The 65844-nt window shown below is 50.7% G+C and overlaps 7 protein-coding genes and 1 long non-coding RNA gene across 13 annotated transcripts; 4 read left to right on the plus strand and 4 right to left on the minus strand.

Moving 5' to 3' along the window:
• Positions 1 to 742: 742 nt before the first annotated feature.
• Positions 743 to 10451, plus strand: LOC110297665 (uncharacterized). Its single transcript, XM_029479849.2, has 5 exons — positions 743 to 1074; positions 1716 to 1856; positions 2128 to 2283; positions 9748 to 10237; positions 10380 to 10451. Exons 1-4 carry the CDS (start codon positions 1069 to 1071, stop codon positions 9859 to 9861), a joined length of 417 nt encoding a protein of 138 aa, XP_029335709.2. The 5' UTR covers positions 743 to 1068; the 3' UTR covers positions 9862 to 10237; positions 10380 to 10451.
• On the plus strand, positions 10372 to 15506 carry Aldoa (aldolase, fructose-bisphosphate A). Of its 4 annotated transcripts, none has more exons than XM_029479848.2 (9): positions 10372 to 10450; positions 12964 to 13096; positions 13192 to 13403; positions 13832 to 13886; positions 13984 to 14144; positions 14441 to 14524; positions 14617 to 14791; positions 14930 to 15129; positions 15224 to 15506. In XM_029479848.2, exons 2-9 carry the CDS (start codon positions 12985 to 12987, stop codon positions 15317 to 15319), a joined length of 1095 nt encoding a protein of 364 aa, XP_029335708.1. In that variant the 5' UTR covers positions 10372 to 10450; positions 12964 to 12984; the 3' UTR covers positions 15320 to 15506. The 4 variants fall into 4 exon arrangements, with proteins under 4 accessions (XP_029335708.1, XP_021022213.1, XP_021022212.1 ...); XM_021166554.3 differs by lacking the exon at positions 10372 to 10450 and adding an exon at positions 10665 to 10736; XM_021166553.2 differs by lacking the exon at positions 10372 to 10450 and adding an exon at positions 11454 to 11705.
• A 2768-nt stretch (positions 15507 to 18274) lies between these two features.
• Positions 18275 to 25219, plus strand: Ppp4c (protein phosphatase 4 catalytic subunit). Of its 2 annotated transcripts, XM_021166486.3 has the most exons (9): positions 18288 to 18373; positions 18573 to 18736; positions 21977 to 22028; positions 22616 to 22666; positions 22832 to 22933; positions 23439 to 23612; positions 23703 to 23829; positions 24516 to 24705; positions 24786 to 25219. In XM_021166486.3, the coding sequence occupies exons 2-9, from the start codon at positions 18639 to 18641 to the stop codon at positions 24913 to 24915; spliced, it is 924 nt and encodes a 307-aa protein (XP_021022145.1). In that variant the 5' UTR covers positions 18288 to 18373; positions 18573 to 18638; the 3' UTR covers positions 24916 to 25219. The 2 variants fall into 2 exon arrangements, with proteins under 2 accessions (XP_085697450.1, XP_021022145.1); XM_085841324.1 differs by lacking the exon at positions 18573 to 18736 and having other exon boundaries at positions 18275 to 18373.
• A 280-nt stretch (positions 25220 to 25499) lies between these two features.
• Tbx6 (T-box transcription factor 6) lies at positions 25500 to 30363 on the minus strand. Its single transcript, XM_021168695.3, has 8 exons — positions 29454 to 30363; positions 29131 to 29365; positions 27961 to 28228; positions 27722 to 27868; positions 27573 to 27643; positions 26474 to 26547; positions 26208 to 26391; positions 25500 to 26134 (listed from the first exon to the last, which is right to left on the minus strand). The coding sequence occupies exons 1-8, from the start codon at positions 29569 to 29571 to the stop codon at positions 25921 to 25923; spliced, it is 1311 nt and encodes a 436-aa protein (XP_021024354.1). The 5' UTR covers positions 29572 to 30363; the 3' UTR covers positions 25500 to 25920.
• Positions 30364 to 30568: 205 nt separating this feature from the next.
• Ypel3 (yippee like 3) lies at positions 30569 to 34124 on the minus strand. Its single transcript, XM_029479055.2, has 5 exons — positions 33998 to 34124; positions 33142 to 33324; positions 32998 to 33041; positions 32678 to 32786; positions 30569 to 31052 (listed from the first exon to the last, which is right to left on the minus strand). Exons 2-5 carry the CDS (start codon positions 33256 to 33258, stop codon positions 30963 to 30965), a joined length of 360 nt encoding a protein of 119 aa, XP_029334915.2. The 5' UTR covers positions 33259 to 33324; positions 33998 to 34124; the 3' UTR covers positions 30569 to 30962.
• Positions 34125 to 34271: 147 nt separating this feature from the next.
• LOC147002855 (uncharacterized) lies at positions 34272 to 38728 on the plus strand. 2 transcript variants are annotated; one of them, XR_015047813.1, is made up of 4 exons: positions 34272 to 34563; positions 36717 to 36797; positions 36972 to 37022; positions 37759 to 38728. It is a non-coding gene; the product is annotated as an uncharacterized LOC147002855 (long non-coding RNA). The 2 variants fall into 2 exon arrangements; XR_015047814.1 differs by lacking the exon at positions 36972 to 37022.
• Gdpd3 (glycerophosphodiester phosphodiesterase domain containing 3) lies at positions 35441 to 45112 on the minus strand. Its single transcript, XM_021169063.3, has 10 exons — positions 44824 to 45112; positions 44489 to 44531; positions 44121 to 44256; positions 43995 to 44040; positions 43744 to 43862; positions 43577 to 43666; positions 42738 to 42871; positions 40476 to 40535; positions 40310 to 40361; positions 35441 to 35690 (listed from the first exon to the last, which is right to left on the minus strand). Exons 1-10 carry the CDS (start codon positions 44960 to 44962, stop codon positions 35517 to 35519), a joined length of 993 nt encoding a protein of 330 aa, XP_021024722.1. The 5' UTR covers positions 44963 to 45112; the 3' UTR covers positions 35441 to 35516.
• A 506-nt stretch (positions 45113 to 45618) lies between these two features.
• Mapk3 (mitogen-activated protein kinase 3) lies at positions 45619 to 51762 on the minus strand. The gene is made up of 9 exons (XM_021166867.3): positions 51590 to 51762; positions 50488 to 50670; positions 48197 to 48386; positions 47913 to 48029; positions 47571 to 47685; positions 47089 to 47220; positions 46815 to 46924; positions 46582 to 46735; positions 45619 to 46185 (listed from the first exon to the last, which is right to left on the minus strand). The coding sequence occupies exons 1-8, from the start codon at positions 51760 to 51762 to the stop codon at positions 46613 to 46615; spliced, it is 1143 nt and encodes a 380-aa protein (XP_021022526.1). The 3' UTR covers positions 45619 to 46185; positions 46582 to 46612.
• Positions 51763 to 65844: the final 14082 nt, after the last annotated feature.

A 65844-nucleotide genomic window follows, 5' to 3' on the forward strand; every position in this document is an offset into this window, starting at 1 on the left:
AATGCAAGGGCTGGAGAGATGATGACTCAGCGGTTAAGAGCACTGACTGCTCTTCAGAAGATCCTGAGTTCAATTCCCAGCAACCACATGGTGGCTCACAACCATCTGTAACAAGATCTGATGCCCTCTTCTGGTGCGTCTAAAAACAACTACAGTGTACTCATATACATATAATAAATAAATCTTTTTTTTTTTTAAAGAAAATAATGCAAAAAGCGGGGGTTGAGGGGAGCGGAGAGTAATGCTGTTGAAGTGAGACGGGTTGAAAAATATTGATTTTTCCATACAATTAGCGAGGGAAGAAACGGTAGGCTTTGGGTAAGAGGAACGTGGTGCATAATGTGTCCCCTCACTTGCAAGCCATTTAGAGCATCTGTCCTTTTCGTGGGAGCAGGGGAGTTTTCCTCCTTGTCTCCAGTTAATTCTTCTCTGGTTCCTCTCCAGAAAGTAAAGTTTAAAAACACAGTATGTCTGAGGCAGGCAGTTCTTCCTTTGCAGAAGAGGGAGTGGACCCAGCCTGTCTCCTCCGACCTCCAGCATTCGACCAGCATCTCTCCTGGGCCAGCGGTGGCAAGAAGCGTGCTATTTCTGTCTTGTTCCGGAGGGAAGGCTGGGAGTTGGCGATTACCTAGGGTAAATGGTCGAAGAAGGCAGGGCCAGTCCAATGAAGCGGGAATACAGTGTTTGGATCTCTGCGGCTGCCGTAGTCGCAGTACTGCGGTCCCCATGGCAACGGCAAGAAGCAGCGCCAACCTTCTGGGCGGTGCTGGCGCTTTGGCGGTTCGGACCTTAGGCGGCGCGGAATCTGTAAACTGCCCGCCGTCGATGGTTGTATGTGCTGTGGCCGCGTGGTCCGAGGGAGCAGGAACCTGGGGGCCGTGGAGGGCGTGGCTCGGCCGGAGGGGAAGGCGCTGGCTCCCCTGATCCTCGCCTGTCCAGTCTCCATCCGTGGGCCTCAGGTTTCCCACGAGAAAGAGATTGGGTACCCCGGATTAAGGGTACTCGATCTTTGAGCCCAGAATCTTCTCTCTTCTGCAGCTCCTGGACAGACTGGCGTTGCCCAGCCCCATGGACGTGAGTCCAGTGCTCTGTGCTCATCTGCCTCTGAGCTCGGACCAGGGAGGGGGCTTTCTATCCAATAAAAAGTCTTCTGGCTCAGGACAAGAGCTGGAAGACAGTGCCCAGGATGGACTTCCCCCCCCCTGAGGTGGCACGTTTCTGGGATTCCTAGCAAGACAGTTTTTACTAGCACTCAGAGAGACAGCAGTACAGAGGCCCAGGAGCCAGAGCGAGGAGGGAACCTCTGGGAACTGCTTAGACTTCGTCGTGATTGCGGGATAAGGGGTGGGGGTAGAGGCGTAGCCAGGGGCTGGGGTGGGGAAGCTTTGTCCCTGAAATAAACGTCGTTCTGAGTGGAGATTCCCCGGGCAGCTGGTGCAGAAAGAAGCAAATTGGAAGAGGGGCCAAGGCTGAGGGCTGGAGGATTGGAAGGTTGTTATGCTGGAGTCAGATTGAAAACTCTGTGTAGAGAAGTATTCCCCAAAGAGCAGTGTTTCCCAGATGACTCTAAAGTGATGGCAGGTCCAGGATCATGAGTGAGGATGTCAGGGGGACAGGCTGGTGAGTCAGGGTGTTGTTCTATTGCCTTCTCATCTAGTTCTGCGTCCCTCCTGGCATCCCATCTCCTGCTCACGCCTTCCTCTGTGCTTCTCCAGGCCTCCCCTGGCCCGTGGAATCCAGCCCCGGCTTCCATCAGCCCTTCCTTGCAACTTCCCACCCCTGCTATTGTCTTCATCGCAGTGGGCATCTATTTGTTGCTGTTGGGCCTAGTGCTGCTGACTAGGCACTGTCTGCTGGTGAGGCGCCTGGTGTGGAAGAGAGGGTAGGCCTTGGGGAAGAGGAACCTGGTAATTAATGGGGCCCCTCACCTGCAGGCCTTTATCCTGGGACCCACCACGCCCGGCCACCTTTGTCATTTAGTCAGAGCAGCTGTCCTTTCCGTGGGAGCAGGGGAGTCTTCCTCTTGGACTCCGGTTAACCCTTGTCTTGCCCGTCTCCAGAAATTAAAGTGGAGAGTTGTCCCCTCCCCGATGTCTGGCCCAGATCCTGAGTCTTGTCATCTCCTAGGCCCAGGGCTGCTGCACAGACTGCAGCTCCCCTTGCAGGAAACAAGGTGCCTCCCAGACCCAAGACTGTTGCTGGAGCTGTGCAGAAGCCTGTGACTTCCCTCTGCCCAGTCCCACCCACTGCCTGGATGCCTGCTGTCCTCATCTCAGTGAAGCTGTGAGTTCCGTTCTTTGCTCCCTCCGACCTAGGTCTGATCTGGGCCTTCAATTTCTTTAGTCAGCACATTTATTACTGAGCAGTAACCCTAGGCCAGGCACTGTCCCAGGTACTGAGTCATAGGCAGACAGCTAAAAGCAACATAGTATCAGATTGTTTCTGGTGATGAAAGGTACTTGAAAGATAAGTGAATATAGGGTGATGGCTGGAGAAGGATCATTTGTGTGACAAGCCCACAAGCCTGGTACATAATTAGGTAGTAATCAGGGCCTGCTTCCTTTCTCTCTTCTTTCTTTCTTTCTTTCTTTCTTTCTTTCTTTCTTTCTTTCTTTCTTTGAGACAAGAGTTCCTTCATTAAGTAGCTCTGGTTGTCTGGGAACTTGCTGTGCACACTAGGCTGTCCTTGAACCCACAAAGCTCCTCGGTTTCTGGAGTACTGATACTAAAGGTGCCCCCCACCATGCCCAGCCCATAGTCAGGACTTCACCACACCCAGCCCAGTAGTCTGGACTTCTGAACAAGGTAGTTAAGGCTGGGTGTAACATGGCCAAATGTGGGCGGGACCTGGCTCTGAGCCCAAGAAAACACCCTCTGTCCATAGGCAAGGGTTCTCTTCCAGAGAACAGCCCCATTGCACTCACCGACCTGCTTTTACGAGTAACTCTGAGAGCTGAGGATTTGTTTAAACCTAACATTACTTAACTTTTAAAGTTTTGTTTTGCAACAGGGCTTTGTATACTAGGCTAGCCTTAAACTCCCCAACTTGCTTCTGTCTCCCAAGTGCTGAGGTTGTAGGTGTCCACCAAAACATACCTGGCGTAATTTTAGTTTTTTTTTTTTCACTTTTTTTTTTTTTTTTTTGGTTTTTCGAGACAGGGTTTCTCTGTGTAGCCTTGGCTGTCCTGGAACTCACACTGTAGACTAGGCTGGCCTCGAACTCAGAAATCCGCCTACCTCTGCCTCCCGAGTGCTGGGATTAAAGGCATGCGCCACCACGCCCGGCTTTTTTTCACTTTTTTAAAAAAGTTTTTCTTTTCTGTTTTGTTTCTTTTATTATTTTATTATCCTGTTTGGCTAGTTGAAACCTGTAAGAGGAAAGCAAGGTGGTGGTGGTGGTGGCGGCGGCCGTAGCGCACGCTTTTGATCCTAGCACTTGGGAGCAGAGGCAGGCAGATCTCTGAGATTTGGGCCAGCCTGCCCTACAAAATACTTCCAGGACAGACGGGACTACCCAGAGAAACCCAGTCTTGAGAAAACAAACAAATAAATAAAATGAGTTTGTGAGAAGAATCTGTGTCCAATGGCCTTGCCAGAACGTGGCCTTGGACTTTGCTGTGGCCCTGCCACCATTCCCATGGGGCTGAGTTACCTTTTTCCAGATCGCTTTGGCTTTGTTCAGTCTGCTCCTAGGAGTCAACTGTGCTGTTTTTGCTTTGTACACATAAACACATCTCTTGCCCAAGTAGAATTAAATTTCATCTCAGCCATAACCACCTTCAGTCTTAAGAAGAGCCATGTGTTCTCTTTGGTTCTGGCAACCTTGGTTCTAGCCAGAAAAATGGCCTTGGACCACAGCCTTCCTGACACATTTGCTGTTTAGAGGTCCTATTCCCAGCAAGCATCCACAGGTGCCAAGATAGCAAGAAATGTAGTTTCTTTTCTTTTTTTCTTTTTCTTTCTTTCTTTTTTTTTTTTTTTTTTTTTTGGTTTTTTGAGACAGGGTTTCTCTGTGTAGCCCTGGCTGTCCTGGCACTCACTTTGTAGACCAGGCTGGCCTCGAACTCCGAAATCCGCCTGCCTCTGCCTCCCGAGTGCTGGGATTAAAGGCATGCGCCACCACGCCCGGCTTCTTTCTTTCTTTCTTTCTTTCTTTCTTTCTTTCTTCTTCTTCTTCTTCTTCTTCTTCTTCCTCTTCCTCTTCCTCCTCCCCACCCCTCCCCCTCCCCCACCCCTCCCTCCCCTCCCCTCCCCCTCCCCGTCCCTCTCCCTCTCCCCCTCCCTCTCCTTCTCCTTCTTTCTTCTTTCTTCTTTCTTCTTCTCCTTCTCCTTCTTCTTCTTCTTCTTCTTCTTCTTCTTCTTTCTTCTTTCTTCTTCTTCTTCTTCTTCGCCTGGAACTCACTTTGTAGACCAGGCTGGCCTGGAACTCAGAAATCCACCTGCCTCTGCCTCCCAAGTGCTGGGATCAAAGGCGTGCGCCACCACCGCCTGGCTTTTTTTTTTTTTTTTTAATAAGTTTTTTTTTTTAAAGACTTATTTATTATATGTAAGTACACTGTAGCTGTCTTCAGACACACCGGTAGAGTGTCCAGATCTCGGATGGTTGTGAGCCATCATGTGGTTGCTGGGATTTGAACTCCGGACCTTCGGAAGAGCATTCGGGTGCTCTTACCGACTGAGCCATCTCACCAGCCCTTTTTTTTTTTTTAATTAAGTTATACTAATTATTAAGCAAGCTGCATTTTTGCTGGTTTGGTTGTTTTTTTTTTTTTTTTTTTTCTTTTGTTTTGCTTTGCTTTTTTTTTGAGACAGGGTCTCATTATGTATACCTGGCTGGCCTAGAATTTTCTGTGCAAACTAGGCTGGCCTCAAATTCACAGAGATCCTCCTGCCTCTGCCTCTTTGGTGCTGGGATTGCAGGTGGGTTTTGCAACAGAAACCTACATTTTTATTACAAAAAGTATTGTTTCCAAAATATTCACGTAGCAGGGCAAAGCAGCAGAGTTCCTGGCTATTGTCAGACGACACCAGGAGAGGGAGGGGAGCAGAGAGAGACGAGGAAGGTACCGCTGTTTTAGATAAGCTTTGCAAAGTTGTCTTGTGTGCTGCACTCATGCATTGCTGTTACCACCATGCATTTCCACCTCCCCAGCGAAGATGAACCCTGTCGCATAGTCTGCTTCTTCACCACCATATAGCACCTTGGCCACGGAACCATGCCTGGACATGGAGATGTACATATACTATTTTGCCCCTCTAGCAGGGGAATGAGATGGCTTAGGGATGGTTGTAGCTTCGCTGTGTAATGCCAGTGTTACATAGCAAAGCCTTGGCTAGCAAATTGCTCCACAGTTTAACAGGGTGGGGGGTGTGGGGTGTGGGGAGGAAAGCTAAACCACAGGAGACAACAGTTTTTACATTTGTGGGTTTAAAAATGTTCAATGTGGTCGACCACCTTGGGTGATTATTTTGGGTATACAGATTTAGACAGCAGAATTCCTGTCCTTGGAGCAGTGACCTTCCTTAGCATGGAGGGCTAACAGACTGATTCGAAGCAAATTCATAACTTGGATCGGCTGTACTTGGTACAAATCCCTGGCAGATCTTTTGAGTTTCAAAAGAAACAATGAGGGCTGGGAATGTAGCTTAGTTGGTAGAATGTTTGCCTGGCATGCTGGTGGCAGTGGGTTAGTTCCCAGCACCACAAACTACATATGGATGAGGCCTTCTGGTCCATAGGCAATAGGATACATGTGGTATATGAACATACACACAGTCAAAACACTCATCCACATGCAATATATATATATATATATATATATATATATTAAATCATAGGTTCAAAATGAAGCTACATAGAAAATTCAAGGCCAGTCTAGGTTAGCTTCCCTATCTTAAAAATCAGCATGGGGGCTGGAGAGATGGCCCAGTGATTAAGAGCAGCACTGGCTGCTCCTCCAGAGGACTCTGGTTTGATTTCCAACACCCATTTTCTAAACCAGAACTGTTTGTAACTCCAAAGGGATCCAAAGCCCTTGTTTGTCTTCCACAGTCATGCAAATACATCCAGGCAGCCAAAACACCCTCACATACAAGATCAATTTAAAATGAATGGGAATCTATGTGGAAAAATGATTATAGTGAGTATGGCCAGGCTGGTGGTGTATACCCTTACTCCTAGCCTCATGAGGCAGAGGCAAATGCAAACTCAAGGCCAGCTGCAGCTGCATAGTGAGAGAGAGGGTGAGGAGCTGCCTTCTTTCAAGTAATCTGCTTCTGGTTCCCCAGACTGGCCAGGAAGCAGGCTCTCAGGCTGAAGTTAGGGAAGAAGGAGACCTTAGGGTCTAAGAATCTTAAGGAGTTCCAGAATGATTTATGGTCCTCAGCCCCCGTCTCCTTTCCTGTGTCTACGTGGAGTGAGAAGACAGGGACCTGACTTCGTAGGGGAAAGGATGGTCAAGGCTGACTGTGGGAAGATCAGGTCTCCCAGTCTGTTGGCCCGGGGCTTCAGAAAGGTGTGCATCTGATCCTGTCCAGTTTCTGCTGGATCCAGGAAGAGATGTAGAGTGACCAAGGGTAGGAAGTTTGTCCTGCCCTTGACTTTTCTCAAAGTACATTGAGGTGCCTTTGTTCTCCAGGTTCCTTACAGTAACAATGACAGCAGAAAGGTCACAGAGCTTGTCTTTTTGGCCAGTGTAGACACTGAGGCCCATAGAGGCTTGAGAGACTCTTGCCTGAGGTCAGATAGATATGCCAGCCAGACCACAAGCCCAGGGTTTTCCTCTCTGTGGGAGAGACCTGCTTGCTGAACTGCACTGTTAGGAGGATGGGGTTGCTTCCTTTTTTTCCCTACCCTCTGTGTACAGTAAGCACACAGAGACACAGAGCCAGTGTGTGAGGCTGTGTGCTGACCCTGGGGGCTCAGCAGTAATGAACCAGACAATTCCCCTCTGATTCCAGGACTTATATTGTGGTGGAGGGCAGAGATAAATAAGCAGACAGTTACAGGAGTCTGATCCAGCTAGTGATCAGAAGGAAGCCTTGCCTGTCACTGCCTCCAAGGCCAGTCCCCAGTCGGCCTGGGCTAGGACTGTAGCTTGTACTTTTTAATAAGCTCTTGTAATTCAGATGCACATTAGAATTAAGAAGTGCAGCTGAAGCTGGGCATAGCTCATGCCTTTGATCCCAACACTCAGGAGGGAGAAGCAAATGCATTTCTGTGAGTTCAAGGGCAGCATGGCTTATAAAGTGAGCGCCAGGCCAGCCAGGGATACACACTGAGGGGAGAGAAACAGACTGCAGAGGGAAACCAGAACTATGATGTCCAATGGCTCCTGTCACTGCGCACCAAGGAGCTCAGTTCTGCCCCTGACACACTGATGAGTAAGTCCTGTCTGTGTCTGTCTCAGAGATGAGGAAACTGAAGCTCAAAACATGATTTAATCAGGCAGAATTGGCATGCAGGCATTTTTGACTCTAGGGCTTAAGCGCTAACCAGCCAGTAAACAAGTCTGGTCCTCCCATGGTCCAAAGATAAACCCCACTTAAGAGCCTATAGAAACCCAAGGTTAGCCGGCTACAGAGTCCTTGTTTAATGTACTTAAACAGTGGAGTTCTTCCAGAAACCTTTGCTTGTGAGAGTCAAGAAATCCATTAGCCAGTTATTAATGGCTGGACTAAACCCTTCCGTGAATGGAGCCAAGAAATGCTTTTAATGCCCTCTTTTCTGAGGTAAGGGCTGTGAAGTGTTCTGGCTAGTGGCTCTGTACACAGAGTGATGGTGTGGTCTTCTAGAAACCCACAGACCCGACTTGATCTCCAGAGATGCCCCCAAACCACTCTTTTTTACACACAAGAAAAACACTTCTCTCTCCCTTCCACCATTACGCCTACAGCCTTCTCCCCCTATTGGTGGTAACTCGGCCCAGGTTAGACCCCTTTCCATGGCTGGTCTCCCCCTCCCCCACTTGCTGACAGCTGATCTCACTGGCCATCTGACACCGTACCCCGAAACCTCAGCTGTTGGAAAGGTCATTTCCCTATTCCTGGCTTGGCCCTGGTCTCTGATTGAACTGTGCAACTGTGGCTGTCATTAGCTTTGCTCGTGGCCTTAAGGAGCCAGTGTCTGTCACACAGCCACGCCGGGTATGTCCACTCCAGGGCCTTGGCCTGCCTCCCATTCATGCCTGGGGCAGCTGTAGATCATTCCTGTCTCGGGTTAGAGGAGCCGTGGGCTACAGGGGTGAATGTTCCTATAGCTCAGGACATTATGTCCATGAGACAGACAGAAGAGGCCTCCGTCTGCCTTTGCCTAAGGAGAGTAAAGTGATATGCTTAGGTTAGTTCATGTGGTCACACTCTGTGTGTCTCAGGCACCTGCTGAGCATGAATCTCATACTAAACAGAGCACGAGGCCAGTGATCCTTGCCTTTGAAGCCTTAGAGTGAAGCCAACATTCCTGGCCTTGGGAGGGCAGGCACGGGAGACTCCAAGGCCTGGGGAAAGCCACTGTAGCCCAAACCAGTTTCTCTTGCTGGTTGTATTCTTTCGGGCAAACCACTGAGTTTCTATGTCATTATTTTGTGATGAGCCCCCCCCACCCCCCCAAGTGTGACCCCCGTGCAGGGTGGCTCCGGAGCAGAGTGCTTGCCTTGCGTTCGTGACATCCCAAGTTCAATTCATCCCTGAGAAAACCCCTCCCTTTACGATTTATCTTATCTCTGTGAATGCTTTGCCTGATTGTATGTTTCTGATGAAGTCAGAAGAAAATGTCAGATCCCCAGGAGCTTGGGCTCTGGAGTCGGGATGGTTGTGAGCCACTATATGTATGTGATGGGAGCTGAACTCAGGTCCTCTGGAAGAACAGCCATGGCTCTTAACCACTGAGCCATGGTCCAGACACCTGGCTTAGACAGGGTCCCTTTCTGTCAGTGGTTCTCAACCTGTGGGTTATGGCCCTTTGTGGGGGTGGGGGATATTAACTTATACAGGGCTGACCGAAGGTTATAAAAAAACCAGATATTTATGATTCATAACAGCAAAATTACAGTTGTGAAGTAGCAACAAAAATCCTTTTTTGGTTGGTAGTCACCACAACATGAGAACTATATTAAAAGGTAGCATTAGGAAAGTTGGGAACCACTGCTCTGCGTAGCCCTGGCTATCCTAGAACTCAAAATGTAGATCAGGCTGGTCCAAACTCACAGAGATCTATCTCTGCCAGCGTCAGCACTAGGAGGTGAGTAAATTTCATGATAGCCAGGCCATACAGTGAAACCCTGTCTCAAAACAGGACAAGAGAAACCCCAGTACTTAGTAGGTTGAAGTACGGATTGTCATTTTTTTGAGGCCAGCTTGGGTTTCATGGTTCTTGACTAGTCTGAGCTGTAGAGGGAGAGCCTGTCTCACAAGGGACCTTGGGAGGAGATTTTATAGTTTGGTTCCATGCCAGCAAGAAAGTCCAAAGCCCAGACATTATCTCCATGAGGATTGAAACATGTTTCTGGTCCTGACTTCCTCTAGGTTGCATAGGGCTTTGAGAGTAGAGTATACCTACTATGTGTGCATACACACACACACACACACACACACACACACAGAGGACCCAGTGGGACAGATACTTTATCCCTGCTGCTGTTCAGCATGGACGGTTGCTTCCTTTCCAGTGCTTTGTCTCTCCGTTCCACTGGGCTGGTGGGTGGGTGCTCCTCAGCCCCTCTGCTTACCCACCTCTCTCTTCTCCTTCAGGGTTGGGCCCCTCGATGCCCTCGCTGCTGCCCACTGTGTGACTGTGCCTGTGCCTGCCAGCTCCCAGACTGCCAGAGCCTCAACTGCCTCTGTTTCGAGATCAAGCTCAGATGAAAGATGGGGCTGGGGACGTTGTTATTTGGGGAGTGGCCAGTCCCCAGGGCCCCCTCTATGATCCTCAGGACATCATTACTGGAGCTATGGCTCTGGAGCTATGGATGGCAGGCCCAGCCTAATTACCTGGGAACCTTGAGTTCTCTGAAAGGCAGGATTCTGAGAGCCCTTGGACTGCTGAAAAGGGCCTGGTGTTCTGGCCAGTGCCCCTGCCTTTCTTCTTGTCCCTTCCCTGATAAACTATTGTATGTGAGGGTGAGGATGCAGGACATTGCTCACCCAGGCAACAGTGTGGGAGGTTTCTGCCAACCTGGACTATCAGGATAAAGGGATGGCCAGCCACACCCTGCCTTTAGACTCCAGGTTATTTTAAGAGGTGAGTATCCTGCCTGCATCTGCTCTCCTTTGGAAAAAAAAAGTACAACCACCAGCAGGCACCAGTGTCAAGGGAGGAGGGAACCAGAGGAGGCAGTGGGAGGCAATATCTAGATGTTTTCCCTTCTTGTTCTGCCTTACAGATCCTGGACCTGCGACTGATTTCTTGACTAATTTCACTGTATTTCCAAGGAAGAGGCTCCTCTAACGACCGGTGAGTGAGCAGTGGCACCTCCTCCTCTCAAGGCAAACCAAAGCTTCCTCTTCTTCACCCCCCACGCAGGGATGAATGTCAGGAGCCTCAGGTTTCCCTAAATATAGGTCCCGGCCGCGGGATTCGTGGTGGGGAAAGGGCAGGGGTTACGGAGAAGGTCTGGGACACTGGTGCGGGGGTGTGTAGGGGAGGGGTGGGGAGTAGGAGCTGCCTTAAAACCCAGCCCTGGACTGCGGGGCTCACTCTCTGCTGACCAGGCTCTGCGGCTTCTGTCACTGCGCCACAGGTGGGCCGCTATCCGGATTGCAGGATGGGAATGGGGGTTGCGGATTGGGGCCTGGAGGGAACTGAGTGCTCTGAGAGTTAAAGGGTGACAAGAGAGCTCCGAGACGGATTTTTTTATTTTGGAGAAGGAAATCAGGTTCGGGAAAGACCTGTCTGGCTTGGGCCAGTCCTTGTCGGTCATTTCCTCAAACTGGGTGTGCTTAGCTCGCGGGCGGTGCCTCCCGCCAATCTGCTAGGCAAGGCCAGGCCAGGTCTGGCTACGCCAGCCACTCAGTTGCGATGTGGACGGCACACTAGTTCTGGGAGGTTTTGCCTGAGTACCATGTCAGCTGCGCCGTGCTCTGGCCAGGGAGAGATCGAATCCGCCCTGCCTTTTAGTCAAGCGCCGAAGCAGGCAGGCAGGGAGGCTCGGAAGCTCTGCGTTCTTTGCAGTGACGTCAGGCTGCAACTACACAGGCCGGAAGCCAGGGGTCTTGGAGGAGAGGCCAGCCACCATCTCACTCTGACCCCCTCCCTACTCTTCGCCAACCCACATTCCGGCTGAGTCACGATGCTCACGCGCGCGCCAGGCAGGGGCTGGGGGTGGGGGGTAGGGGTGGGGGAGGGCCTGGTGACCTGCGGGATGTGGCTCGAGTCACGTCCTAGCGGGGCGGAGGAGGGATCGTGTTCTAGCCGCTAGTCTCCTCCCCAGTGCCGCCTCCTATCGTAGCATCTTGGGGCGGTGCCGCGCACAGTGCCCACCTTCAATTGGACGGTTCCGGTCCCTGCAAGGAAAAAACCTGCAGAGGGCGGAGCGGCGCCTTTAAATGCCCGGGGCCCCGCCTCCCGTTCCCCCCACCCCAGCTGAATAGGCTGCGTTCTCTTGGAACGCGCAGCAGAACGAGGTTCTGGTGACCCTAGCCGCGTTCGCTCCTTAGTCCTTTCGCCTATCCACCGGCGTACCAGGCAGACCCACCCCGTCCTGTGCCAGGTGAGCGCCATTTGACACGTGCTCGGGGAAGGGTCTATGGGGTTAGGATCTTGGGCCGGTGGCGGGCAGTGCAGAGCGGTCTTCCCCACGGCCCCTCACTTTTTCTACCCCCACGCTTGCCCCCAGCCCGGATTCTCCGGCCTGCGCCCTGGCGGTTCGCTGCGACACGCAGCAACTCAGCGCGCTGAGTCATGCCGGGGAGGAAGCAAGATGAGGTGGAAAAACAGACCCCTCTTTATTTTTGCAAAAACTTTCCGCTATGCAAAGCATCAGGGTCCCATTTCCTATTCAAAAGATTTCAAGGAGCGATGGGGAGACGGGGGCGATCGGCTCTTACACCGTCTCAGGATTTACGCGATGGGGTGGAGGAAATTGGTTTCCTTTCGGGGGAGCCCCAGGAGAGAAGGCTAAACTCAGCTGCCGCACTCTGTGGCCCATTAACACTTTACTATCTTTCCTTATCTGTGACCTTGATTCTGAGTCTGGAACCGCTGTAGCTTACGAAGTGCACGTGCCTCCTACATTCTTCCCCTCCCCTTCTAACAGTATGGAGGCAAAGGTTTCGTTCTACCTGGGCTCCATAGCCCCTTTCCTGTGTTTCTGATGGCCTTGTGTTTTTCCTGATAATCCTTTTACTCGAGCTCCACCCGCAACCATCTCGAAGCGAGAAGCCTGACCTTGGGGTGTCCTTGAAGCCTGGTCCGGACCTGGGTGGATTAGAAGGGCCCCCCCCCCCCACCTCAGTCGGGAAATCTTGGTTCTCTCTTAACTCTCGCCTTTGGGTTGCTATGTGGCTTTGAGCACAGATCATTTCTTTCTTGGGCTCTTTCAATGAGGGTATTAGGCTCTCTGCCCTATTCGTGATCCTTAAATTCTAAAATATTCCCGGTTCAATTTTGTTTCTAGGCAAGGTGACCCATGGCAACGCGCAGGCCAGATGGGTCCAGCTTCAACATGACCCGCCTGTCCCTGGCTCTGGCTTTTTCCTTTCCCCCAATTGCCAGTGAGCAACCCCACTCTGAGCTGGGCAACACCCAGCAACAGACAGAGTTAGGAAAGGTACAGGAAGAGGCAGGTCTAGTATAGGGAAGTCGGGAGTAGGGGAGAGCTCTGGGACAGGAAGTATCCCAGGACCCTCAGGGAGTGGGGCAGGGGAGGTGGGGGCTTAGTGCCCTGGCCTCCAGGGAAGCTTTGTTACCTGGGGAGACCATGGGATGGCCCAACTAAACGCTGGTCTCTGTCTGCCTTCCTCACCCAGGAAAGCACTGCCACCGGCACCATGCCCTACCCATACCCAGCACTGACCCCGGAGCAGAAGAAGGAGCTGTCTGACATCGCTCACCGCATTGTGGCTCCGGGCAAGGGCATCCTGGCTGCAGATGAGTCCACTGGTGCGGTACAGGCAGAAGAAAGGGGGAGGAGGGCCCCAAGGTTGGAGCTAGCAGGCTGATCCCCTTATCTCCCCACATGACCCTCCTCCCTTCAGGAAGCATTGCCAAGCGCCTGCAGTCCATTGGCACCGAGAACACCGAGGAGAACAGGCGCTTCTACCGCCAGCTGCTGCTGACTGCCGACGACCGTGTGAATCCCTGCATTGGGGGCGTGATCCTCTTCCACGAGACACTGTACCAGAAGGCAGATGATGGACGTCCCTTCCCCCAAGTTATCAAGTCCAAGGGTGGTGTTGTGGGCATTAAGGTAAGAGGCAGACTGGGGGGGGGGGGATAAGATTAGAGATGGATCTGGAGAAAGGGATTAATAGGTAAGGGGGGGTGAATATTGGGTTAGCAGGCCTAGAGACTTAGGTATGGATGTATTCAGCATAATTTTTTGTCAGTGTTTGGGGTGAACTTAGGCCCTTGTGCATGTTAGGCAAGTGCTCTGTTGCCAACTTTAATGGTTTCCCTGTGATGTAAGAAGGTGATTTCATGGTGAAGAAGTGAAACGGTTTTCTCAGTGTGCAGTAGCACCAGGTCCCTCTAGTCCGGTTAACATTTCTCTCAAATAATACACATCTTTCCTCATAAATATTTGCAAGCCATGAGAGGCTACAGTGAAGGGTGAAGTTGGGGCTGGGTAGAGGAGAAAGGGGCCATAGAGCTGACTGCTGGTCTCCTCCCTGGCAGGTAGATAAGGGTGTGGTGCCCTTGGCAGGAACCAATGGCGAGACGACTACCCAGGGTAAGAAGGCCCTGCCTGCCTCCTTCCCTTCTCCACCAGCTCGTCAGAGTTCCAGAGTGAGTCTGATCAAAGCCGTCTCTTTATTCTTCCCCTCCAGGGCTGGATGGGCTGTCTGAACGCTGTGCCCAGTATAAGAAGGATGGAGCCGACTTTGCCAAGTGGCGCTGTGTGCTAAAGATTGGGGAACATACTCCCTCAGCCCTGGCCATCATGGAAAATGCCAATGTTCTGGCCCGTTATGCCAGCATCTGCCAGCAGGTGGGATTGGACTACTTCCTAACACATTGATGCAGTGTGGGCTAGCTTTCTGTCTATCTGCCAGGATATCTGCCTCCCTCAGAGCAGCTGCTCTCCATACCCGCTGTGCGTCAGGCTCTTGAGTGGAGGCCACTCTGCAATGTAGAGGTGGCAACAGGTGTACGGGCAGATTGATAGGATTCTTTGTCCCCTGTAATCTGCTGAGGCCTTTGAAGCCTAGGTCTGTCATCGTCAAGCTAATGGTGAGGAGGCTCCTAATCAGGAGGCCTCACCTCATTACCCTGTCCCTCCCACAGAATGGCATTGTACCCATTGTGGAGCCTGAAATTCTCCCTGATGGGGACCATGACTTGAAGCGCTGCCAGTATGTAACTGAGAAGGTAGGTTGCCCATCTGCTTGGTTAGGATAATGTGGTGGGCTGGGCCCCGCTGAGGTAATCCCTTTTTTCCACCTTTCCCTGATGTGTTCCAGGTCCTGGCGGCTGTCTACAAGGCTCTGAGCGACCACCATGTCTATCTGGAAGGCACATTGCTGAAGCCCAACATGGTCACCCCTGGCCATGCTTGCACCCAGAAATTTTCCAATGAGGAGATTGCCATGGCAACGGTCACAGCACTTCGTCGCACAGTGCCCCCTGCTGTCACTGGTGAGGCCCACTCCCTCATCTTGGCCTGGTGAGGTGGATGCACCATCACATTTGACTTTGTCCAGGGTAACGTCTCATAGCTTCTCCCTGCTCTGCCTCTCTAATGCAGCACCCTTTCCTTCTGTGCTTGTTCTCCAGGGGTCACTTTCCTGTCTGGAGGGCAGAGTGAGGAAGAGGCATCCATCAACCTCAACGCTATCAACAAATGTCCCCTGCTGAAGCCATGGGCCTTGACTTTCTCCTATGGCCGAGCCCTGCAGGCCTCTGCTCTAAAGGCCTGGGGTGGGAAGAAGGAGAACCTGAAGGCAGCCCAGGAGGAGTACATCAAGCGCGCCCTGGTAAGGCTGGCAGGCGTGGAAGTGTGAACAGGTGCCTGGGCGGGGGTGGGGAGGGACTCAGAAGAGAATTCCTCTGATTCCTCTTCCCTTTTAGGCCAACAGCCTCGCTTGTCAAGGAAAGTATACCCCAAGTGGCCAGTCTGGAGCTGCAGCCAGTGAATCTCTCTTCATCTCTAACCATGCCTACTAACCAGAGCTGATCTAAGGCTGCTCCATCAACACTCCAGGCCCCTGCCTACCCACTTGCTATTGAAGAGGGGTCTTCAGGCTCTTTCCCATCACTCTTGCTGCTGCCCTCGTGTGTGCGGTGTTGTCTGTGAATGCTAAATCTGCCATCCCTTCCAGCCCACTGCCAATAAACAACTATTTAAGGGGGAGTCTGTTGTTCATGTCTTGTATAGGGGAGGGCCTGAGGAAAGAGCCTTACTTTGGGTTCCTTCTTCCTGGGCAGTAAAAGGAAGGTTTTTTTGACCAGAGCTTTGAGAAAGGCATAGTATTATGGGATGTTCTTTGCCTACATCTAATTGAAGGTAACTTTGAAAACCTAATTAATATTCTGCCTCTACCTCCTGAGTGCTGGAATTATAGGCCTAGCGTACCAGGCCCAGTTTAAGCCATGCTGAGATCCAACCAAGGCCTTCATGAATACTAGGCAAGGATTGTAACAGGGCTAACACATTTATGCTTTTTTGGGGACTATGGAGCCTTTTGGAGAATCCAGAATCCTCTGCTGCAGTAACATAGGTATACAGCTCAACTGCAGAACTCTCGGATTCCGGGTTGAGAATGGAGCCTCAGAGCTGCTGATGTTCCCTGGTGATAGAATAAGAAGCACATCAAACTGTGGGCCATCTGTATTCTTGCTACATTATATTGAGTGTAGTCGTACCTTTAAAAAAATGTTCTGGCCAGGTGTGCTAGTGCACACCTTTAATCTCAGGAGGCAGAGGCAGGCAGATTTCTGAGTTTGAGGCCAACCTGGAACTCACTACAAAGTGAATTCCAGGACAGCCAGAGAAACCCTGTCTCGGGAAAAAAAGTTCTGCCTAAATGAATGTATGCAGTGTGTCTGCCTTTGGAGGCTAAGAGGAGTGTATCAAATGCTGGCCTTTCTGGCAAGATAAGAAACCTTAAGGAGTGAGGGCTTCGGACTATAACCCAGTAGCAGAGTCCTTGCATGGTTAGTCATGGTTGTGAGCCACCATGTGGGTGCTAAACTGCTGAGTTCTCTCCAGCCCCATCATACCTCTAGTAATTTATAGTGCTAGAGACTAGGTATAACTGGGGACGACTTATGGTTTTAACCATTTCCTGTTTCCTGCCTTCTCTGCCCTTCCTGTGCTTTCTGTTTTCCTTCCCAAGCATCTTTTTCTTTTACACGTTTGTTTCCAGTGATGATCTGCATAGAATTGTCTTACTAGGAGTATCAAAGCACAGTCTCCACTGTCCTAATATTCCCATGTATTGGCCAATAGTCAAGCTATGCGCAGGCTGTGGATAGAGCTCAGTGGCTGAGCACTCATAAAGCTCTGGTTCCTTCCCCAGTGCTGCCAGGGGAAACTCAATCCCTATGCTTCCCCAAACTAGCCTCCCATTTTACTGCTCAGCACGTACTTGTAGCCTTGCTCTCTGGAATTCTGTAGCCCACACTAGCCTTGAACTCACAAGATCTGCTTTCCAAGTACTGGGATGAAAGGCGTGTGCTATTACTCTAAGCTTCTATGAGATGATCCTTTTATTTTATATACATTGGTATTTTAACTGAAATGTGTGTATGTGTGAGTGTTGGATCCCCTGGAACAGTTGTGAGCAGCCATGTGGGTGCTAGGAATTGAACCCGGGTAGTCGGCAGGCTGGAAGAGCAGTCAGTGTTAACCACTGAGCCATCTCCCCACCCTCTATAAGGAAATCTTAAGGCACATAAAAATTATTCAACTTTGAGAGGGACAATAAAATACTGAAAAAGAGGGCGTATGGTGTGCAGAAGAAAGATCAATAACCTGCTCTGCCTACAGCAAAAGGTGAAGAGAAAGGAGGCAGACTGCATGCACTGTGAATTTGGGGCTTGCTTAGTGTTTGTGTTGCTTTGAGTTTCAGCAAATGAAAGGTGAAAGCCAGACCTGAAAACCACTTTTTCTGGATTCATTTTTGTTTTTTGTTTTTTGCTTTTCGAGGCAGGGTTTCTCTGTATAGCCCTGGCTGTCCTGGAACTCACTTTGTAGAACAGGCTGGCCTCGAACTCAGAACTCCTCCTGCCTCTGCCTCCCAAGTGCTGGGATTAAAGGTGTGCACCACCACGTCCGGCTATGGATTCATATTTGAGCTTTGATTGAAACTCCAGACTTTCAGCATTCAACTGTGAGCAAGCTAGCCTCCAAACCCATTGCCACCTTCAAGGAATATATTTAGGCAATAAGAAGCAATGTTGGGTGTGGTTTATTAATATCTGGGCTATTCTAAGCTACAGTGGAACCCTGTCAAGAAAAAAAGTGAACTATTTTGGAAAAGCTTGGTGTCCAGAGAGTGGACACTTAAATTTTTTTTTCAATTAGATTTAAGCCTCTGTTTTCTCTCATCACCATATGGGTTCTGAGGATCCAAATCAGGTCAGTAGGTTTGGTGACAAGTTCAGATATGCCATCTTCGTGGGGTGTCCCCGCCCCCGAGTGTTTGCTCTGTAGCTTTGACAGCCTAGAATTCACGATCAGCCTTAGCCTCCTGAGTTCTGGGATTACAAATAAGTGTACCACCATGTCTGGCCCAGGTTCGGGGTTCCTCCATGGCAAGGTTTCTCTGGGACCGTGGCAAGAAATGTGAACCAGGATAGGCCCTTTCATTGAACAACTATTTATGCATATCTGCAATACTTGGCCTTATTCTAAACATCGGAGAGGCAATGATGAACAAGGCAGTTTTATCCGTGAGATCTGTAATAGAAGCAGCCCAGGGAATAATGTAATGTGAGATGAGAAGACTACCGCGGGTCACCTCACCAGGCTTACACAAGTACACCAGGCGCACTGCTGTATTTGCCTCCAACCAACTTCGCCCGCCCACTTCCGGCTACTTCTCTTCTTCCCGGTGCCTCGAGCGAGGCGTGGCTCGTGTACGTCACTTCCGGCGCGCGAGAGCACTGGTTTCCCTTTGCTTCCGCGGCGAGGCCGGAAGTAGAATTGGCGGTGGCGGAGGCCCAAAGCGGAGGGAAGTGGGAAATCGGAGAGACTCAGCCGGAGTCTCCGCGGCGGTAATTGTCCGAGGCCCCTCTAGGCCACCGTCCTTAGCGCGGGCCCGCGGGGTTCGACGGGAGTTGGCGGGGTGCGGCCAGGGCAGCGGGACGCGGAGGGTCCTGGGCCGCCGTGAGGGGAGGGGGGGGCGGTCCCAGAATCGAGTCCCCCCTCCCGCACGGACCCTCTGATTGGCGGGCTCGCCTTCGCTTTTCCCAGGAGACCCCTGTGCGGTCCGGAGGGGGCGGCGGCCCCGACTCTGACCCGCGCCGGGGGGGGTGGGCCATGGCGGAGATCAGCGACCTGGACCGGCAGATCGAGCAGCTGCGGCGCTGCGAGCTGATCAAAGAGAGCGAAGTCAAGGCCCTGTGCGCCAAGGCCAGGTGAGCCCGCGGGAGGGACGCCAGCCCGTCGCCCCGGGGGTCTCGGCCGGGCAAACTCCGCCGAGAACTTAGGGCTTGCCCAAGCCCGGAAACGTCGCCAGAGAGAGGTCCGGAGAGCCACTTCACCCCAGGAACCACGGGGTCGGCTGTGTATGGGTTTCTAGTGGAGTAAGAGCGAGTGGCAGGAAGTTCTAGGGAACTCGGGGAAAACGGCTTGCCCTACTGGGGTGAAAGAGAAAGTTTCTTGGAGGGGCTGAGTTCTGGGACAGATTCTTAAAGAGTGAGGAGATGGTTCAAGGCAAGAAAACAAAACGTGATTTGCCAAAGCCTCTCAATCCCGTCAATCCTTAAAAGAGAAAGTGACTTTGTGTCTAGTTTAACAAACAAGGCCTCCAGTTGTTCAAAATTACCAGCAAGGAAGGAATGGAATCTGATGCCAGTTCTGTGAATGCGGATCCTTTTAGTTACGATTCTGGAAGATGGAGTTGAGCCACCTTCGGGTTCCATTATGATCCTAAGAAAAACAATAAATAGGTTAGACTAGAACGTGCGTTTCAGACTAGCTCAGTTTACTGAGTTGAGGCCTTTTCAAAAACGGAAGAATTTTTTGAAAAAAACTCACAGCTTCAACACACTTTTTTTTTTTCTAAGATTTATTTATTTATTTTGGTTTTTCGAGACAGGGTTTCTCTGTGTAGCCCTGGCTGTCCTGGAATTCACTTTTTAGACCAGGCTGGCCTCGAACTCAGAAATCCGCCTGCCTCTGCCTCCCGAGTGCTGGGATTAAAGGCGTGCGCCACCAGGCCCGGCTTTATTATTTTTATGTAAGTAAACTGTAGCTGTCCTCAGACACACCAGAAGAGGGCATCAGATACCATTACTGATGGTTGTGAGCCACCATGTGGTTGCTGGGATTTGAACTCAGAACCTTCAGAAGAGCAGTCAGTGCTGTTAACCATTGAGCTATCTCCAGCCCCTCTCAACAGCCCCTCCCAAGCCCTTGGGATGCCAAGAAAGGAAAATGAGGGGTTTAGGGTCATCCTAAGCTAGGTCAAGGCCACAACATGAGACTCTGGCTCAGGAAATGAAGCAAAAAAAAGAGTTAAGCGTGATATGGATATGGAGAGAGGCAGAGTTCTCCGGGAAGTAGAAGGAAGTTATAAGTCAGGATCCCAGTTTGGGGTGCAGTGACTGTGGGTTTGAGTCTGAGCTCTGCCACTTTGTGTGGTGTTGATTTTGAAGTGTCTTAGGAGTCAGTAAAATGGAACAAGTTGTGTTGAGTAAAACAGTTGTGACCATTTAGTCTGCGCAGTAAGTGAATTTAGCATGATGTTGTAAGTTATGAGATGGTATTCAAAGATTGAAGCTAGCTGAAACTTGGCGGGGGATGGGTGGGGTGGTGGTGTTTGGTTTGGTTTTTTTCTGAGACAGGGTTTCTCTGTGTAGCCCTGCCTTGTCTTTTAATTCACTCTGTAGACCAGGCTGACCTTGAACTCATAGATTTTCTCTCCCCCCCCCCCCACACCTCTGCCTCTCAAGTGCAGGGATTAAAGACATGTGATACCACCCTCCAGTAACCAAGGTGCTTCTAAGAAAAGGTAGACCAGACCAGCTGGGTGTGGTGGCACACGACTTTAGACTTTAATCGGGAGACAGAGGCAGGTGGATTTCTGAGTTCGAGGCCAACCGGGTCTACAAAGTGAGTTCCAGGACAGCCAGGGCTATACAGAGAAACCCTGTCTCGAAAATAAAAAAAAAATAAAAAAAAAAGAAAAGGTAGACCTTGAAAGATATGCTTTTGACCAGCTAACAGCACTGTGAGAAGGAAAATTCAGATAGGGTGGGAGTAGGTAGGTAACAGTTGAGGCTGGTAACTTGCAGTGTGACTTCCACCCTGTTTAATGGATAGTAACCTGCTCCTTACCCTTCCCCACCAGTTCTGTGAGGCCGGGAGAATATGGGTGTGTGCCTGTCTGTCCTCTCATGTACCCTAGCTGGCCTTGAACCCAAAGAGATGCATCCGTCTCTCTCTCTCGAGTGATGGTTTCTTTTTACGGAGTAGGAAGCCAGTGACTTGATGCAGGTTACCCACTGAGGACGTGGCCGCTGGTGTCCTGGTTTGCTTTCTCTTGCTGAGCTACATCTCTAGCGCTGTTTGGTTTGAAGTCTTTGTTTTGGAGACAGGATCTCACTGTCTCTTAGGCTGATTTGGAGACTGGAATCCTTTGCTTCTACCACCATGCCATCCATCATGTCTGACTGTAAAGAGGAACCCACATCTTAGGCCTTGAACTTGCTATAGAGCCAAGTATAACCTGGATCTTTCTGCCTTACCTACCAAGTGCTGGCATCCCACGTGTGTGTTCCTGGTATTGATTTGAGGCCTGTGGAAGAGTCTGGTGTTGCTCCTCTGGAAATTGGATTCCTGGTTCAGCAAGTTTCCAGCTTGATCTGCCACCATTCTAGGAGGTCTTTGTGGAAATCATCACAGGAGTAGGGGTAGAAAAGACAGTGCTGAGCTGAGCCAGGGAAGATATTGTTAGAAGAACCTACAAAGTAGCAAAAAGAAAAAAACTACACCACAGCCCATTTCTTAGCTGTAAATTCCTGTTACAGTGCCGCAATCCTTTTAATCCCAGTACACATGAGGCAGACGCAGACAGGCAGATTTCTTGAGACTAGCCTGGTTTACACATCAAGTTACACATCCAGGCAAGCCAAGGATACATAATGAGGCTCCGTCTCCAGAACAAATGACCACAGTGCTGACAGGGAAGGAACAGCATATTCCTTTGAAGGTGCATCTGGGATCCTTGTGCCTGCTGGAGGTCTCACCCTCACTGCGGGGAGTGTGGGGAAGGGAGTGAGGCCAGGCTCAGTGTTCTGAGGGGAGGGAGGGACCTCCCTCTCAGGACTGTGTGCTGTGCTCATGAGAAGTGACCACGGGGACCGTCTAGGCTGAAAATGGCCCAGCCTGCTTGGAGGGGCTTAACTGGGGGTAGGGGTGAGAACTTGGACTCTGTCCAGTTGGCAACAAGGAGCCGTGAGCAGGGGTTGAGTGGTAGAGGTAGGGGTTGAGAGGTAGGGGTTGGTGCTTTTGACCAAAATCATGAGGACAGTGCATACTTCTGTCCCACGGAGGTTCAAGGACAACCTCATGTCCTCCCTCCCTCCAAAAAAGGTCAGGAATTGGGCTGGGCTGGCCTGGCTGTGGTGACCCTGGTCTTCTCCTGTCTCCAGAGAGATCTTGGTAGAAGAGAGCAACGTGCAGAGGGTGGACTCGCCAGTCACAGTGAGTACTCTGTGTCCTTTGGAGCCTGACTTAGTCCTAAGTTTATGAGAGGCTAGAACCTCCAGGTCTCTGCTGCTCCTCAGTCTTCAGGTGAGCCTCGATACAAGAATTAGATGGTGAGCAGAGCTTGCAGCTTAGCAGTTGGATGCTTTCCCAGTGTGTATGAGAGAGACCCTGGGCTTTAGCCTCAAGACTACAAGAAAAGAAAGGGTGCTGAAGGAATTTTGATTTATCATGGGGATGCTCGTGGCCAAGGAGGAAGAATTTGATTTGGTAAACGATCCTAGTCTGTGGCTCAATGGCTGTGTGCTGGTCACTCTGCTGGGCATATGGGCAAACAGAGATGGAGCCAGTCCTTTGAAGCTGGGAGTCTGCCAGGAAACACACATCTCCTGCACCAGAGCAGGGTAGGATGATAGATGACACCACAACAGGCTCACTTGGGGCTAGAGGGTGGGATTTTAGTCCTGAGATGGAGTGACACAGCCTTAGCTGGCATGGAAGGTAACAGTGTTTTGAAGAGTGGCCTCTAGGAACACAGGGTTTGTGTCTTGTCTGCTCTGACTACCCACGTTCATCTTTTCCAGGTGTGCGGTGACATCCATGGACAATTCTATGACCTCAAGGAGCTGTTCAGAGTGAGTTAGGGAGCACTGCGCCTGTAAACTGGCATATCTAGAAGATATGATCATTGACAGGACTTAGGTTGCATGGGCTTTGGGTGACAGAAGGGGCTCAGTTCTTTGGCCTTGCAGTGGGAGGAGATAGTTTGGGGCCAAGCAGAGCCATATCCCTCCTCCCAGGTAGGTGGCGATGTCCCTGAGACCAACTACCTCTTCATGGGAGACTTTGTGGACCGTGGTTTCTACAGTGTTGAAACCTTCCTCCTCCTGCTGGCTCTTAAGGTGAGGACCCTTGGCCCCTGGAGCCTGAGCCTTGGCCACTACTTGCTGCCCTCATCACCTTTCCTGTCACCTTGGAACTTTGCTGTGGCTGTGGACTGTGTGCTTAGCGGGGCTGGTCATGACTGCTGCCATGAGTGGGGCCAACTCCTGAGCCCTTGAAGAGGCTGGTGATGTGAGTTCTGGGAAGTAGACAGAGGCTGTGTTCAGGAAGCAGCAGAAATTGAATAAACTGGGAGAATTCATTGGTGAGGGGCCACAGTGGGGTGGGGATAAGGTGCAAGGCTTGGAGTCTGAGTCCAGCAGTGAGGAACCACTAGCTTTGTAGTGAGTGCATCTCTAGAAAAAGCTCCAGGAGCCTATGAGGCAGGGATGTCGTGATTATGTCAGAGGCAGCAGGAGTCTGGGCTACACAGAGCATGGTGAGGGCTGAGTGAGGCTGATAGACAATTGGGAGGGGTTAAGTGGGAAACAAACTAGAACCAGCCCTGGCTTGATGCACCCCTAGGTTCGCTATCCTGACAGAATCACTTTGATCCGGGGCAATCATGAGAGTCGCCAGATTACCCAGGTCTATGGGTTCTATGATGAGTGCTTACGGAAATATGGTTCAGTGACTGTATGGCGCTACTGTACTGAGATCTTTGACTACCTCAGCCTGTCTGCCATCATTGATGGCAAGGTAGGTTGGCTGTGGATCTCCTCAGGGGTGGGGCAGTGGTGGGTCTCTGGGCTTCCACCTCCCTTTCTCTGATACTACTTTCCCTTGTAGATCTTCTGTGTGCACGGAGGTCTTTCCCCTTCCATCCAGACCTTGGACCAGATCCGGACGATTGACCGAAAGCAAGAGGTACCCCATGATGGACCCATGTGTGACCTCCTGTGGTCTGACCCTGAAGGTGAGGGCAGTACCTCAGCTGGCGTTACCTTTTGCTTGTGGGGACGGGATTTAAGCAGGTGTATGAAGAAAGAAGAGTCAGGCCAGGATAGTTTGGGGAGAGGAGGGCAAAGTTGGTCCACACTGGCTTTTTTGTTCCTCTTGCCTGGCTGGATGCTCCATAAAGAGCACAAACCATGGATGTTGGTGTGCTCAGGCCTACAGTAGCTTGGCTCATGAGTTTTCGTGGCTCAGAAGATCTGTTCAGGGTGAAGTCATTGGCTCCCTGGGTGGGAAAGGTCATAGACTTGACAATAGCTTCTTTGCAGGTGAGCCTGGTCCCCTAGAACGATGGCCCCTGAGGGTTCCTTTGTATGGTGTACTGTTCCCTCTAGTTCTGGCAGAATAGAGATTTAAAGCCAGGCTTTCTGAGTACCAGTCCTAAGCATACCCTCTAATCCCATCAGTGTTTTTCCAGACTGCCCTGTGTGGCAGAAAATGACCTTACTGCCAGGAGCAAACCTTGATCATAATGGTTCTCTGGGCATTTTTTTCTCCTTAGAGCTTCTCTGTTCTAGCATTTGCTATCCTGTCTCCCAGATCCCCTAGAACAAGCCTCTGCTTAATGAGGAAAGATGCACAGGCTTTTAATTCCTTGTTATAATAGACAACCAGAGGAGCCCACACACTGTCCTTGTCTTGTCTCAGACACAACAGGCTGGGGAGTGAGCCCCCGCGGGGCAGGTTACCTGTTTGGCAGTGACGTGGTCGCCCAGTTCAATGCAGCTAACGACATTGATATGATCTGCCGTGCCCACCAATTAGTGATGGAAGGCTACAAGTGGCACTTCAATGAGACCGTGCTTACTGTGTGGTCAGCGCCTAATTACTGCTACCGGTAAGCTGGCAAGGCCAGGAGCCTGGGTGAGGGTAGATATCTGCGCCAACCATTGTTAACTGTACTTTTCTTAAATCCAGCTGTGGCAATGTGGCAGCCATCTTAGAACTGGATGAGCACCTCCAGAAAGATTTCATCATCTTCGAGGCTGCACCCCAAGAGACACGTGGCATCCCCTCCAAAAAGCCAGTGGCCGACTATTTCCTGTGACTCCTTGGCCCCAGCCCCTTTGGCCCTTGGACCACTGTGACTGCCCTCTGCCCAGTCGGAGGCTGGGTCTGAGGGGCTGCCTGGCTTTGCTCGCCCCAGGGTGCGGACTTGCTCTGGAGAGGTGGAGCCTTGGCTCCTGGCTTCCTCTCCTTTCTCCCACTTGATCCATGAAGTTTTCAGTCATTTTTTTCTTTTTTCCTTTTTTTTTTTCTTCCTTTCTTTTTTCTTTTTTTGTTTGTTTTTGTTTTTAGATAAAACATTTTGAGAAAAAAAGAAAAAAATTCTAATAAAAGAAAAAAATAGACTTAGGTTCTGTCAGGTTTGGTTGGGGTGGACATAGAGACCTGCTCTGCTTGTCCGTTGGGCCCGGAACCTTGAGGCTCCGTCTGCTAATCTTCTAATCTTTCCCAAAGGCTTCCTTAGTGCTTCATGAAATCTAGGTTCTTGGACAGCCTTGATTCTTAAAGCAACCATTGTGAGGAAGCTTTTCCATCTTGAAGGGGACAGACAGCCCAGAGCAGGCACTTTCTTAGCCACAAGGGCAGGGCAAGCAGCTGGGCCTTTAAGCTGTGGCTCCCCCAGCCCCACCCAGGGCCAACACCATTAGCTCAAGTTTCCTGAGCACTAATGTCTTTGGAGTTTTATTAACAAAAATACTCTTATCCTGAGAACAAATTGGCGTGGCTTGCACTAGTAACAAGGCCCCCAGGAGGTGGGGGTACTGAGCTGGAAGCCCCATTTGGCCAGGCAGAGGCTCCCTCCATTCGCACTAAGGTGAGAGCTGAGGGGAAGCAGGCCCCAGCTGGACTCAGAGCCGCCTTGCCTGAGCTTTGAAGCCAGAGGGGGTGGAGTGAAATCAAGGTGTGAACTAAAGGGTAGAAGAGAGGCCCAAGCCAGCCATTTGGTGGGGGGGAGGGAGGTACCACTTCAATGTGGATGCTACCAGGCTGGGGGGAGGGAGCTGGAGGATCAAGGGAAGATGGCATAGGGTTACTACATCGAGGCTCAGTACATTGGCTTGGATCCCATGTCCAGATAACCTCCAGGTCCTGGGTACGGTAGAGGAAAGGGACCCCCTTGGATGAAGTGTGGGGCAAAGGATGGTACAGACGGAGCCGCCTGATAGGCAGAGCCCCCTGGTCCAGGCTGTAAGTCCAGAAATGCAGCTGAGTAGGGGGCTGGGCGCCCAGGGTCTGGAGCCTCAGCGAAGCTGGGGGTCCTAGTCACAGGAGAGAGGTATGAGAACAGAAGGCCCCCTCCTGGAGCCCCCAGCCCTCTGCCCTTCACCTTACCTGGCTGGTAGGTGACTGGGGGCGCCATGAAAAGCGGCAGGGTGTAGGAGGTAGGCCTCGGCACTGGGGCCCCCACATGGAGGAGCTGAGGCAGAAGTAGCTTCCCGGGGGGTTGGGGCCTGCTCTGGATCTGAGTCCCGAATGTCCCCACCCAGGGTGGAGTCACAGGGACCCCCTGGTGTATCTGAGGAGAAAAAAGAGCACAGGTTGGTTAGGGGAGTTCCATGTATCAGGTTTGGCCCCATGCCACCAAGGACAACACTCACCCCCACTCCCACAGGCCTCTGTGGCCACTGGCTCTGGGCCCCGAAGTTTCCTCTTCACACGGGCATCCCGCTCCCTGGGGAATGATGATGGTGATGATGTGATGATGATGGCACTAATAGTACTTACCAGGTGCCAGATATTCCACCCTCCCAGGCACCCTGTGGGCAGGTGCTATATTATACCCATTTTACAGATAAGGAACTGAAGACCAGAGAAGCCACTAAAAAGCAGCAGAGCCCAGGTTCCTCTCAGACTTGTAACTTGGTTCTTTAGTGCTTTCTTTCCTCGTTGGGTATTTAGAATCTGAGAAAGCCCCTTCCTGGCAGCAAAGTCCAGTATCCACCCAACTTCATAGCTGCCCCACAGCCCTTTAGCACCTGACAATCTATACTCCTTCCAGGAAGGCCTCCCTGACCTTCTGTGGCATCACACACCTCCCTCACAGCATGTCATAGCTCTCTCCGTATTTGAGCTAGTGAACCAGTCACTGTCTTTTGGGATAGACTAGCAGCTCTCCCAGGGCTAGGTCAGCTCTCAGGGGTTGTACTTGGAAGAGATGCCCAAGTCCTTCCTCGGTAAGCATTGGCTGGCCTCTCTTCACTCTGCAGCCTCACTTCTGCCTCGGGGCCTTTGCACATGTCTTTTCCCCAGACACTCACTTCCCTCCCCTTCCCAAAGGCCTTTATCCATTGTCCTTCGGCGCCTTTTCTCCAGTTTCCCTCCAGGTCTTGCCATCTTTTGCAGGCCTTATTGCTGTTAGAATTGTATAGTCTCTCATTTTTGTCTGCTCTGCCGGCTAGTCTACCAATTGTATGAGGACTGAGCAAGCTTAAGTAATTGTTGAATTGAGTGGATAGAGCCGTGCAGTGGTGGCGCACGCCTTTAGTCCCAGCACTTGGGAGGCAGAGGTAGGCGGATTTCTGAGTTCGAGGCCAGCTTGGTCTACAGAGTGAGTTCCAGGACAGCCAGGGCTACACAGAGAAACCCTGTCTTGGGAAAAAAAAAAAAAAGAGTGGACACATGTTTTTACTTACCATCGTGTTCCTAGTGCCCAGCACACAATGATTAGTAAACACTCACTGAATGAATGATGCCCACCTCTTACAGTTTCTGCCATTTTCTCGGAAACCTTTGGCAAAGGGATTGGCTGCGATCTTCAGCTGTGTGATCTGAGGACACACACGCAGGTCAAAGCCCCTGAAGCCTGGGCGACAGTCACTGACCCTCCCTCAAGCAAGGCCACTCACCCTAGGGTTCTGGTAGGCTGTCACAGAGATGAATGTGGTCTCAGGAAATCGGAAGGAGGCCACACCCCCCCAGTGTTGGCTGCATAGTTGGGTGGCTCTCACCAGGTGGATGCGAGGCTGGTACTTGTGCATCGAGTGCAAGATCAGCTGGGAGGGAAGAAACGAGGTGACTCCCAGCCTTCACCTTCCTCCCATTACCACCCTAACACCCCACCAAGGAGTCCCAGCCTGGGCCTCACGTGGCCATGGGGGTCCAGTGTGCTGTTGGTGAGCTTAACACGATGGAAGGATACGGGCTGCCGCATCCAGTGGGCACCAGTGGCAGGAGAGTCAGGGTGAATGTAGACACGGTCGGGTAGGCGGGGCTCAGCCTTGCCACTGGGCTCCCAGTGCTGGCCCTGCCAGCGGTATCGGGCCCCATCCACTGGAACCACATCCAGAAGAAACAAGTAGCGGGCCTCTGGGTCCAGGCCAGTGACTGATACTCGGCAAGCAGGGAACATGCGCCTGCACAGGGGAAGGGGAAGGAGGAGAGGCCTGGAGCTACCCTCTGCCAGCTGTGAGGCCAGCATCAGTGAAGGAACTAGCAATAGGCACCTCAGTTTTGGTACGGTAAAGCCAGAGAGGTGTAATTAGGTTCTCCAGCAGAGTCTAAGAGCCATTGTACAGATGGGCAAAGGGGACAGACAGGTTAGGGGTTCTGACAGGCCGGAGCAGGTTAATCTCCTCCCCACTCGCCCCTTCACTCTCTCCATTCTAGTTACAACGTGGTACAATTCTGTCTCAGAGCCCTTGCCATGTCCTGTCCAGGCTCCTGACCCCTGTCCCCTGTAACTCTCTTTGCAGAGACAATGGTAACTATTTTCTTCCTGAAGCCTTAGGACCCTCTTGCTCCCTACCTTGGTGCAGCACTGACCTCTGTGGCAGCAAAGACTAACTTTCTTCAGAAATAATAGGTGCTAGGCCCTGGGAACAGGATTTATCCTGGGGTTCAGGCCTTAGAGACCTTGCCAGAGCTCACATGGTGGGCAATCACCTTCCTTCAGGGTGAGCTGGGACTTAGTCACACATGGCCCCTGATCCTGGACAGATTCTCCCACACTGGTCACTGACTGGTCCTTGACCCTTCTCATAGGCTGTCTGCTTCTGAGTTAGGCCACATGCCAATCTACAACCCAGCTAGCCTGACCTCTCTGACCCTTGATAGAATGGCTCCTAAACCCAGTCACAAACTCACCAGCCTAATCCTTGAAGCTCGACACAGTGTAACTCCTGTTAGTCCAGGGTCACAGTGTCAGGCCATAGTTAGATTCTACTGTCTGGGTTGTCCTAGCCCTGGAGGGGCCCCTAACCCTAGCTCTTGTCCCAGGAATTCTCTTTTCTAAAAGCTGACTTGGGCCATCCCTCACCTGCCAGCCTTGGTGATGATCATCTCTGTGCCCACAGCGCTGAATTCCTTCCACAGTTCCTGGTTCTCCAAGCTCAGGCTGACCCCAGGAAGCGAGTGAAGGGCCTCTGGGGGTGGCGGTGCTGTCTCGGGGCCCAGAGCAGACGGGAGAAGGGGCAAAGGAGCGGCTGCAGCCAGAGTGTGGGGAGCTGCCTCAATCCCAGAGAGGAAGCAATCCAGTTTAGAAGTATCCAAATCTGGAGATGTGGGAAGAATGAGGATCCAGGGGAGGGCCACACATTCCCAGTTTCCTGCCCCTTACCCAGAGCCAGTCCAACCGCTCACCAGGGTAGCGGTAACCCTCTGTCAGGGCAGGTGGGAAGGTGGAGTCTGCCCCAGGCTGGGGGTGTCCCAGACGGTAGCCAGTCCCCAGGGAGGGGTACAACTCTCGTGGATGATACATGTTGTAGTTTCTTCTGGCCTTGTGTCCCGTTGCTAGAATCCGGGGTCTAAGGGATGCCCCCTTTATAGCTCACAGCACAGCCCCTTCCAAACCAGAGATCACAGCCCCTCCCCTCCTTGGGGCCCTGGAGGTGGGCTGGAATGGAGACCCCTGGGGCCTAGAAGGGGTCCAAGAGGAGGCCGGATACCTGGGTACCCTCCCCTCTCCCTCGCAGCTTCACTAGTCCCGACCCCCTACCCCCTCATTACATAATTAACTCCTCGGCCTGATTGATCCCTAGGGCTAGGACAGGGACGCAGTTTGGCGCTTCCGGCCAGCTGGTCTCCGTTCCCACGGTGGGGGCAGACCGGCTAGGGGGCAGGGGTGGGATCTGGATCCTGGCACCGAGCCTAGGATCCCGGGTTAGACCCTAAAGCCCCAGACTTTCTGGAAGGTGACCCCTCCCTTTTTTCACTTAGAGGACTAGCCTTGCGAAGTGAACGCGAGGACAAGTGCAGGGTTGATGTCTGAGCTGATACGCCAGACACCGGGCATCTTCAAGAGACCGCGGCAGAGGACTAAAGCCTAGAGTCCTCCCTGGTTTATAGTCTGAAAAGCCTCCACCAAGTCTCAAAAGTTGAGGGGCGTGCACAGTTACAAATCTATGGTATCTCGTGCAAAAAGCGCAAGGTCTCACGCCGAGAACATTTCAACTACACTTCCCAGTAGGCACCGCGCCAGTCGCACGCAAAGGCCACAGGCAAGCTGTGTTGGGGTCCCTGGGAATTGTAGTTCAGACTGGGGCGGCAAAGCCAGAGATTTGGTGGTCTTCTCTGAAGCTTGACCCCGAGGAACGAACGCCAGGACTAACATAGGCAAGATGTCAGGAGCAAGATTTGTTTGGTCTACTGTTTCTACTCCATCCCCCCTGCTGAGGGCTCTGAATGGAACCCATCTATAGGGAAGGAACTTGGATCCCAGGTTCCCTCTCTGTATTCCATGTATACCAGGGGCTGTCTCCATTCCACTGTTTTATTATTTACAAACGCTACAGAACGAGAACAGACACGTTGCAGGTAAGAGGGATCCAGTGGGAGAGATTCACAGAAAGGTGGTGCACCGGGGCCATGAGAGCAGCACACAGGCCTTATCTATGGGACAGGCAAGACAGGAAGGGGTTAAAAAATGAGATCCAAGCCAGCCAGATCGCAGGGAGGTGCAGGGGGCGGGGGTACAATCCCCCTCTTTGTCTCCCCCCAAGGTCACAGTGCATGCAATAAAATATATGTACAGGAGCTGGGTCCTTCCCCTGTGGGGGCCCTGAGGGTCCAGAGCTCCCTTCAGGAGGAGCGAAACCAGTGGCTCCCCCTGGCGGCCAGGCCAGGCTGAAGCCACATGCGGCAGGAGCTAGGTCAGTCCCAGCCGTTGTCTTTGATCATGTGGTTGAGTTCAATGATGTATTTCCCCTCTTTGTACTTCTGGCTGCTCTCAAAGGCTTGCTCCTGGAAGGAGAGAAAGGGCTGCCAGGCACAGACAAGACTTTTACCACTAGGCAACGGGGTTTTGGGAATGAATACGATTGGTCTTGTTTTATATATGAAAAAAACAAAAAACAAAAAAACAAAACAAAAAAAACCACCCTGTGGCCCAGAGAAGCTCAGCTGCCTGCCCAGACAAGGCTGTTCCTCACTGGGGAGAGAGAGAACTCTGAATCACGGGGAGTTCTGAAAATTAATGACAGCTCCAACAGGGAGGATTTGAAAGTACCTACAAGATTTCATGGTCCAAGGATTACAAACTGGTGGCCTAAGGGCCATTTCAGCCTAAGGTAGTTTTGTTTAGATAGCAGAGAGCTTAATATAAACAACTTTAGGAGTTGGGAATGTTTAGCTTGTGGGAGGGCCTGGATTCAATATAAGCACTACATTAAAAAAAAAAACAATAAAACTTACAACTAAATGATAACTATATATACTCACTTCATTTTGCCCCAGCCTGCTTTCTCTGCCCTACATCTACACTACCCATTTATAAACCCACAGTATCTGCTTGCTCTTTTTTTTTTGGGGGGGGGGGTTTCAAGACAGGGTTTCTCTGTGCAGTCCTGGCTGTCCTGGAACTCACTCTGTAGACCAGGTTGGCCTTGAACTCAGAAATCTGCCTGCCTCTGCCTCCCAAGTGCTGGGATTAAAGGCGTGCGCCACCACGCCCGGCTCTCCTTGGTCTTAGAGACATTTGAAGGATTTTGTTGTACTTTGAGACAGGGTCTACATAGCCCTGGGTGTCCTGGAGCTCACTAGGCCGGCCTAGAACTCAGACATTATCTGCCTCTGCTTCCTCAGTGCTGAGATTAAAGGCGTGCGCCACCACACACTGCTGACATTTGAGTTTTTAACCTCTGGTCTAGGCTATATTTTAGGATTTCAGAGGGGCCAAGCCACCTGTTCAAAGACACACAGGAAATCTGTGGCAGGGTCGGAGGTAAAGTAAGATTAGGACTGTCTCTGCAATGGGGCATCCAGCTTCTAGAGACATGCCAAGTGCCCAGTTCCCTATGCTATCCTCAAATGTATAAGGAATAACTTTGTTACGTGTAATCTGACCCTCTCACAATGATCTACTGTGCCAGGTAGTGGCTTTATGCTTCCATGCCAGGTAAGGAAATGAGACTTGAGGTTGTGAAATCAGATGCTAGACAGCATCGGAAGCGACAGGAGCTATGCAGAGATCTGGGGACCTTAGTTCCCACATTGCTACAGTGTTAGTTATGTGGTCTTGGGCAAATGTCCCAGCATCTTCAGACCTCCTCGTCTTCTGTAACAGACTCTGCCACCAGAAGAGCTGTAATGATCGAGAGACTATGTGCCATGTGTTCACATGCACGGCAGATAAGCAATTGATAAATGGTGATTCTACATGATGCTAATCATCTAGGACAGGGGTGCAAATCCTTCGAGGGAAGAGAACACCCTCAAAGCCCTGCAATAGACAAACCTCCAGTCACTGGGGAAAGAAAACCAGTTTGTGCTGGGCCACTGGTACTCTGAAAGGCAAAGGTAGATGCTTTCAAGGAAGAGGGATGAGGTTAGGTCAAAGGTCAGCCTAGGGTCAGAGATCTCAAACTCACATATTTCCAGCCCAAAGTGGTCTTGCAGTTCTCACAGTGGATGTCAGCGACAGCATGAAGACCTGTCAGCAGCACCCGCTCTTCTGCTGGCCCGCAGCCCACATTCACTCTGTGGGGACAAAGGGTAGTCCCAGGGAGGGTCTCAGCAGCCCAGAGCCACCCTCTAGCTAGTATGTTTAGTGTCTGGTCTTAGCCTCTAAGAGGAGCCTGATCATGGCTTCCTGTCAGAAACAAGGGACTCTGGGAATATCAGCATGATATCAGGGAGTCACAGGTCACAACAGAGGTCAGGAAAAGAGAGGAAGGAGATGAATACTCACACAGAGTTGAAGAGGTAGGCACGTCCCTGACTGCCCTGGAAGGACTGGAGGGTAGTGGGGAGACGAGAGGAGGGGGTTAGGGCTATTGGTGGGGAGTTGCCAGGCAGCCCATTGCCATTCTAGACTAAAATGTGGCCTGCTTACCTTGGAGATGAGGTCGTCGTGGTTGGCCAGGTGAGCACGGCAGTGGGCACAGCTATACCTCCGGTGACAGTCATCCAAGTAGGCCTGAAACGTCTTGGGCTTTGAAATCCGCACCATGGCGGGGGCCAAGGGCAGTGGCCCCACGCGGGGAGCGGCCCACGGGGAGCAGAGGGAGCCCAGTGCCTGCCAGGAAGGAGAGGTAGACGATCAGGACTAAGGCCACACACATGTAGACAAGCCCAGAACTATGGGGACTCTGTCACACTTGGCTGCTCTCTCCTTTCCCTAGAGCCAGCAGTCTCACCAGGGACCAGAGTCATCTCAGTTTTGACTCACTGAGAAGGCCTCAGGTTGCATCAGCGGGTAAACTGAGGCTAGGAGGAGCTCTAGGTGAGTCACCCACCAGCTTCTGGCCTCACCCCTGCTGAGCTGGCATCTGAACTGGCATCTGAAACGTGAAGAAGGGGCTTCAGAGTGGATGGGCTGCCAGTTTTCAGTTTTGAGGAATTGGGGGTGGGGGGGGGAGAAACTGACTGGTCCTTGGGACGCTATTTGGACTAGTGATAGGGCAAATGTGGGGTACATGGAGTTCGCTTGGGGAAAGGGTCTCTCACCTGGAGGAGGCAGGAGGCCTCCCTAAAGGAAGAGGGTCCCCTAGGGAGAGGAGGGGTTTTTACCTGCAGGCGCTGAGCCTCATCTCCGCTGAGGGGAATCTTACCTGCATCGCCAAGCCTTACCTGAGACCCCGGGGCTCACCTGGGGCGAGGGGATGGGGGCGTGCGCGGGGGAAGGGGCAGTCCTCGCTTGCGAGGCGGGGGCGCGGGGCGACGCGCAGAGACGTCGATCCAGGCCTCACCTCGCCTGGGCGCGTGGAGGGCCCGGTCCGCGGGGTGGCCTGGCCTGGGAGTGGGGGGCGCTCCTGATGGGCGCCGTCCCCCCCGGCCCGGTTCGCAGCCGCCTCGACTTGTTTACACCGAGACCAGCTGCTGCCGCGGCTGCGGCGGGAGGGGGAGGGGGCCGGCCTCCTGTCCCGGCGGCCGCCGTGGCCAATCGGAGCGCCTCATGCAAATGAGGGGGCGCGTCATACGGCGGCCAGCGCAGGCTGGGCTGCCCTTCCCCCTGCTCCGGGCTCCCGCTAGCCGTCTCGCCCGGAAATGCGGCTACGACTCGCAGCCTAACCCAGAGGCTAACCCGGGCCTGATTGCACCTCTGCTGCTCTGCTATCTCTGGTGCTCGAAGAGACAAGGATCCTAACCCGGCATGGGGCTAATAAGAGGGTGTTATCTGTATGCAAACCCCTGGGCAATAGTCGTAATTGTCTTCGTTTATCCACTGACCACTGTCTCACAATCCTGTAGTTTCTCCATTTGACCAGCTTCCTGAGGCTTGGAGAAGAGATCCTCTCCAGAGATTATCCAGATGGTAAGAGTCAAAGTTGGAATTCTCACTTTTCCCAAGCACGTGGAACAGACTGTTAGAAGGGAAGAACTAAAGGTGTCCTTCTATTAGACTCCCAGGAACTAACGCTTTAAAAATCTCTACTGCTGAGCATCATCTGCTCCAGGCATTCTCTGGTATGCCTGGCCTCGAGGTTTCTGTAGGTCTGACCCCAGTGAAAATGTCTGTTTAATCGTGTGTCTGGTATACTTAGACTTTTGTTCACTGCAGAGTCCCAGGAACCGGCAGGCTTGAAAAGTGCTGCACTGAGAATATTCATTAAATGAACTAGGTTCCAATGATGGAGATCAGAAAGTAGACAGCAGGTACCATGGGGGAGCCTGCGAGCTAATCCTTGTCTGCCTGCTGCAGTTCAGCTCAGCACATGAGGTGCCCAACATCAGTAACATAAGGAAATTCAGTCCCTTGTATATGCCTGGGTCTCTTAATGGTTTCAGGACAACCACTTATCTCTGAATCTCTAGAGTCGAGGGCCAGGATGCTTGGGTTAGCATGCTTTAGAGTGGAGGCCAAGCTGGCACAGGGTGTGGTGCCACTCTGCTGGGTTTGGAATGTAGTGGAACAAGTGGGCCAGCCTACTGACACCCCCAGGCTTTTATTTGCAGGGGTGTCAATGGGCAGAGTCTCACTTTGTAGCCCTGGCATTATAACTCACAGAAATCCACCTGCCTCTGCCTTCCAAGTACTGAGGTTAAAGATGTTTAAGCCTAGGCCCAGCTCACCCCAGGCTTTCTTGATCTCCCCTAAGATGCTATGTGCACTTGCTTGCAGTAAACTCTGAGCTGCATTCATGGTATATGCAAACCTTCTACCACCAAGTTCCATCCCCAGCCGCTAATGCCATCTTTTATAGCCTCCCGAATCGACCCTCCAACCCCTTGTTCCATGAACTATGTTACTGACAGGAAAATATTTATTTATTTTTTAAGAGAAAGACAGGACAGGGCCTCAGGCTGAGGAGGCTGGGTCTCTTCTTCCTGCTTGTCCAGGTAGTGTCTCAGGGCTGTGGGGTAATCGGTCATGACGCCATTGGCTCCCAAGCTGAAGGCCACTTCAAAATCCGATTCTTCATTAAGACACCAAAATAACACCTGGACAGCGGAAGAAAACAGGTTACTTTCCAAACACCAACCCAAAGCTTCCTTTGGCGTCCAGGAGGTGGCAGCCCCTCCTTCTGCACAGACCTCCCAGAACCGGTGTCCTGGAGAGCTGATGGTTCTCTTTTTTAGAAATTTCCAAATTGGTTATTAAACACAGCTCCTGTCAAAACTTAAGTATAGGATCTTGGAGCCAAGTGTGGCCGTGCATGTTTGTAACTCTGCACTTGGGAGGCCATCTGGGCTACACAGAGTAGCAGCCAGCCGGGGTTATCTAGTAAACCTCGGCCTCAAAAACAAATACATAAACCACGTAATTACATGAGCTTGCAGTGGAACAGTCTCAGAACTCAGGACGCAGAGGAAGTGGATCTCTGCGAGTTTTAGGCCAGGTCTATATAGTAAGTTTTAGGCCAGCCAGAGTTGACAGTGAAACGTTGTCTCAAAACAAACAAGGAATTCAATAAGAACAAAAGTAAAGTTGTAGTGTGGTGGTACTATGTTTGTTTTTATAGCACCGAGATAGAAGGGAAAGGAATGCAAAGATACCTTGTGTTACACAGGGAGTTCAAGGGCCAGCCTGGGCTGTATGAGACCTGTGACAAACAATCCAAGAGCTGGGGGCTGTTGCTCAATGGTTTAACCCTGGCCTCTTATGTGCAAAGCCCTGGGTTTGATTCCCAGTACTACAAAACAAATCAAACAAAAACACAAACAGGGGCCAGTGACCTGACTCAGCAGGTAAAGTCACCTGAGGAGCTGCGCTAGATCCCCAGGAACCACAGGGTGGAAGGAGAGGACTGCCTCCTGCAACACACACCCTGTGACCTCGGCAGGCAGTGTGGGGTGTGCACCCCATACATGCAATATATGTCTTAAGTTATAAAAAGCCCATCACTGATTATTTTATAATTTATGGTCTCTTTTCCCTTCCCTCTCCTCCCCTCTCTTCTCCTACTCTTCTCTTCTCTTCTCTTCTCTTCTCTTCTCTTCTCTTCTCTTCTTCTCTTCTCTTGTTAGGGTCTCATGTAACCAAGTTGGCCTCAGACTCTTGAACCTTGGACTTCTGTCCTGTTTCCATCTCTGGTGCTCAGGTTTCGGGTATGTACCATTATACCTGTTTTTTTTTTTTTTTTTTTTTTTTTTTTTTTTTAATTTCTTTTTCCTTTGCTGTTCTTTTTCCAATTTATTTGTATTTATTTTAAAATTAAAAAATGTATTTGTTGGCTAGGTAAGAGTGATTTGTCTGCATATATGTTTGTTTACCACATATAGGTCTGATGCCAACAGCCGTCTGATCCCCTGGAACTGGAGTTATGAATGATTGTAAGCCAGTGATTATGGGTGCTGGGAACCAAACTTGGACCCTCTAGAAGAACAGCAAATGCTCTTAATTGATGAGCCATTGCTCCCATCCCATTACTTTTTTTTTTTTTTTTTGGAGTGCCAGTGACTGAACCCAGGGCTTTGGGGCTGCTAGGCAAGTTCCTCTACCAAATGAGCTACATCCCCAGCCATTGGCTTCTATTTTTTTTTTTTTAAAGATTTATTTATTTATTATATGTAAGTACACTGTAGCTGACTTCAGACACTCCAGAAGAGGGCGCCAGATCTCGTTACGGATGGTTGTGAGCCACCATGTGGTTGCTGGGATTTGAACTCTGGACCTTCGGAAGAGCAGTCGGGTGCTCTTACCCACTGAGCCATCTCACCAGCCCCCTTTTTTTTTTTTTTTTTTTAGGTTTTTTCGAGACAGGGTTTCTCTGTATAGCCCTGGCTGTCCTGGAACTTACTCTGTAGACCAGGCTGGCCTCGAACTCAGAAATCCACCTGCCTCTGCCTCCCAAGTGCTGGGATTAAAGGCGTGCGCCACCACGCCCGGCCCTGGCTTCTATTTTTTAACAATTTTATTTTATTTATTTATTTATGAGGGGGCGGATGCACATCACACCAAGTTTGTAGGCTAGAGGACAGCTCTTAGGTCATCAGGGTGATGGCAGAAGCCTTTAGCCACTGAATCACTTTACTGCCTTCCTTGTTTGTTTTCTCTCTGTTGTTTTAGAACTCACCATCTTCCTACCTCTTTCCCAAGTATCTTGTGTATGGGCTGCTGCACCTGGCTGACATGGTATCTCAGTTTGTGTTTCGGTTGCTGTGAAGAGACACCATGGCCAAGGCAACATAAAGGAAAACATCTCATCGGGGCTGGCTTACAGTTTCAGAGGTTCAGCCCATTATCATCAAGGATCTCTCTTCCACACTGGGCAGAGCTTGAACATAGGACCTCAAATCCCAAATCCATGGTGCTGACTTCCTCCAACAAGGCCACCCCCCCAACAGTGCCACTTCCCCTGGGCCAGGCATATTCAAACAACCATGCCTGGCATTGGGTCTCTGGATGCCTTAGTTGAACAAATGAGGGTTCAGTCTTTAAACATGTGCAGATCAGAGGTGTGAGAGGGCAGGCAAGGAAAACCTCTCTGTCTTTCTGCCTCATCAGAGCCAGACACAGGCAGCAGGCAGAGCCTCTCTTGAGTTAACCCTTCCATCTGTCCCAACTGCTGTCACCCAAGTCTGGCTCCTGTCCATGGCAGTATCAGGCTTTTTTTGTTTTTGTTTTTGTTTTTGATTTTTTCAAGACAGGGTTTCTCTGTGTAGCCCTGGCTGTCCTGGAACTCACTTTGTAGACCAGGCTGGCCTCGAACTCAGAAATCCGCCTGCCTCTGCCTCCCGAGTGCTGGGATTAAAGGCGTGCGCCACCACGCCCGGCCAGTATCAGGCTCTTAAGGACACTGTTTACCCACCACCACACAGTCTCCATATTATACACCAAATGACTTTATTCAGTGAATTTATCTGGATTGGGTTTCCTGTGGTAGACTTTCAAGAGCTTCCCTTCCTGAAGATCCCGATCCTATTAGACACGAGGCCAGTGGGCCTAATTGACCTCCACTGCCCTCAGCCTAGGGAATCCACCCAGTTTCTCAGAGCCCAGCCTCTTGCTCCTCCAAGCTGTAGCCCCCCACCCCCGCCCCCGCCATCCCCCGTAGATGCCTGCCTATGATGCTGTCCCCCTCCTCAAGAGCCAAATTTGTCCCTCCATGCTCATGACTAATCCCCCCTCCCTCCCTCCGTCGCTGACAGTTCTGGCTCCTGTCCTTGGCTGCAACATCACAGCACACGTGGGGCTAACAGGCTTCTTTCTTTCCCCATATTTGAGAGAAAGCTCTCGTTCCAGGTAAATGTCTGGAGCCCTCTCAGTACAGCTGATTAGAAAATATCTTAAGTCTGGGGCTGAGGCTATGGCTCAGTGGTTAAAAGCACTGGCTGCTCTTCCAGAAGACCTGGGTTCAAATCCTAGCACCCATATTGGCCGCTTACAACTAACTATCTGTAACTCCAAGATCTGATACCCTCACACAGACAGACATGCAGACCAATGTATATAAAATAAAATTATAAATTATTTTTTTTAAAAGTCCAAGGTCCAAAGCCAGGCACAGTGGTTTATGCCTGTAATTCTACCATTAGGGAGGCAGGGGCAGGAGGATTACCATGAGTTTGAGGTCAGTCTAGCCTGCATAAAAAACCAGGGGCTGGAGAGACGGCTCAGTGGTTAAAAGCACTGGTTACCCTCCCAGAAGACGATGCTTCAGTTCCCAGCTCCCACATAATGGCTTACAACAATCTCATACCTAACCTCTTTGGAGACCAGGCACACATATGTGGTACACAGACATTCATGTATGTAAGACACCCATACACATAAAACAAGACAATAAAAATAAAAAAGAAACCAACCAGACAAAACCATGGTCAGGCATAGTGGCACATGACCTTGTCCCCAGCATTCAAGAGCCAGAGACAGGTAGCTCTCCATGAGGACAGCTTGGCCTATATAGCAAGAGTCATATGGTGAGACCCTGCCTCAGACAAAACAAAAGCAGCAGAAAAAAAAAAAAGACAGCCAAGCAATGATGGTGCAAGCCTTTAGAGAGACAGACGCAGGAGGATCTCTCTGAGTACTAGGCCAGCCTGGTCTACAGAGCGAGTTCCAGGACAGTCAAGGCTACACACACACACACACACACACACACACACACACAGAGCAAAACAACAAAGGGGGCTGTCAGCAGTTAAAAACTTCTTGTTGCTCTTCCAGAGGAGCCAGATTTAATCCCAATATCTACACGGCAGCTCAGAACTCTGGATCCGAAACCACCCTCTGGCCTCAGCCCCAGGCCAGATAGAATGCAGGCAAAACATTTATTACACATTAAAAAAAATAAACCACCAAAACAAATCCGAATGCCTTCACTATTTCCATGGACCACAATCAAGGCCGAGCACCAGGTGGGCTGGGCCTGGCTTTCCAGCATGTTCCCAGCTGGCCACAAGCATCGTGACCAGTGCTAATGCTTACCAGTCTCTGATTAAGTACCAGGTACACAGCCAAAAGATCTGCAGACACTTATTCTCTGCAGACGACACTTATTCTCTGCATTTTATAGGTAAAGTAACCGACACTCAGAGGTGTCACAGAATGGCGGAAACTCCGCTCCCAGGCGTACACTGTGAGCCAGCTCCTCGCTGGGGCAGAGCTGAGTCCTCACCTGCACCCCTCGGTCCTGCAAGTGTCGGATCAGACTTTTTCTCATGATGATCCTGGGGGCGGAGGGGACATCAAAGGCGATGATACAGTGATGAGAGGGGACAAAGAAGAAGGGCGGTGGCGAGTCCCCGTGTGGGCCCTCCACCCAGCAGCCCTGCCCACCTCACCATTTTGTAATGGTAGCCCACAGTTGGTTCATCCATCCACAGGGAAATGGGAAGTAAGTCCTGTGGAGAGAAGGGGCGGAGCCAGCTCCTTGGTCTTCTCTTCTCCCCACCCCACCCCCGCCCCCGTGTGTGTGTGTGTGTGTGTGTGTGTGTGTGTGTGTGTCTGTCTGTCTGTCTGTCACAGGGGTGTGGTGGATCATTTCCATGACAGGCCTGGGACCAGCTTGATCCCAGAGCTAGATATCACAGACGTCCTCCTGGTTGAGTCTGGGTGAGGTTTTCTAAATTTTTAATTTTTTGGCTTTTCCAGACAGGGTCTCTTTGTGTAGCCCTGGCTGTCTTGGAACACTCTCAAACTTAAGAGATCCTCCTGCCTCTGCCTCCTGAGTACTGGGATTAAAGGCATGCACCACCACTGCCCCGCCAAGGGTCTGTTTTTAAGAATAGCGGAGGTTGGTCCAGAACTTGCAACCCTCTGGCCTCATCCTCTCAGTGCTGGGATTACAGGTGTGTGCCATGGTGCCCATATTTGGCCAGCTTCTTCAGATGAGACAGTGCTTACTAGGTTGGCTACATGTCGCAACTTATCCTACTCCAGGGACAATTCTTGAGCAGTGTCCTAGGTCAGGCACTGGAGTTTGCCCAGGCTTTTATATTTCCAGCTGTGTAACCTTGGGCAAATCACAGAAACCCTGCGTCTCTGATGTTAATGGGGGAAAGATCATGGCTCTACCATCTGGGAAGGGCACTGTAAGGTAAAGGTTAAATACCCCACATTATGTGAAAACTTTTAACCCTGTGTAAATACTGCAGACACAAAGCTTTGGAACGGGGCTGTGGGGCTGGCTAGCTCTCCTAAGAATCACATAGTAGTAGAAACAGGGCTTTGGGGACAGTCCTGGAGAAGTTGTCAGAAAGGAAAGGGAGGACGCAGGCCCAAGCTAAGAAACTGTCAAGCTCCTGATATACCCTCCTACAGCTACTTTGTTAACAGGGCTTAGTGCAGTGTGGGCTGACTCACCTGAGAGTGAGAGAGCCTGGTTGCTTCCCAGAGGGCCTGACCCAGGCACCTCAGGTTTCTTTACTAGGCCGACCAACCCTCATTATTGTCCTATCACAATGGCACTGACCGGAGGGGTTTTCCATCAAGGGTTTGGATGAATTTCTTCTAAAACTGCATAGCGATATATATTAGCCTGCAAGTTGGGTGGTGTCACCTTAGTGTTGCCAGGCAAGAACCATAGTTGTGCCGGCCCATGATTCCAGCACCGGGAAGGTTGAAGCAGGAGGATTGAGAGTTTGAAGCCAATATATGAGGTCCTTGTCTCAAAAAGTAAACTCACGCCTTCTCCATGGCTTAGTGCAGTGGTTCCCTTTCATACAGTTCCTTACATCGTGGTGACCCCCAACCATCAAATTATTGTCATTGTTAATTCACAACTATAATTTTGTGGCTGTTAGGAACTGTAAGTATTGTGTTTTCCAGTGGTCTTAGACAACCCCTGTGAAAAGGTTGTCCCCACCCCACCCTCCCCCGGGGTCTTGACCAACAGGTTGAGAGCCAGTGGCTTAGTGGATAAAGGTCCTTGCCAATCCCTGGAACCTACCTAAAGACAGAAAGAATGTTGTCTCTGGCATTCATATATATGCCATCTCTCTCTCCCTGCTCCCCCCCATACACACACACAAACACACACACACACACACACACTCCTATAACAAATTAAAAAAATAAAACAGGTGGTGACCCAGTTGGTAGTGTCCCCAGCATACACAAAACTCTGGGTTCAGCCTCTAGCACTGAATAAAATAGTAGAGGCAGGAGGAATAAAAATTCAATGTCTATCTCAGCTACTTCGTTTCAGGCCAGCTTAAGATACGTGAAATTCTGTCCCAGTAAAGCAAAACAAAATAAAAAGGAGGTCACTATCTTCTTTAAAGGGCTTTGGGATCGAGAGACAGCTCAGTGGTTAAGAACTTGCTCCTCTTTTAGAGAACCTGAATTTGGTTCTAAGTATTCATGTCAGGTAAGTCACAGCTACCTGTAACTCTAAACCAGGGCATCTGACATCTTCTTCTGACCTCTCTAGGGAACTGCACACATGTGGTATATACATACACACACACACACACACAAATATTTAAAGAACCTTGAGGTCTCTGAGGAAATTAGGAAACTGGGGGTCCTGGGTCATTGCCACACAAATCCTGGGCAATGTGGCCCGAGCAGAGAGGTCCTAAGCCCCATCTCACCACCAGTACCTGTTGATGATGGTGGGCAGGAAACAGAAGAAAAACTTCTCAGGGATGGAGACAAAAGGGAGCAGCCCCAGGTAGTAGAGCAGCAGTATCCAGAACGATCGCCATATCGTGAAGGCCATGGGCATCTCGGGGTTCTGGGAGGCAGGGGAGAGGTGAGAGGGTAGACCCATCTATCTGCATCATGGGCAGCAGAGAGGTGGTACTCGCCAAAAAAGGGTCAGAGCTGGACATCACAGTCACACCTTGACCGGTATAATGGTTAATTCTGTCAGTTTGATTGGCTTAAGTGGTAGTACCTAGGAGTTTGGTGAAATACACCTGTGAGCATGTGTGAGGATGTTTCCACAAAATTAGCCATGGGAGGAGACCCACCCGAACTCGGGCAGCAGCTTCTCCGTAGGCTTAGAAGGGGAAGCAACAGCCCAGCATCTCCTTCCAAAAATGGAATCTATCCTGTTCTTTCCACCTCTCAGGCTCATGACAATGGGGAAGAAGGAAGAAGCCAGCCCAGGCGTTATCTCTGCCCCTAAGCTGTTAACGTCGAGGCCTCCTTCTCATGCCCTCTTGACTTCTAGCTATGGGACCAAAGTAATATGGATTAAAACCTCTGGAACGATGAGCCATGTGGCCTGAAGTCTGTCACAGTACCAAACACCTGACCAAAGCCAGTATTAGAGGTTTTCCAAAGCAGGTCTCATGGTTAACACCATGCCTATACAGTCACAAGTTCCACTTTTCCAATCCTGCTCTTGGGGACTGTGCTGAAGGCTAGTATCTGGGGCCCTCCCTCCTTGGGTTGGGGTGGCCTGTAACCCCATGGCAGAAAAAGACGGACTCACAGCAGCCCTGCATCTCTTCATGACTGAGCTCTTCTCTGCAGCCCAAATTGTAATCTCATTTCGGTCAAAGCGCCTAGTCAGGTTGGCCACCTAGGATGGAGAGAAGGGGTATAAAGGAAGCCAGGCCTCTCTCGGGCCTGCCCTCAGCTGCTGGGCTATAGTACTACCTTGTGAATGAGTTCTTCATTTCTTTCTTTGACCTCCAAGCACATGGGAGTCCTTGGAAATTTCTGGAATACACCCTCCAAGCTAATCATGTGCCGGTCTGACCCGTGGGCAAAATGGCCTGGGCGGGGGGGAGGGGTGTCACAAAAACTGGGGTCAGAGTAGGATAAACAGGCTGGGGTGGGGGGGGCGTGTTAATGAGAGTATATAGGAAGATGGCTAGGCAGCGCAAGGGTGGCTACACGCATCCTACCTGGCGAGAAGTAAATTTCCAATTCTTCCTTGTAGAGGGGCAGCTCCTGTGGAGAGCAGAGAAGCGTCATCAGGGTGCACGCGTGAAAGTAATGCAGCCCTCAGTATGAGGGGCTGCAAAACTCACCTCAAAGTCCAGGGTGTTCACATCCTTATTTAGGCCTGACTGGCGGGACAGGTTCTTGTCGTGTGACACTACCACCACGCCATCCCGGGTGAGCTGGCAGTCAAATTCCAAGAGATCTGCTCGCTGGGCCATGGAACTATGGGAGCAAAGGTTGGTGGGGGAAGAGGACACAGGAAGGACCAGGGCATGTAGTGGAGGGGAAATATTGGTACAGAATTTATGGTGGGACATGTGACCACACCTACACAGTTCTAGGAACTTCCAGATACCCAGTTTATGAAGCGAGTAAGTAGCACCCCTGGTTGTCCAGCAGAGCACAGCCTACAACCCCACAACCTCACATGGAACTTGATGGGGCTTGGACTCACTTCTCTACTGCTTCCATGGTGTTCTCCAGTCGCTCCCCAGACCCTGTGGAAAGCAGTTTGGGTGGATCCCCGGGACCTGGCTTGACCTTCCTGCTTACCTTTCTTCCTGACGGTCTCCCACTTGCTTTAGGCTTCCTCTCTTCCAATCAGTTGAACTGGCCTCTCCTTCCCTGCCACACACCCTCCAGGCCCCGAGACTCTCCTTAACTCGCTCTTTTTAACATTCACTCAAGCCCTGCACCTTGAGGATGGGCTGCCCACCCTGACACCTGTCTTGTTAGGCTCACTCCACCCTAAATGGATTCCTGCCCTTCCACCTCCCTGACTCAGTTCACCTCCACGGTGGGCAGCCAGGCGGATAGGGAAGACGGGAGCCCGCGGCGTGTGCAGCAGATGAGGTCGGCGCAGGAAGAAGATGGAGAGCATGATGTAACTGCCCAGGGTGGGCAGAACAAAGTACAGGAGAGGGATCATAGCCTCGCTCCACGGCAGGCTTCTGTCAAAAGCACAACCTTCCCTGTCCCAAAGGGCTCTGATGCCTGCCTGCTCAGCCAGTGTAGGCTGGCTCCACCACCGGGCAGCGCCACGCCCATGGACCTGCTGAGCCTGCTGGGTGCTGCTGGAACGTGGCCAGACTACAGTATGGCCCAGAGCTGGGGCCAGGCACAGGAACTGAGGCAGGCAGCCCTGGGTTCCATGTTCAGAGACCTTTCACAGATCCCAGCACACCCTTTTGTTCTTGACCATGTGTGTGGGGGGGATTAAGCAGCCCCACCCCCACCCCCACCCCCTAGTGTTAGATCTTTCTGCCTCCCATAGGTGTTTGTCAACAGGATCTGTAACTTATTACACATTTGCCACTTCCCGGGAACTTGGGGGTGTGTAAGGTACCCCCTGAGTCACCCCAACTCACTCCAAGCAGTTAAACAGGAAGCTGTTAGGGAAGACAGTGACTAAAGGGAAACTGACCCCTTCCCAGGAGACTGGCACTCCTTAGAACCCAACCTCGTCCCTGGCCAGCTGGAGCCAAAGACTACCAGGGCTATGTAAAGCCACAGCTGGAGGCAGGGGGCAGTTGTGAGTGCGGTATGCTGGGGTCGCGTCGGCATACACAGACAGAGGCAGGCTCATCCATATACACATCTCTATATTTATATATTAGATACAGGCACGGGGAGGTGGGGAGGGGCACCGGCTCTCCACGGGCCCCACCCCCACATCCAATCACCCACACACAGAAGCAGCAAGGGCGTTACATGTGGCAGCTTGAGAGGGAGAGGGTTAGGCCTGGGCTCCTCAGGGAAACTAGCCCTTGAGACTTAGGAATGTTCTGTCAGGGAAAATGGGGTGGGGTTCCAACAAGATGAATAGGGCAGAGCCCTACTCAGTGCCCTCCACCCCTCCGTAGCACAGGTCCTAGGGCGATCATAGCCCCTCCATTCCAGAACGGTCTACCAGAGCCGGGGCTAGCAAGGGTAGATAAAGACACAGCAGCAGAGATCAGCTCTGGGGCCACCTCATCACTCAGGCTATGGGGAGATGGGGCAGGGGATTGGAGTGGGAGAAGCCTGCTTGAAGCAGGAGACCCCAGCAAAGTGAGAGAAGGTGGCCAGGCCCACCCTTGGTCCAGCCTGGGCTGCCGGGGTCTGGGTTGAGCAAAGTTCACTTTCTAACCATCTGCAGAGAAGGAGCAGGATCTGAAGGAAGAAACAGACAGAAAGGAACGGTCAGGGGGGGGAGCCTTGACCCCAGCATCTCTGGACTGTCAAGTTCTGGGGGTCTTGGCTTCTTTATCTGCAGCTAACAAGAGCAGCCACCAAGTGCTACTGTGATTATAGGCTCCCCTCAAAGCATCATGGTATACTCTGCCCCCAAGGCCTGGAGCGGCTGCTCATAAGGGGCGGATCACTCATCCTTGGGTCTCCAGTGATGCTGACAAATGGCAACCGGATGAGCTGGAGGATGCTCAGTCTTACAAGACCCTGGCCCTTTGTTGTTACCACATGTGGATATGCAGAGATGATGCAGCAGCACCCAGGCTGGGCAGCCTCTGACTGGGATGTGGCTGTGCGGAGGCCTTGGGAGGCACTCACCAGATCCATAAGGACAGGGTGTCTGTTCCTGTTAGGGGCCCTCTGGCGCCCCTGGCTGGAAGCGGGCTGTCTCCTGGAAGATCAGCTCCTTCAGCCGCTCCTTGGGGAGGTCGTCCAGCTCCATGTCGAAGGTGAATGGCTCCTCGGCCACTGGCTAGGGGGCAAAGACGGTGAGGCCCAGGCTGGACACTTGGGATACTAACCCCCCTCCCCGCCGCTGGTGGCCGGCTCACCTCATCTGTCGGATCGTAGTACTGTTCCAGGTACGGGTGAGCCAGTGCTTCCTCTACTGTGATGCGCTTGTTTGGGTTGAAGGTTAACATCCGGTCCAGCAGGTCAAGAGCTAAGGCAAGGCAGAGGGCAGCAGTTAGGAGGAAGGCTAAAGGAATCCCATGGACATCCCTTGTCCAGTGCCTGGGGGGCCTATCTACTGAGGCAGGCGTTAGGGTCACACACTCTTCTTTGCCACTGGGTTTTAGCCTACCCTGGGTTCTCGGCTTCACTCACCTTTGGAGTCAGATTTAGGAAAGAGCTTGGCCCAAGCCACCTTGGTTTTCGAGGGCAGAGACTGCAGGTAGTTTCGAGCCTTCATGTTAATGATGCAATTAAGGTCCTCCTGGGATGGGGAACCCAAGATACCTGCGGAGAAACCAGTTGTCTTGGTGAGAAGTCAGGTCCTCTTTCTGGGAACAGATCAGGAAGCAAGACCAGGAGGCCAAGCCCAGCCACGTGCCACCAGTCCTCCCCATCTACCCACTGGAGTAATGACAAAGGGCAAAGAGCCAAGAACCAGGGAGCCCTGGGCTCAGACTCTGGCTGCAGTCTTCTTAGGGGTATGGCTTAGCCTTACTTTCCCCAGCTTTCAAATGGGAAGAAATACCGTGAGATGCTGGGGGAGGCTCCACATGTGGTACCTAATTCTCACCCTCCAGAAATGTCACCTCTGAGAAGCTAACCCCCACCCCTCTCGGCCAGACAGGCCCTCGCACCTAGAATGTGGTTGAGCTGGTCCAGGTAGTGCTTGCCGGGGAAGATGGGCCGGTTAGAGAGCATCTCGGCCAGAATGCAGCCCACAGACCAGATGTCGATGGATTTGGTGTAGCCCTGGGGAGGAGAGTGTGCTGAGCTTCCCGGCCAGCCTCATCAGGGCCATTCCCGGTATTTGGGACAGTCACTATATCCAACTTAGATCTAACACAGCAAAGGGCAGAGGACAGAGCCGAGGAAAACTCTACTCTCTACATCTTGCTAGGGCCCAAGGGTCAGCGGGATTGTGCCTGGGCCCTGAAATGGCTCTAGGACTCCCTCGCAGACATGGGAAACTCTCCTACCTTGGAATTAAGCATGATCTCTGGGGCTCGGTACCAGCGTGTGGCCACATACTCTGTCAGAAAGCCAGTGTGGTCATGTTCAGGGTCAGCAATCCGGGCCAGGCCAAAATCGCAGATCTGGAATCAAACCCAGGCTACTGAACTACACGCCCAAGGCTTCCCCGGCCTAGGAAGTGCCCCTGCCCTGACTGTTCTTGCTTGCCACATTCCAAGGCTGCTTTTGCTAGCCACCCAGAGGCCTCAGGACCAGGGAAGGAGCGGGAGGGAGGCATTTAACCTCTGACCTTAAGGTCGCAGGTGGTGTTGATAAGCAGATTGGAGGGCTTCAGGTCCCGGTGCAGCACATTGGCTGAGTGTATGTACTTGAGGCCCCGGAGGATCTGGTAGAGGAAGTAGCAGATGTGGTCATTGCTCAGCTGCTGGCTTTTAAGCAGCTTGTACAGGTCTGTCTCCATGAGGTCCTGAACAATGTAACTGAGGAGGACTCCAGAGACCCCCACGTCGTCGGGGGGAGTAGGAGAGACTTCGTTAAGGAAAATGGGCTCTGACAAGGAGCTCAGGTAGTCCTTCCAGCGAGGGTCCCTGGGTCGAGCTTCACAAGGCTCGGAGCTGACAGTGTGCAAGGCACATCTATTCTGGGCCCTCAGTTTCCCTACTGGGCGAATGAGAGTGCTGATGGGTGGTAGTGGGAGGCGTAGGAAGAATGGGAGCTCTGAGTTAACCCACTCATGCCTGAAGTCCCCACGCTGCCTCCACAGCCCTGTGCTTTTAACCTGTCCACACTTTTAGTCTCCTGATCTGACAAGCAGGGAGAGTAAGTGTTCTTCAGAGGGTGGCTGTGAGCAGAAAATGCTCACGGAGAAGCAAACATGAAGTAGTGTTGTTACTCCACGGGCAGAGCCATGCGGCTGTTGAGTGGGTTAAACGAGATAATGCACGAATACCATCTGGCACACAGTAACTGTTTGCTTAAAAATAAATGCCTGCCTTATGGGGATGCTTTGTGCCAGAAAAGTGAGGAAGACACTCCCCAACAGTGCGCTCCCACAGAGCGCTTGACCATACACCAGAAGGTGGGGAACTAAGAGTCCTTTTATACTTGAAGGTAAAACAAAGATTAAGCAAAAACAAATGGCTTATCTTTGGAAGAGTAGTCAGGAGCTGGGTAGAGCACCTCACTCCTATCATCTCAGCACTTGGGGAGGCAGGGGCCAGAGGATTGCCTAGAAGTTTAAAGCCAGTCTGGTCTACAAAGTTAGCCTGAGGCCAACCAGGGATACACTGTGAAACTTTCTCACAAAAAAAAAAAAACCCGAAGTCTGAACTGACATGTAAGCTGGGGTTGGTGTCACCCCCGAGGCAATGGCAGTTGGATCTCTGTGAGCTCAGGGCTAGCCTGGTCTACATAGCGAGACCCCCCCCTTTCTCAAAAAGAAGCAGCAAGGGAATAAGCACCTGCAGATATACACACAGGGACCAACCCTGCTGCTTTATAAATGTGCAAGTCTAGAGATGCAGAGACCTGCTGAAGGTCATGCAGCAAGACCGGAGTATGTCGATTTCCTGTGGTCAGAGTTGCAGAGGCTGTAGAACAAATCCTGGCATTGGGAGGGGTGGGTAGGGAAAAGGCCATGGGTGCTACCGTCTGCTAACAATGGAGCCAGGCAGGAAGTAGATATGGACAATGAACTGGATGTCTGAACTAGGCAAGTAGTGTCAAGCAAGGGCTGGACTAACCTCCCTGGTCAAGGTACAAGTCCACAGGTGATCAGGGTGGGGCTCTCAGAAAAGTGGGAAGGCTCCAAGGAAGCCAACTGGGGGAGAAGAGGAAGCTACTAACAGGAACAGCCGAATTCAGGCAGACTCTCAGAGCCCCTCACCCTTCCTTGAGCCCCCGGCCTAGCCAGGGGCAGGAGTGCAAAGGCTTGGCTCCACCCTGTGACTCTAGGGTCCTCAGGTTCCCCCTCGTAACAATACAACGGGGTTTGAAAGCCTCCACTGTCTCCATGTTGGATTAAGTATTGCCCACCCCCTTCCCCCTCGAGAAGGCACTGTAAAACTTAACACAGAGGAGCCTCGGTTTCCTTATCTCTGAAATGGACACAGTAAAACTCATCCGTCACACAGGGAAGCTAGAAGGTTGAATTAGAACCAAAGCACTAGGCCTGCCCAATACCGGTTTTCTCCTTTGCTTTCCATCCAGTGTGAGGTCTCTAAAGAAAGAATCGGGAGTCTGTTGAGCAAGAACAGGCTGTGGGCAGAGACTGGGTCATGTCCCAGACCTGCAGATGTCAGAGGACAAAGCTCCCATAGAGATCGTTTTTCCACAGCATTCTCCCTCCCCACACACCATACTGGGGCACAGAGCAGAAAGGGATGTGTTCAAGGCCACTCCACTTGGCTGCGACAGACCAGGATCCAAGGCCTGCCAGTGTGCTCTCATGCTCTGTAGACTCTCTGCTAAAAAGTTACTTTGCTGGGGCTTTTTTTTGGAGGGTAGTACAAAAGATGACCACAGACAGCAGAGCCAAGCTCCCTAGCCTCGCTCTGGGGCTATAGCTAAGGTGAAGGATACACATCTCTCATGGCTTCCAGGGTGGGTGCTCTGAGGATGTCTCGGATGCCTATAACATTCTCATGGCGGAATCGCAGCAGGATCTGGATCTCCCTCAGCGTGCGCTGACAGTAGGTTTGATGCTCAAAGGGGCTGATCTTCTTGATGGCCACTCTGGTCTTGCGCACGTGGTCATAAGCTGAGCTGAGAGGGCCAGAGAGATGTGTGGCCTTACAAAGGGGGAATCCAGGCCTGGTGGCCCCACCCAGCCCTTGGCTGGGACTGGAGAGAGGAGGAGAGGGTTCTGGCCAAGTGTAAACAATGCTGGCTCCTTCCTGCTGTGAAGGCCTGGGATCTCCAGGGGAAAGCTGGGGATCAGCCAGGCAGCCTTTCAGTGACTTCACAAACAGAGGAAGAGAGTGGCCACTCACCGACTTCCTTTCTCCTGGACCCTCTTACATTCTAGTTGCCCTCACCCTCCTCCCCTTTCCCAAGCTGGACTCTCTCAATCCGAGACAGGTCCAGGGGATGGGAGTTAAATGGAGAAAGTAGATGAAGCCTAGAGGATTCAGTAATGGGACAGGAGAGAAGAGAGAGATAAGGAGGGGCAGGCAGGTCTCCCTGTGCGGTTCCTAGGTCAGAGCTGCTCCCATAGGAACAAAGGCCCAGAGCAGAGCACACAGTGGGGCAGCGAGAACTCACAAACCCGTATCCCACAAAATAAAGCACATTCTAGAGACCCTTCCCTACTTTGGGCCCCTAGCCTTGCCAGGGGCAGAGGTGCAAAGGTTTGCCCCACCCTGAGCTTTGCTCTCCTCTCTCAAACTCTCTGTCACAGCCTCATCAGGGGGTAACCAAGGCTCCCACTACCTGCTCGTGGGTCCCTCACTCCCCCTTCATCCTCTTAGCTCCACCTTTATCTCTAGGGTCCCCCCAGGTGCCCCTCCCTTAACAATACAAGGTGGCTTCAAAGCCTCCAACCCCCCTCCCAGGAGAAAGTGGCGCCTAGTCCTCCAGAAGTCACTGCACGATACTTGCCCTGCGACACTCCGCGAGCCCCCCATGTCCCGGGCACGCACCTGCTGTCCCTGCTCTGAAGCCCCCTCCCGGGACGCCCCCTCACCTGACCATGCCGTACGCGCCCTCGCCGATGTACTGCAGCTGCGTGTAGCGTGGGCCCACGTCGAATGGCTGCCCCTTCACCACCTCCACCTCCCCCGGGACCACCGGGACGACCCCAGCAGTTCCCCTGGGCTCCCCGCCCCCGCCCCCCGGAGCCGCCGCCGCCGCCGCCATCTCCACTCCTCCCGCCTCCCCCCGCTGCCCCGCCCGCGGCCCCGCCCCTCCCTACCGCCCTGTCACCGCGGGGCCGCGCGCCAGGCTCCGCCCCCGCCCCCGCGCGTCCCGCCCCCGCGCCTGCCGGGCGAGCCTGCGCGGGCCCGACACGTCACGTGGTCTCCTGGGCGCGCACCCGGCTTTCCCGCCTAGTAACGCTGTTCCTTCCCTGCCTTGGCCTCTAGGATACTTTAGTCGGCCAAGAGAGTTCTGCAGCCCCAGGGGCCAGTGGCCCTCAGTAATGCTAAGGGAACCCACCGAGCTCACAGTTAACCTTTGGAGACCTACCTCTCACCTTCTTTGTTTCATTTAAACAGACAGTGGTAATCCAGGCTAGCCCCAAAGGCTCTCTATGTGGTGGAGGTTGGCCTTGAACACATCCTCCTGCCTTTAGGCCTGAGCCCATCATACAGATTCAGGATGCTACTAGGCAAGCATCCTACCAACTGAGCCACATCTCCATCCTTTCTTTTCTCTTTCTTTTTTAAGAGGGTCTCTTGACATGGAACTGGCTGTTCTGGAACTCACTATGTAGACCAGGTAACCAGGCTGGCCTCAACATACTAACTTGCCAGTGCTGGGATTCGTTAGAAGCTGTATCCCCATGCCCAGCTTCCATAATTTCTTATTCGTTTATTTGCCACATTTTTTAATTGTGTGTGTTGGGGCGTGAGTATGTCACAGAGCCTGTGTGGAGGTCAGAGGACATCTGATTCCTTCCACCATGTGGTCCCAGGTGTCCAACTCAGGCTGTCAGACTTGGTAGGAGTGGGCCACCCTGAGGTGCTGAGGGAGCGTATCTTACGTTTTATAACGAGGAAGCAATCTGGAGGGTGGTGGACGGTAAGCAGCACTGGGAAGCTGTGAAGTCGGTCCTGACTCCAGTGTGAAGACGCAGGCCTGCGGGGGGGGGGGGGGGGCTCAGGTGTGTGCTGAGGCCCCAGTGTCATCCACGTCCTCTGCCTGATTGCCCAGAGGACATTGCAACCCAGTTCACTTCACGGGAGAAGGAGGGAAAGGGCGGTAGCTGTGGACAAAGGTAACTAAATCAATTAGAATGCACTATCAGCTTTTCTCTGTCTCTGTCTGTCTCTGTCTTTCTGTCCTCCCCGCTCCCCCGACGCTGGGCTGGTAAGATGGTTGGGTAGGTAAAGATGCTTGCCAAGCATGAGTTGGATCTCTGGGACCTTCACAATGGAAATTAGAGAATTAGTTCCTGCAGGTTTTCCTCCAACCAACACAAGCATGAATGTGGACAGACACATATTCACACACAAAATAAATAAAATAGAACCTAAAAATTATGTGCACGTCTGTCTACAGGTGTGTGCACATGAGTGCAGGTGCCCACCAAGGCCGGAGGAATGAGACCTTCTGAAACTAGAGTTCTAAGAGGTTGTGAGCCACCTGTTATAGGTGCCAGGAATCAAACTTGGGGGGTCCTCTGGAAGAGCGGTATGTGTTCTTCAAGGTTAACATATCTCTCCAGCACTAAGGATGTCATTTCTAAGTTTGGATTTGACAATCTGGAAAGATGGCTCAGGGATAAGAGCACTTACTGCTTCTGCAGAGACTCCAGGTTCAGTTCCCAGCATCCACGTGGCAGCTCACAAGCATGTAGTTCCTGGGGATTCAACATCCTCTTCTGACCTTCGAGGGCTCCTGCATACACATGGTGCACTCAGGTACCTCTACACATTATTAATTAGATTAGACAAATACAATAATTAGATTTGACAAAGACAACCAGAATCCTGTGTTCTCTTGGAAGGCCAAGGTAGGATGACTGTCAGTTTGAGGCTAGCCTGGGCTATACAGTGAGCTTCTGTCTCTAAAGGCTTGTTTATGTATTTTATGTATATGACTGCTCTGTCTGCCTGCCCATCAGAAGAGGGCATTGGATGCCATCATAGATGACTGTAAGTCAGCATGTGGTTGCTGGGAACTGAACTCAGGACCTCTGGAAGAACAGGCTCTTCATCACTGAGCCATCTATCCGGCCCCAGGATCCTGTCTCTAAGTGCATAAATACAATAAAAATTATTCCTTTGCTTCTGTGCCACAGGAACCCACAGTCTAGGCTCCGTCTGGTTCCTGCAGATGGATGGCTAGGGATCATATCATGTTCATTATTGTACCTCCAGTGCCTGGCAGACCAATGCTAGGCATGTTTAAAATGTGTTCTGTTATTTAATGTTTGTGTGTCTGTGTTATAAGTGTGTATGTGTGAAGGTGCTGTGATTATAGACCTGTAACATCATACCGTACACTTAAGTCTGAAATTCAAACCAACCGGTTGTTTTTTTGTTTTTTGGGTTTTTTTGTTTTGTTTTTTTTTGAGACAGGGTTTCTCTGTATAGCCCTGGTTGTCCTGGAACTCACTCTGTAGACCAGGCTGGCCTCGAACTCAGAAATCTGCCTGCCTCTGCCTCCGGAGTGCTGGGATTAAAGGCGTGTGCCACCACGCCCGGCTTTTTTTTTTTTAAAGATTTATTTATTTGTTCTATGTAAGTACACTGTAGCTGTCTTTAGACACACCAGAAGAGGGCATCAGATCTCATTATGGATGGTTGTAAGTCACCATGTGGTTGCTGGGATTTGAACTCAGGACCTTTGGAAGAGAAGGTAGTGCTCTTAACCACTGAGCCATTTCTCCAGCCCCCATAAACTGACAGGGTTTGGCCCTGAGGGTGTGGTGGGGTCTGTATGCTTAGCAAGGCTAGAGTTGTGGTGGTGGGGTCATCAGATCTGGAAAGTCGGAGAACCCAGAACCAGGCATCTCAGTAAGCAGCAGCACCCACAGGATTTGGACCTGCCCTGGCCCCCGAGCCATCAATGAACCGCTTGGCTCTCCACCTGTGCAGGCACACAAGCTAGGGCCACTGGAGGGAACCTCAGTTGAGAAAATGCCTCCACAAGCTATGACTGTAAGGCCAGGCAGTGGTGGCGCACGTCTTTAATCCCAGTACTTGTCTCAAAAACCCTGTCTCAAAAAAACAAGCTGTAGGGCACTTTCTTAATTAGTGAGTGATGGGGAAGGGTATAGCCCACTGTGGGTTTTTCAGAATTGTGTGATACATACAGTGACACACAGTTGGTTGTGAGCTGCCTGATACGGGTGCTGGCAACTCAGGCCCTCTGGGTCTGCTGAGCCATCTCTCCCAGCCTCACACTTTTAAATGAATCAATCATCTAACATATGGGGAGTCTGAGAGTTAAGTTAGCTGACTTGAGTCAAGAAGGGGCCACTACTGTAAGATGTCTTTTCACACAGAGACTCTCGCAGATACCACACTGTCTCGGAGCCATAGACGGCTCACATGGAAGCCACACTCAGGTGCTGCCATCCCACCTCATTTTCCAGAACTGTGTGATCCAGGAGCCTCACAAACACACAGAGCCTAGGCTTGTTTCTCCCCAGGGTATTGGGAAAAAGTGCTTGTGCAAGTTACAGATCAAGAGACAATAGAACCAATCATGAGTGTTCAGAGAGACCTATGGCCAAGCACTGTATGTAGCTCAGGTCAATGAGGCTGAGCTTCGGATTCCCCAGAGCTCCCACATCACTAAAGTTTAAGAGGTACCGATTAGATCGATGACTTCTTTGGTAATTGCTTTGATAGGCTTAATTATATGGCACTTTGAGCAACATTCTGGGCTCGGCTGATGGATGATTGCTGTATAATACAGGCTCTTACTGAAGACCTGGAACTTGCTGTAGTCAGACTGGCTGGATTAAAACCTCATGATAGGAGCTGTGGTGGCAAATGCCTATAAACACAATACTTAGGAGACTGAGGCAGGTTCAAGGCCAAGTTGGGTCATATAAAGAGAAAATATATCAAAGGTAAACCCCCCAAAACTGGAGGGGGCAAGGTCACTTTCAGGAGAATTGGGGAGGTGGCCTTTTATTTCATTATCTTATGTATTTATTTTTGTTTTTAGAGGCAGGGTTCCTCTATGTAGCCCTGGCTGTCCTGGACTCACTCTGTAGACCACGCTGGCTTCAAACTCACTCCTTGGAAGTGCTGAGATTAAAGGTGTGGGCCATCACCCCATGGCTGAGGAGGTAGCCTTCAGTCACTGAAACATAAGTGAGGTTGCAGAAGCTGGAAATGGAGAGAGGATGTCGAGGAAAGGGAACAGCATATGCTAAGGGATAGAGGCAGGAGCCTGTCTTGTCTGGCAGCTGCAGAAAAGGATCTACAGGAGGGCCAGGATAGCTCTAATGAGGCAGCCCAGACTGATGAAGGTCTTAGCTTTAGGCAGACTTTGGACTTTGGATGCTCCTCAGGAAGTAGTGAAAGCCCGAGAGCGACTCTTGCCAGATCACATTGCTGCTGCAGGAGGATATAGTGACTCAGAAAGTAGCGTGGGGTTCTGTTTTAAGTGGGGTTTCTTGAGCAGAGTTTTCCTGTGCAAGGGAAAGGCTGGAGAGATGGGCGGGGCGTGCCACCACCCTCACGCCTCTGGGTAAGGGAGCGCGACTGCACTCTCCCCCTAATGGCTGAGATTGGAATTTCGTTTAAGGATCGGGCTGGGATTTTGGGATTTCTCAGACTCCTTTACAGACCAACATTTAACTAAAGTAGTGGCGGTCGCCTTTAATCTCAGCACTTGAGAGGCAAAGGCAGGCATTTCTCTGTGAGTTCTGGGACAGCTTGATCTACATAGCGAGTTCCAAGACTACATAAAGTGACCCCGTCTCTTTAAGGTAGTAATTAAGGTAGACTGAATATCTCTTCTCCTCCAGTCACCTTCACGTATATATCATCCCCTGCAATCCTCGCACCAGCCAAATGAAGGAAATGACGTTCAGCTGGGGAAAAGCAGACAATGAAGTGCAGAGAACGAAAGGACCTGGGCACTGTGTTCTCCAGCAGCTCATGGGTAAGAGCGGTGATCTGAAAGGAAATGGTCCCCATAGATGCATGGATTTTAGTAACTGGCCCCCCAGTTGGTAGGACTGTTTGAGAGAACGAGGAGGTGTGTCCTTGTTGAAGGAGGTATGTCACTGCGGGTGGGCTTTGAGGTTTTCAAAAGACTTGCTGCACTCTGAGTGCCTCTCCCTCTCCTCTCCTCCTCTTCCCTTCCTTCTCCCCTCCCCCCTTCTCCCCCCCCCCCCCCCCGATTGTGTCGTAAGATGTGAGCTCTCAATATTGTTCCAGAATCATGCCTTCCTGATTGCTGCCGTACTCACTGTCATTATGGCTTATGAACTCTAACCCTCTGAAACTATAAGCCCTAAATTGGGGCTTATAAAAAGCTTACTTTTATAAGTTGCCTTGGTCAGTTAGGTCTATCATAGCAATAGTAAGGTAACCAAGACAGAGTGTTTTGCCTCTATGTATATACATACTCCGTGTGCCTGGTGCCCACGAAGGTCAGAGGAGAGCACTGGAACTGGAGTTACGTGTGGTTGTAAGCAACCATGTGATGCTGGGACAAAACCCAGGTCCTCTGCAAGAGCAGCCAGTGCTCTTAGTGACTGAGCCATCTCTCCAGCACCACCAATATTATATTACTTATGCATAGTTGTGAAGTGTGTGTGTCTGTGTGAGTAAATGCCACCTGTGCACAGGTGCCTGGGGGGCCAGAAGAGGGCGTTGGATGCCCTGAAGCTGAAGTCACCCGGAGTTGTGAGCCACCTGACATGAGTGCTGGGTTTAAATTCAGGTCTCTTATTTGGGGGGGGGGGGGTGTTTCAAGACAGGGTTTCTCTGTGTTGCCCTGGCTGCCCTGGAACTCTTTCTATAGTCCAGGCTGGCCTCCTGCCTGCCTCTGCCTCCTGAGTAATGGAATTAAAAGCCTACACCACTATACCTGCCCTTCTTATTTTATTTATTTACTTATCTATTTACTTATGTATTTATTTTTGGTTTTTCGAGACAGGGTTTCTCTGGAACTCACTCTGTAGACCAGGCTGGCCTCGAACTCAGAAATCCTCCTGCCTCTGCTTCCAGAGTGCTGGGATTAAAGGCATGCATCACCACTGCCTGGCTTCTTTTTGTTTTTTCAAGGCAATGTTTTTTTTCTGTGTAGCTCTGGCCATGTTGGAACTGTAAAGGCTGGCTGGAAACTCAGAGACTTGCCTGCCTCTGCCTCCTGAGTGCTGGGATTAAAGGCCTATGTGACCACTGCCTGGCTGGCCCAATACTTTCTTCACTTCTATAAATACCTCCCCCAAATCTCCAACCTGAGCTACCTGTGTGCCTCACGTATGGTGTGTTCTTCCAAGAAACTCACCACAGTCTGTCATAGGCGTGCTGGAGGGTGATGCACTGTGATGATTACAAATGTGGAGGCTGCAAGACTCTTTGTTTGTTTGTTTGTTTGAGTATACTGTCTTCAGACACACCAGAAGAGGGCATCAGATCCCATTACAGATAGTTGTGAGCCACCATGTGGTTGCTGGGAATTGAACTCAGGACCTTTGGAAAAGCAATCAGTGCTCTTAACCACTGAGCCATCTCTCCAGCCCTTTTTTGGTTTGTTTGTTCATTCGTTTGTTTTTGAGACTGAGTCTTATGTAGCCCTGGATGGCTTTGAACTTATTACATAACTAGTGGTAATCTTAAGTTCCTGAACTTCTTTCAAAATCTCTTCTTGTCTGTGTCTTTAACTTCACTTCCTGTGAGCTGCAGAAACAGCCAGCTACGGTTTCAGCAAGTATTGATTTCTAAGCACATGGTGCACCTGGTCCCTAGGGGCTAAGGCAAGAGGATGGAGTATCTAGGACCAGCCTGGGTTACATGGTAAGTTCCAGGCCTATCTTAGCTATAGAACAAAATTCTCTCAAGAAAACACACACACACACACACACACACACACTTATTGAGTGTATTAGTTACTGTTTTATTGCTGTAAAGAGGCACCTTGACCAAGGCAACCCTTATAAAAAGAAAACATTTCACTAGGAGCTGGCTTACAGTTTCAGAGGGTTAGTTCATCATCATCCTGGCAGGTAGCATGGTACCATCCAACATGGTAGCATGCAGGCATGGTGCTGGAGAAGGAGCTGAGAGAGCTACCCTGATCTGGAGGTAGAGAGAAACTGGAACTGGTATAGGCTTTTGAAATCTCAAAGCCCACTCTCCTTAGCTTGCCTTCTCCTACACAGCCACTCCTCCTCCTCCTTCCTAAACAGTCCACTGGGAAGCAAATATTCAAAGAGATGAGCCTGTGGAGACCGTTCTCATTCAGACCCCCACGCTGTGCAAGGTAGGTCATGGCTAATCAGAGAGGAAAACGATGCCCCATCTTACTCATGTTATAATAGCTGTGTGAAGTTAGTGTTATCTTTGTAACCTGGCTCTGGCTGGCCTCCAGTTGTGAAACTGCTGCCTCTGCCCTCCAAGTTCCAGAACTCCAGCTGTGTGCTGTCTGCTTGGCCCCACAGCCCGTGGGCTTTGGTAGGTTGTAAATTCATCTTCACTTATCCCAATGTGTTTTCTACTTCCTCAATGTGATTTTCCTTTTTTTTTTTTTTTTTTTTTTTTAGTTCTCAAATAGTGTTGCCTAGTTTCCACATAATTTTGAATTCCCTTAATTTCTTTTGTTGTTATTTTGAGCTCTGGTGATTGAGACATTTTCTCCGTACGACTTGAGTCCTTTAAAACTCGTGGAGGGTAGCTCTGTAGTCTGGCATATGGTCTGTCCTGGAGGACATCTCTGTGGTACTGTGCACATCTGCTGTCGCTGGGCAGGGCGTCCTCACGGTGACCTTTAGGTTTGGCTTGTGCACAGTGTTCAAGTCCTTTGTTCCTTTGCAGCATCGAAGTCTCTCACTGTTGCTATTGAATCGTCTCTTTCCTCTCTCGGTTCTTCTGTCAGATCAAACCTCACAGATGTCGCTGCCCTGTGTTTAGCTGCGGGGACTGCATCTTTACGCATCCTTGAGAGATCGGCATTATGGGTTATAGTTGTTGTTTTGAGGCTGAGCCTAGCTCTGTATCTCAGAGGTCCTTCAGCTTCAGCTTCCGAAGGACTTGGAATGCTGGTATGAGCTGAGGTGCTCAGTACAACTGCCTCTAAAATATTTCAAGGGTAGGGGAAAAAAAAACCCTATAAATTAACACTGTCTTTCAAGGTGACCTTCTCTTCGCTGATGCTCTTGTGGGCTCAGATTTCCATCTCGTAGCTTAAAGAACCAGGTCTGGTGTTTCTTTCTCTCTTCTTTTTCTTTCTTTTTGTTTGATTCGAGCTCTATCTATCCAGCCCTCTCTTTTACTTCTTCAAGCGTGATTTCCTTTAGTTACTTGGGCATCTTTAGTGTTTTGCTTTGTTTGGAGTTTGTAGTGCTTGAGATGGAAAGAGAGAAAGAAGGCAGAGCCCTGAACGAGGTAGGTGTTCGATTTCCATCTCTGTTGCTGTGAAAAACACCTTGAGGAAAAGGAGGGAGGGGCTTATCTTAAGGCTTACAAGTTACTGTCCATTACTGCATGGACATCTCAGTGGCCAGAGCGTGGGACAGCTGGTCCCCTCAGCCTCATGCTCAGGGACTACTCAGTCTTCCTATAAAGCCCAGGGCTCAGTCCGGGAAGTGGTGCCACACACATTCAATTAACAATCAAGGCAATCCTCACAGACATGCCTATATGTCTGTCACCTTTGTTTAGGTGACTCCTCATTAAAACTCTCTTTCCAAGTGACTCTAAGGTTTGTTGCATTGACAGGTGGTGGTAGCATACGCCTTTAATCCCAACACATGTGCGTCTTGTGCCTGTGGAGGCCAGAAAGGACATTGGATCCCCTGAAACTGGAATTACAAATGGTTGTTAGCCACCTAGTAGACGCTAGGACTTGAACCTGGCTCTTTTGCAAGAGCAGCAAACCCTCTTGCCTGCTGAGCCCTCTCCTGAGCCCATAGAGCTTGGTTTTTTTTTTTTTTAATATTTTTTAAAGATTTATTTATTATTATATCTAAGTACACTGTAGCTATCTTCAGACACACCAGAAAAGGGCATCAGATCTCATTATTGTGAGCCACCATGTGGTTGCTGGAATTTGAACTCATGACCTTCGGAAGAGCAGTCAGTGCTCTTAACCGCTGAGCCATCTCTCCAACCCCCATAGAGCTTGTTTTGGTTGTTTGCCTCCTTATTGGATTTGTGACTTGCCTAAGCTATTTCCTTTTAAGATTTATTAGTTTTAGTTTTATATGTATGAGAATTTTGCCTACCTGTATTATGTACACCACGTGCATGCTGTGCTCAAGATAACCAGCAGAGGGCATCAGATCCTTTGGAACCACCAAGCAGGGTCAGCTGTTGACCGCTTCTAAGGGCGCTACCAGAGGACTACAGTGCAGCCCCAATAAGGACACTTGCTTTGGAATGTGGCTTTGAAGTAGGACCCTTGAGTGGCTTCAGTGGGGATGGATTTGTTTGTTTGTTTATTTGTTTTCAACATCCAAAGCTTTTTTGTTAACAGTAAGATCCAGGGTTAGTTTTTGTAGCTTCGGCCATTCCACCTCTGGCACGCTCGAACTTCCGGCCCTTGGACCGGACATAGGGTTTGGGGTGGCTGTGTGTGGTTCCTGGAGCCTATACCTCTCGGCCCTTCCGAGGACCAGGAAGGAACCCAGTGCCTCGGTCCTTGGGAGACTCCAGGGCCAGCTGGTCGAAGCTGAGGATCTTACTGCCAGCTTTGAGACTGCGACTTCGGGCCCGGTTGCTCACTGCAGGGCACACACCTTCAGCCTGAGCACTTGCAGAATCTGCGCATCATCTGTGACCGTACCCACAATCACAGTAGTTTTGTTCTCCCATACAGGAAGCTTTAGCTTTTGGGTCATCTGGGACAAGGACAGAGGTGGCCAGTTAGTGCGGCTCATGTTCAATTTTTTGTGAGACCAGGCTGGCTTTGAACTCATAAATCCACCTGCCTCTGCCTGCATGTACACGACTGCTTTTAAATGGATTCTTTTCTCTTCTTTTTAACTTATGCTTCTTTTTTTTTTTTTTTTTTTTTTTGGTTTTTCGAGACAGGGTTTCTCTTTATAGCCCTGGCTGTCCTGGAGCTCACTTTGTAGACCAGGCTGGCCTCGAACTCAGAAATCCGCCTGCCTCTGCCTCCCGAGTGCTGGGATTAAAGGCGTGCGCCACCACGCCCGGCATGCTTCTTTTTATTATTCTTTTTATTACATTTATTGTGTGTGTTAAACAACTGAGTGTGTGTGTGCCAACTCACACGTGTGGCAGCCAGAGGACAAATGTCTCAGTCAGGGTTTTTTTTTTTTTTTTTTTAAGATTTATACATAAGTACACTGTAGCTGTCTTCAGACACACCAGAAGAGGGCATCAGATCACATTACGAATGGTTGTGAGCCACCATGTGGTTGCTGGGATTTGAACTCAGGACCTTCTGAAGAGCAGTCGGTGCTCTTAACTGCTGAGCCATCTCTCCAGCCCTCAGTCAAGGTTTCTATTGCTGTGATAAAACACCATCACCCAAGACAACTTGTGGAGGAAAGGGTTTATTTAGCTTGCATATCCTGAATCAAAGTCCATTGTGGGAAGCTGAACTAGGACCTAGAAACTGGGCGGAACCTGGAAGCAGGGGCTAGGAAAGAGGCCATGGGGGGTAGGTGTGGTGGGGGTGCTGCTGTTAAACTGGCTTTCACCTCATGGCTTGCTCAGTCTGCTTTCTTACAGAACCTAGGACCTCCACATGGGGTGGCCCCACCCTCAATGGGCTGGGCCCTCTCTCTCTCATGGAGGCATTTTCTCATTTGAGGCTTCCTCTTCTCAGATGACATAAACAAGGCAGCTTAACAACTTTCTGGAGTAAATTCTCTCCTTCTGTCATATGGAGTCCAGGGATCAAGTCAAAGTTACCAGGCTTGGCACAAACTGCTTTTAGTTGCTGGACCAGCTGGCCTAGGGTTTGTTTGTTTGTTTGCTTGCTTGCTTGCTTTTTGTTTTTGGCTGCTATGTTTGGTTTTTGAGAAATGGGTTTGCTCTGTAGCTCAGGCTGGACTTGAGTTTACATCCTACTAGATTAAGGCAATTTAAAAAGCATCAAGGTTGCTGACCTAGGCCTTTGATCCCAGCACTCCGGAAGCCAGCCAGGGCTGCGTAATGAGAACTTGTCAAAAAACAAAACAAAACAAAACAAAAAAAACCTCCACAAAAGTACCTGTCTTTACCAACATTCAGAATTCATCAAGTTTTAAAAAGTTTTTTTTTAATCTTTTGAGAATTTTAAGAATTTCTTTGTTTTTTTAATTGGTTATTTTATTTATTTACATTTATTTATTTACATTTACTTATTTATATATATATGAGTATGCTGTAGCTGTCTTTAGACACACCAGAAGAGGGCATTGGATCTGATTGCAGATGGTTGGAAGTCACCATGTGGTTGCTGGGAATTAAACTCAGGACCTCTGGAAGATCAAGTCAGTGCTCTTAACCTCTGAGCCATCTCTCCAGCCCCATCTATTTACATTTCAAATGTTGTCCCCCTTCCTGGTTTCCCCTCTGAAACCTCCCTTTTCCATCTCCTTTTCCCCTGCCTCTATGAGGGTGCTTCCCCACCCACTCACCCACTCCTGCCTCAGTCCCCTAGCATTCCCCTATGCTGGGGCGTCGAGCCTCCCTAGGAACAAGGGGCCTAAGAAGGCGATCCTCTGTTACATATGCAGCAGGAGAGTTCATATCCTGCCTGTGTGTGTGTGTGTGTGTGTGTGTGTGTCTGTCTGTCTGTCTGTACACCTTGTGTATACCTAGTGCCCCAGGAGGCCAGAAGAAGGCAATCAAATCTACTGGAACTGGATCTACAGATGGTTCTGGCTGGGAATTGAACTTGGATCCCTGAAGAGTAGCCAGTGCTCTTAACTGCTGAGCCCTCTCTTCAGGGCCTCAGCTAGTCTTCTTAAACAAGTTGTTTAAGTCTGGTTGACTTTTAGTTTGAAAGTTGATTTCAGCTTTTTTTTTTTTTCCCTATTACTTTTATTAAGGAATGAATCCCCATAGGTCTGTAGGTCTTTATTCTGATATTTTTGCTGACTCTATAAAGCTTAGTTTATAATCTTTTTTTTTTGAGACAGGGTCTTTCTATGTGCCTCTGGCTAGCCTTGAACTCACTATGTAGTCCAGGCTTGCCTCAAACTCAGATTCTCATTCCTCTGCCAAGTGCTGGGGTTAAAGGATGAACCACCGTGCCCTGCCCGATTATTCTAGTGTTTCTGGTTTTTTTCTAGTCCTCAAAACTGGTCTTGAACTTGCTATGTTGCTGAGGATGCCTTTGAACTGATCCTCACAGTTGTGTTTTGAGACAGGGCCTGATAAGTCACCCAGAATACTCTTGAGTAGCCCTGAGTTCAGGCTGGCTTGGAAGCTGTGTTTCTCTTTACTCCATTTCCAGGGTAGCTGGAATTACAGGCCTGTGGCCGCAGGCCCAGCTTCTATGGTAGGTTTTGAAATCAAGTCTCCCTATGTAGTCCAGGCTAGCTCTCAATGTCCAGCTCCCCCTGCCTCTGCCTCTCAGGTGCCGGCATTACAGGTGTGCAGCACCACACTTGCTTGGCTGATGTTGAAACTGTTGGGGAGCCACCAACCGACTGCCCGTGTTTCCTTATGTCATCTGATTTTCCCAAAGGACTTTGTCGCTTTTTGCTTTCTGAGATCAAGGCCCAAAGCAAACAAAGGCCCAGAGTTCCCTGTCAGCAGTATGGTAACGCTGCTGCTGCTGCTGCTGTGGGGGGACAGGGAAGGGAAGTTCACTTAGCTCATGCAACTTCCTGCTGTTCCTGCCCTGCACGCAGACGGCCACAGGGAGACCAGAATTCAAGGCTAACTCATTCCAGATAGTTTACAAGCGCAAGGTAGAACGGCATTGATCATTTGCAGTATGTTCTTTTTTCCAAACCTTTCACTCAACAGTTGTCTACAATGGCTGCAAGACTGCACACAGCTTCTGTTGGACTCTAGAGGGAGGACGAGATCCAAGTCTGTGGTCTACACCTCCTTGATGGAGTTAAAGCCCTTCTCCTCTTCCCGGAGGATCTCTCTCTCTCTCTCTCTCTCTCTCTCTCTCTCTCTCTCTCTCTCTCTCGTTAGTTTGCTCTCCTCCTCCTCCTCCTACTTTCTTCAAACATCATCCCAGCAGCTACTTCACCACTGCTTTGCCATCGACTCCAGCCCCTAACTGCAACCTCAAGTCATTTTAATCCTGAGCATCTTCTTCTGGTTGCAAAGACAAACATGATGAAAGTGGTGAAGCTCTGCTTCCTCTTGGTCATCTGCCGCTGCTGTTACACCACCCACCCTAGGCACTGGGTCGGTCTCTTCCTTCTTCCAAATATAGCTGTGGCCTTTTCGCTGCTGGTTTTGTAATCTCAGCTCAGTGCACTTGCAGCCATCCTAATGCTGTCCGTACACGTTAGAGCAGCCGAGTGTGTGTGTGCGCGTGCGTGTGTGCGTGTGCTGCATGTGCACAAGTGGAGATCGGTTCTTTTCTTCTGCTCCATAGGGTCCAGATACTGACCTTGGGTCCTCAAGCTTGTCCACAGTGCCCTTACCTGTTGAGCCAGTTCTCTGACTTTCTCCACCTTCTTTCAAGGCAAGGTCTTGCTCTGCAGCCTGGGGTGGTCTTGAACTTGTGATCTCCTGCTTCTTCTTCACCAGTGCTGGGACTGGTGCCATTATGCCCAACTTCTTTTTAATCAGAGGATTTCCTGTCTGCTACTTTAATCCCTTGAAGTAATCTTCCTGTGGCATCTCCATCAATATCCAAAAGGATGAGAGAGAGACATTTTGCTTTTCTCATTGGATAGTCTTGAAATATATGTATATATATATATATATATATATATATATATATATATATGTGTGTGTGTGTGTATATATATATATATATATGTATGTACAACATTGGAACAGGGTCATAATTAACTTAGTGTCCTTTGATCAATGTAGTATTCTTATTTATTTATTTATTTATTTATTTATTTATTTATTATATGTAAGTACACTGTAGCTGCCTTCAGACACTCCAGAAGAGGGCATCAGACTTCGTTATGGATGGTTGTGAGCCACC

This window comes from Mus caroli, unplaced genomic scaffold (genome assembly GCF_978045245.1).
Source record: "Mus caroli unplaced genomic scaffold, Mus_caroli_1 scaffold_8, whole genome shotgun sequence".
In the NCBI taxonomy this organism is placed as follows: Eukaryota; Metazoa; Chordata; class Mammalia; order Rodentia; family Muridae; genus Mus; species Mus caroli.

Excerpts from the sequence above, each read along its gene's own strand:
- LOC110297665 (XM_029479849.2), top strand. Across the intron at positions 1,857-2,127 it reads TGACTAGGCACTGTCTGCTG|GCCCAGGGCTGCTGCACAGA; the intron begins GTGAGGCGCCTG and ends GTCATCTCCTAG. Across the intron at positions 2,284-9,747 it reads GTCCTCATCTCAGTGAAGCT|GGTTGGGCCCCTCGATGCCC; the intron begins GTGAGTTCCGTT and ends CTTCTCCTTCAG.
- Aldoa (XM_029479847.1), top strand. The coding sequence starts at position 12,624 with ATGGCAACGCGCAGGCCAGATGGGTCCAGCTTCAACATGACCCGCCTG. Across the intron at positions 13,404-13,831 it reads GTGGTGTTGTGGGCATTAAG|GTAGATAAGGGTGTGGTGCC; the intron begins GTAAGAGGCAGA and ends CCTCCCTGGCAG. Across the intron at positions 15,130-15,223 it reads AGTACATCAAGCGCGCCCTG|GCCAACAGCCTCGCTTGTCA; the intron begins GTAAGGCTGGCA and ends CTTCCCTTTTAG.
- Ppp4c (XM_021166486.3), top strand. The coding sequence starts at position 18,639 with ATGGCGGAGATCAGCGACCTGGACCGGCAGATCGAGCAGCTGCGGCGC. Across the intron at positions 23,830-24,515 it reads CCTGTGGTCTGACCCTGAAG|ACACAACAGGCTGGGGAGTG; the intron begins GTGAGGGCAGTA and ends GTCTTGTCTCAG. Across the intron at positions 24,706-24,785 it reads GCGCCTAATTACTGCTACCG|CTGTGGCAATGTGGCAGCCA; the intron begins GTAAGCTGGCAA and ends TCTTAAATCCAG.
- Tbx6 (XM_021168695.3), bottom strand. The coding sequence starts at position 29,571 with ATGTATCATCCACGAGAGTTGTACCCCTCCCTGGGGACTGGCTACCGT. Across the intron at positions 27,644-27,721 it reads CAGCCTACCAGAACCCTAGG|ATCACACAGCTGAAGATCGC; the intron begins GTGAGTGGCCTT and ends GTGTGTCCTCAG. Across the intron at positions 26,135-26,207 it reads CCCAGTCACCTACCAGCCAG|GACCCCCAGCTTCGCTGAGG; the intron begins GTAAGGTGAAGG and ends TCCTGTGACTAG.
- Ypel3 (XM_029479055.2), bottom strand. The coding sequence starts at position 33,258 with ATGGTGCGGATTTCAAAGCCCAAGACGTTTCAGGCCTACTTGGATGAC. Across the intron at positions 32,787-32,997 it reads GCCTACCTCTTCAACTCTGT|AGTGAATGTGGGCTGCGGGC; the intron begins GTGAGTATTCAT and ends TTGTCCCCACAG. Across the intron at positions 31,053-32,677 it reads CCACTTTGGGCTGGAAATAT|GAGCAAGCCTTTGAGAGCAG; the intron begins GTGAGTTTGAGA and ends CTCTCCTTCCAG.
- Gdpd3 (XM_021169063.3), bottom strand. The coding sequence starts at position 44,962 with ATGATCCCTCTCCTGTACTTTGTTCTGCCCACCCTGGGCAGTTACATC. Across the intron at positions 44,041-44,120 it reads TGAACACCCTGGACTTTGAG|GAGCTGCCCCTCTACAAGGA; the intron begins GTGAGTTTTGCA and ends TGCTCTCCACAG. Across the intron at positions 43,863-43,994 it reads GGAAATTTACTTCTCGCCAG|GCCATTTTGCCCACGGGTCA; the intron begins GTAGGATGCGTG and ends CCCCCCGCCCAG.
- Mapk3 (XM_021166867.3), bottom strand. The coding sequence starts at position 51,762 with ATGGCGGCGGCGGCGGCGGCTCCGGGGGGCGGGGGCGGGGAGCCCAGG. Across the intron at positions 48,030-48,196 it reads ACACCACCTGCGACCTTAAG|ATCTGCGATTTTGGCCTGGC; the intron begins GTCAGAGGTTAA and ends GTTTGATTCCAG. Across the intron at positions 46,925-47,088 it reads TCCTAAATCTGACTCCAAAG|CTCTTGACCTGCTGGACCGG; the intron begins GTGAGTGAAGCC and ends GCCTTGCCTTAG.